This window comes from Dipodomys spectabilis, unplaced genomic scaffold, assembly GCF_019054845.1.
Source record: "Dipodomys spectabilis isolate Male_0828 unplaced genomic scaffold, ASM1905484v1 ptg000233l, whole genome shotgun sequence".
Lineage (NCBI taxonomy): Eukaryota > Metazoa > Chordata > Mammalia > Rodentia > Heteromyidae > Dipodomys > Dipodomys spectabilis.
Window position 1 is genome coordinate 4,937,634 of NW_024870910.1, and position 70,244 is coordinate 5,007,877.

The 70,244-nt window shown below is 51.1% G+C and overlaps 1 protein-coding gene across 2 annotated transcripts; it reads right to left on the reverse strand.

Moving 5' to 3' along the window:
• Window positions 1-18,745: 18,745 nt before the first annotated feature.
• Window positions 18,746-59,504, reverse strand: St8sia2 (ST8 alpha-N-acetyl-neuraminide alpha-2,8-sialyltransferase 2). 2 transcript variants are annotated; one of them, XM_042698583.1, is made up of 6 exons: window positions 59,407-59,504; window positions 40,715-40,777; window positions 37,531-37,659; window positions 33,551-33,808; window positions 29,640-29,933; window positions 18,746-19,031 (listed from the first exon to the last, which is right to left on the reverse strand). In XM_042698583.1, exons 1-6 carry the CDS (start codon window positions 59,502-59,504, stop codon window positions 18,746-18,748), a joined length of 1,128 nt encoding a protein of 375 aa, XP_042554517.1. The 2 variants fall into 2 exon arrangements, with proteins under 2 accessions (XP_042554517.1, XP_042554518.1); XM_042698584.1 differs by lacking the exon at window positions 40,715-40,777.
• Window positions 59,505-70,244: the final 10,740 nt, after the last annotated feature.

Consider the following 70,244-nt stretch of genomic DNA (forward strand, 5'->3'; position numbering starts at 1 on the left):
ATCATGCATAGAGTAAGTTTTTTTTGTTTTTTTAAAAAAATTTTTGTGCCAGTCCTAGGGCTTGAACTCAGGATCTGGGCATTGTCCCTGAGCTTTTTCCACTTTAGGCTAGGGCTCTACCACTTTAGCCACAACTCCTCTTCTGGCTTTTTGGTTGGTAATTGAAGAGTCTGGTGGACTCCTTTTTTGTTTTCTTCCTCAGAAGGCTTTGAACCTTGAGATTCTCAGATCTCAGCTTCCTGAGAAGCCACTGGGACATGGCTGTATTCTATTTCTTTGAAAAAACTGTTTAGAGGCTGGGAAGGTGGCTCAGTGGCAGAGTGCTTGCCTTGCATGCATGAGGCCCTGGGTTCGATTCCTCAGCACCACATAAGCAGAAAAAGCCAGAAGTGGCGCTGTGACTCAAGTGGTAGAGCGCTAGCCTTGAGCTGAAGAGCTGAGGGACAGCGCCCAGGCCCAGAGTTCAGGCCCCATGACCAACCAAAAAAAAAAAAAAAGTAAATAAATAAAAATTGTTTAATAGCTGGGCGCCAGTGGCTCATGCCTGTCATCTTAGCTACTCAGGAGGATGAGATCTGAGGATCGCAGTTCAAAGCCAGCCCGGGCAGGAAAGTCTGTGAGACTCTTATCTCCCATGAACCACTACTCTACTGGAAGTAGAGCTGTGGCTCAAGAGGTGGAGTGCTAGCCTTGAGCTGAAGAGCTGAAGAGCGCCCAGGCCCAGAGTTCAAGCCCCACGACTGACACACACACACACAAGTTTAAGAATTGCTATTATAAAGGCGACATAGAGAGGGGTTACAGTTGCGTTAGTGTGCTCTGTATTTTAACTAGTGTGCAGCTCTGGTTTTCCCTCTGGCCCTTCTGCCTCAAGAATGTCCGGGAGTCCCTCTTGAGAGAGACCTTTCTCCTGTTTTATGTTTGGGGGCTCAGTTTAATCGGAGAGCCGGCAGTTGTTTTCATTTTAGCTTGTTTACTTTCCAGGGCTTTTAGAAAAACGTGAAGCCACATGTTGGAGGCCATTCGACCTGGCGCTCCCATTCCAGTGTGTTTTCCTAAGACTCTTATTCCAGATGTTTGTCTATTGACACAAGGAGCACCCCCCTCCCCCAATCTCACCCAGCATCTGCGTCTATTTTGGTTGTCTGTAGGAAGTCCTCTTTATGCTGAGGATGGTTTTGACTTTTTCTTCCATCCTCTCTGAAGGGAAAGACTTCGACGACGGCCACGTGTTCTTCATTTGTGGTTTTTTTTTTTTTTGCCCTCTCGGTACCATTATCTGAATTATGCACAGCTGGATTCCTTTAGTCCTGCCCCCGCCTTTCATTTCCTCTCCCAAAGGGCTTACAACGTCAGACACTTAAAAAAAAGTCCTTAATCAGAAGGCAGAACGGTTTTGTGCATGTTCCTCACGTTTTGGAACCTTAAGCTAGGCCTTGATATAAATCTGACACCTCATCAGCCTGTTGGCTAGCCGCGTTTGAGGGCACTGTACTGTAAAGCTGTGACTCCTTCTCCCAGGAAAACACCTGGGTGAGTAGGTAGCGCTTGTAAGCAGCAGAGCTAAGACCGCCAGGAGGCAGCCTGGATAGAGAGGAAAAGAGCAGCAAGGTGAGTAGATTTCAAAAACATTAAGTCAAAAACAACTTTTTTTTCCCCCAAAGAGGCCTTGAGAAAGGCCTACGGTCACGATGTAATGTGTATGATCTTTCATGTGCTGTTGAAATCTGTTTGCGAGTACTTTGTTTCGGGTCTCTGGTCACCAAGTGATTTGCAGTTTTCTTATTTTGTGTGTGTCCATACTTCGGTCTCGGGGTAATGCTAGTTTCATAGGATGCGTTTGGTAAATTTCCTTGTTTGTTTTTATTTTCTTTTTTTTTTTGGTGCTGGTCCTGGGGCTTGAACTCAGAGCCTGGCCGCCTTTGGGCCTGGGCACTGTCCCTCAGCTCCTCAGCTCAAGGCGAGCGCTCTACCACTTGAGCCACAGCGCCACTTCAGGTTTTCTGGTGGTTTATTGTAGATAAGAGTCTCACGGACTTTCCTGCCCGGGCTGGCTTTGAACTGTGATCCTCAGATCTCATCCTCCTGAGTAGCTAGGATGACAGGTGGGAGCCACTGGCACCCGGCTCCCTGAGCTTCTTTTGCTCAAGGCTAGCACTCTACCACTTGAGCTTCTGGCTTTTTTAGTGATTAATTGGTGGTAAGAGTCTCATGGACTTTCATGCCTGGGCTGGCTTTGAACCACAATCCTCAGATCTCAGTCTCTTGATTAGCTCAAATTACCAGCATGAGCCACGGGTCTCCAGCTGGGATCAATACTTCAGCAGTAACCATGACTGAATGTATCTGACCACAGAATATCCTCACCCTTGACTGTCCAGCCTACTGATGTCTGTCTCTCCCCCCCTACCCATACTCAGAAGCCACCACAGCCCCGTGAGCTGTTCCCATCCCACCTGCTGCTTCCGTGATGCCCACTCTCACCTGGGATGGCCTCTGAGTAAGAACAAAGCAGTTGGGAACAATTCTTGAGAGCCATACCTGTTTTGTAGGTAGGAGAGAAAGGGGAGAAGTGAATGAGAAGGAAACCAGGACTTACTCACGTGGCAAAGTGCTCCAAAGTCCTTGAAATGTGGTTAAAAGAACTTCGCCTGGGGCTGGGAAGGTGGCTCAGTGGTAGAGCGCTTGCCTTGCATGCATGAGGCCCTGGGTTCGATTCCTCAGAACCACATAAGCAGAGAAAGCTGGAAGTGGGGCTGAGGCTCAAGTGGTAGAGCGCCAGTCTACAGCTGAAGAGCTGAGGGACAGCACCCAGACCCAGAGTTCAGGCCCCACGGCCGACAAAAAAAAAAAAAGAACTTCTCCTGTCTTTGCCACTACATTCATGATTAAAACAGGGAACAAAGGCTCAAAGCGACAGGCGTTTGAACACACACACATATTGATGTGAGTGTACACATATTCTTTAAACAAATTTAAACAATACCCATAAAGAAAAACGATAAGAAATACGCTCCAAAATAACAAGGCTCTCACTGGATGATAAGAGAGGATTTGGTTTAACTTTTTTCTATTTATCATATTTGTACTTTACACTAGTCATTTTTTTTTTTGTGAATTGTAAAAATGATCTTTAGTTGTACAGAGGCATGTCAGTTTCTGAGTAAAATACATCTTTTCTATTTTTTTTTGTCGGTCGTGGGGCTTGAACTCTGGGCTTGGGCACTGTCCCTGTGTTCTTCAGCTCAAGGCAAGTGCTCTACTGCTTGAGCCACAGCGCCACTTGCAGTTTTCTAGTGGTTAATTGGAGATAAGAGTCTCACTGACTTTCCTGCTTGGGCTGGCTTTGAACCGCGATCCTCAGATCTTAGCCTCCTGAGTAGCTAGGATGACAGGCGTGAACCACCAGTGCCCGGCTCTTTTCTATTTTTTAAAATACAATTTTATTATTAAGCTGTTGTACAGAGGGGTTACCATTTCATTAGTACGTTTCTTTTTTTGGACAATGTCACCCTTCACTTTTATTATTTTTTATCAAGTAGTTATACAAAGTCAGGTATGTGTACAATACAACTTGATCAAATTACCCTTACTCTACTAGTCATTATATTTACTAGCAAAATTTAAAAAAACCCAACAAACTCTATTGTGGGAAATACGACCAAACAGAGAAATATTCATATCTCTATATCTATATACCTATTTTTAATCCTAGAAAGCATCAGATTGGGTTTTAACATGTCATGTTATTGTCAAAATTTAGCTTTCAGTTGAACCCTCACTCTGCCCACCTGTAGTCCTAGCTTCTTAGGAGATTAAGACCTGAGGATCATGGTTTTAAACCAGAAGGTACAGAAAAGTCTGTAAGACTCCATCTCTAAAATAACCAGTTAAATGTTGGGCTGGAGGCATGACTCAAATGGTGGAGTACCAGCCTAGCAAGTGTGAGGCCCTGAGTTCAAACCCTAGTAGTGCCCAAACAGGACCTAATGAAATGAACAGTCAGTTTGCAAGCTGGCTGTGGTGGCTCAAGGTAGTGGGAGGTAGAGATTACTGTTGTGATTCAAGGTCAGTCCAGGAGTGAAAGCTTGCAAGACTCCATCTCAACCAATGACACACATAGGAAGAACACAGTGCAGACTGGTCTAGGTATAAAGTGAGATCCTTTCTCAAAACCAACCAAGGCAAAAGGGGCCTGGGTAGAAGTGTCCTAAGTGATAGAGTATCTGCTTAGCCCAGGAGCTCAGTTCAGTCCTGAGTTCAAATCCCCATAATGCCAAAGAATAGGAATCAGATGCCCCTGCGTCTTGGTATCATTGAATTCAACTACACTTCTTTGAACTTTCTTCGCAGTCAACCACTTAAGCCCAAATCCTGTTTTTTTACACTTTCCTGCTGAGGTATCCAACAGTGTGACTTGGTGACCTTGGCCCGAAGGTCATCACGAGATGCAACTCATGTTAAGTAAGACACCTTCCTGCTGGAAACCCAACGGGGTCTTTCACTCCTTGTATTCACTCAGCTCTTCTGGCTCTGTCTGTGATTCAGAATAAAAAAACATCCACTCACTGCAAGAAATGCCAATAAGAACCTACTGTGTGCTAGGCGCCTTTCTTGACACAGGACTGTGGTGGGAGGGGTGTGCAACAGAGACCCAGTACGAGGCCCTTGTAGTCCAGTGAGAACCAGATTGGCATCACCAGGGTGAAGATTTGTGGCCTGGGTGACCCAGAGCCATTTGGACGCCATGCTGGCATTTGCTGGGGGTGAATGATGGCCGCGGGGAAGAGAACGGTGAGTGGATGGTGTCGGCAGGATTCTGGCAAAAGGCAGTCACCCGCTGGGCTGGAGAACATCCTGTTTGCTAGTGAGGGATTTTTCTAGAATGTCTTAGGAAGGGGTCCTCGCCAGAGCCCAGGAGAGTTGAGGGATCTCCGCTTTGTCCTGTGGTTTGGCACCTGTTGCTGTGAGACAGGTGTGAACAAGGCCCCGGTGCCAGTGGCTGTGTATCTGCGGAAGGGCGCTGTCTTTTCAGCAGTCACTTACTTCTTATGGCCTTCTGAGCTTAAATAAAACGATGATTAGAGCAATTCAGGATCCATAAAGTCGCGCGCAAACAGCTGCCGTCCGCCATTGCTCTCGTCGGTAACTCATTTACTTTTTATAATGGGCTCCGCAGCTTGGAATGAAGTTCGGATGCGTGGCGCGTGTTCAGAGGAGCCTGTAAATGGCTCGCCTTTGTGTTGCGACTCTCAGAAGTGCATCATTCTGCATGCATTGCTTGTAGGGCCTAAAGAGAGACAGAATTTATGTGCATCCCTCCACCCTCCCCTCTAAGGCTTCCTTCAAGATTTCCATCGCAGAGACTCGGCAGCATGGACTAATTGTGTGTTTTGCATATTTATAAACACTTCGGTATATGTTAATGGGCCATCTCGGAGATCAAATGAGTACTTTATTTGCTTCACAGCTATGTCTCTGGGGCACCCTGGCGTTTGAAGGCACATGAAGAGCGCAGGCCTCTCTCTGCTCCAGTGACCCTAGCAGGGGCTAGGATCTGGGCGGTGCCCTGTATCAGCCCGCCCCCTCAGCCCCACACGGACCAATAGGGTGGTGTAAATCATAAATTACTTAAACTGAGAAGAAAAAATGTAAACCATCAGCTCCCCAGTCTCATCAGTCACCTGCGGCAACCATGACTCCATGTGGGCAGGGTAGAGAACTCTTTCCTGGTAGCTCACGCCTGTAATCCTAGCTACTCAGGAGATCTGAGAAGCATTAAAGTCCATGAGACTTATCCCTAGTGAACCACCAGAAAACCGGAGGTGCCGCGGTGGCTCACGGTGGTTGAGCGCTCGCCTTGAGCTGAAGAGCTCAGGGACAGCGCCCAGGCCCTGCGTTCAAGCCCCATCTATGACTGACAAAGAACAATAACAAAAACCCCCCACAAAAACAAAACCCTTAGTGTAAAGACCTTGTACCAAGGGGTTTCCTGATGAGAGTTCCACACATGCCTATGTACAGTGGACTCTTGGCCAAATTCACCCCTCATGCCTCTTTCATGGGCTCCCTCCCACCGCTCCCGGTTTCTGTGGTTTTGGTGGGGCTTTGCCTGTTCTCTTCATATGAACGGGTCATGGTCTTTGATGGTATTTATCCCCTGGCCACTCTCCTCCTCCCTTCGGTTGATTCCCCCACCAAATGGCTCCCTTTATAGAATCGCAGCCTACCACTGTTGTTATTGTTGTTTTTAGATCCAGATTCTGAAAATGAGCGATAATGCAGAGTTGTCTTTCTGAGTTTGGCTTACCTCCCTCCATATGCTACTGTCCCGTTCTATCCATCTTCCTGCAGATGGCAGAATTTCCTTCCTACCTTCCTTCCTTCCTCTCCCTCTTTCTTTTCATTCCTTCCCCTTCCCTTCCCTTCATTTCCCTTCCTACCTCTCTCCCTCTCTTTTCCTTCCTGCTTTTTCCCCTTCTTTTCTTTCCCCCCTCCCTCTCTTTTCCCCCACCCTTCCCTTCCCTTCCCGTCCTCCATCCCTCCCCTCCTCCTTTCCTGAGGCACTGTCTGTCCTGGTGCTTGTGCTTTGATTCTTGAATGCTCCGTTTCACAATGAGCATGGGGTTCTTCTCATTTCTGAGGCTCAGGAGAAATTAATTGACGACTCACAGTCTCCCGTGCGTCCCTCCTCCCCCCCCCCCCCCAGCATGGCATGCGCCCTCAGGTCCATGTTTGGCCTCAAGTTGCTCTTCAAGGAAAGCTGAGTTCTTGGACCGCGAGCCTGGCGGGGATCTTCCCGGCTCCCGGTCAAAGCTAGGTGGCGAGGAGGTCAGAGCTTGGCTCATGTAGCTGGGCAAAGCAGGTTGTGCTTTTATTAGACATAAACCAAGGGGGGAAAAGCCTCAAACTGGGAAAAGATTTCTATTTAGGGCTGTGAAAGTAGGCCACATCTACGATCCGTGACCTACATTTCCAGCTATAGAAAAGGGAGATGAAACGCTGTTGGTCTCCACGGTGCGCCGGGCGCCATCAAAGGTGGAGAGGAAAAGAGAGGGAGGGAGAAAAGGCAAGTCCCGGGGCATCAAAAAGATCCTCTACACACACAGCCTCCCCAAATCAAACCGGCCATATTTAATGGAAGAAGAAAAACGAGTATCCTGAATGTGGAGAAGGAGAGCATATCGTTATTATTTATTTGTTTTTCTATCAGTTGAGGGGACTTGAATTCAAGGCCTGGGCTCTGTCCCTGAACTCGTTTTGCTCAAGGCTGGCACTCTGCCACGTGAGCCACAGTACCACTTCTGGTTTTGGAGGTAACAGTCCCAGGGGGACTTTCCTACCTGGGCTGCCTTTGAACCATGGTCCTCAGATTTCAGCCTCCTGAGCAGCTAGGATGACAGGCGTGAGCCAGCTCCGGTGCCTGGCTCTTTGACATCTTTCTCGTGACTATGACCCACAATTACTGCCTGGCGGAGCTTTGTTCCTGCAGACAATGCAGTGACTATCGACGTCTGCCTAGTTTCATGTGGGGGAGGATGGAGTGAGTGGATTCCAGCGTAAGGGAGGGCCATGGGAAATTCCGACTCAGCTTTGCAGATCTGTCCCCAGGTCTTTCTCCTTCTCCTTCCAAGAGCCTCTGAGGGTTCTCGCCTCCTCATTGCCCACACCTTATCCTCCTTAGGTTCCATCCTCTTCTAGATCTTTTCCTTATCAGATGGCCAAATACATTGGTTCATTTGTCATTTAAAGTTGTTTATGGGAAAGGCTGGTCACCTCTTAAATTTGTGTGTCAAGTTCATGGCATTTTTTGGAGAACTGGCTGTAAGGCTACTTATTTTTATACTTTCCCCGGCCCCCTCAAAAGCTTTGGTATCGGCAGCCTGTGGAGAAAGGCCTTCTTAGCTCCCAAGTGTTAAAGTGACTTGGTCACAGGGCAGGGATTAAACACAGCATCTCCAGAGCAAGGAAGAAAGCCAAGGTCCAGGCGTTTGCAGTAGTATGACTTGTTTAGAATTTCCCAGGGCCCAGAGCACTCATGCTTATTTCTTTCTCCACTAGAAGCCGGGTTACAATGGTTGAGGAGCCTCCCTGTGAGCTATTGCAAACGTTGCTTCCGGACGTAGCTTTCGGGGGGAGTCAGGTGTTGCCAGCTGCAGGCTGTCCCAGACCTCACAGGACCCCCTCTGCCCCCAATCCCCTTTGCCTCCCTTCTCCTAGAGCGAGGCGAGCGTTCAAATACCAGCTCCTCTGGGCCTTGTTAAAATACGTTATCAATGGCCACCTTCCTCAGCCCAGTGACCTCTCGCTGCCTTTGCTGCCGCCGCTACCTGACTTGGATACCCTCCAGAGGAAGGTTGCCATGGTGACTCTCTCTGCGGCTCCTCCGAATCTGGCTCTTGTATCTTATTAAATGTAAAAGAGGAAGATTACACCATGGTGGCTTGAAAGGTGAGGGACCTTCGCACGGAGCAAAAAACAGGGCCCCGTGGCCCTGTCCCCCTCCCAAATTGCCAGCCTGGAGCTGACTGGGCGGGCCCTCTGGCTCTGCTGCTCCCAGGGCTCAGTCCGGTCCTGATAAAGGCTTCAGTTGTGGGGGGGGGGAGGGGGAGGCACTGGGGGGGAGGGGAAGGCATGGCAAAACGTCTATCCACCTCTGGACAGATGTTTCATGAAAGGGGTAACGTCGCTCAAGACGTTGTGTACTTACTACAAACGGACATGCAGGGTTGCAACCCCTCTGTACCCCTATTTAAGGATAATAATTATGATCAAGAGAATAACATAAAAAACGAAGAGATTAGCTCAGCGCTAACACCTCTGGCAAATGCCACGAGAAGGGTATGGAACCAGCCTGCGCCAGAGGCACTGGATGAGTTTCTTTTCTTCTCCTTTGTTTTATGGTGTTTTTTTCCCCCCCTCTTCCCCCCACCCCCAGTCTCTGCACAGGAGCTCTTGTTAAATCCATGGGGATAATCTCCTTTATAAACAGCCAGGCCAGCTCAGTGCCCCTGACTCCAAACGCTGGAGAGAGAGAGAGAGAGAGAGAGAGAGAGAGAGAGGCAGGAATGCAGAAATCACTGCTGGCCACTTGGAGGACTGTCCTGTACTCACCCCTCATTAGAAGAGGAGGAGGGAGGAAGACAGGCATGTGTGGCTCTTTCAGGACCCGAAGAAGGCGTCTCAGAAACTCAGTGCTCTGACGACAGTCACGCAAGCAAAAAGGAAGACAGGGTGGCAGAAGTTGCGGCTCCTCTTGGACAAGTGCAAGACCAGTCAGGGGGAAGTAAAAGCAAGTCAGACCCCCATCCTAACCATGAAGCTGGAGCTGGTGGTATCTCTCTGTGTTTACAGCTACATGGGAGGACATGGAGGGAAGATGGAGGTCTGAGCTGGATCCAGGAAAACACTAGACTCTATTGGGAGGGAGGATGGTACCCCCCACCCAAGGAGACTAAAAGAATGAACTTGGACCCATTGGTGTGTAATGCCTGGTAGAGAGCAGGGATTTGCAGTATGGATGGAGTTACCACAGGAGAGTCCCAGAGCTGAGCAGTAGCTGGGCTGCATGGGATTGTATGGAGGCCAAGTGCAATGAATGCTTCAGGGATGAACTCCAAGGCCCCAAGTCCTGTGTGTGTGTGTGTGTGCACGCACTCGTGCGTGCGTGCATGCATGCATGCATGCATGTGCCAGAACTGGGGGCGTGAACTCAGGACCTGAATATAGTCCCTTAGCTTTTTCACTCAGGCTGGTGCTCTACCACTTAAGCTTCGCCCCCACTTCTGAATTTTTTGGCTGGTTAATTAGAGATAAAAGTCTCAGGAATTTTTCTGCCTGGGTTGGCTTTGAATCTTGATCTTCAGACCTCAGTTTCCTGAATAGCTAGGATCACAGGCGTGAGCTACTGGTGCCCGGCTGAACTTAAAGGACTTGTTGCATTCAGGAGAGACATGGCCTCCTGGCCCACTGGGTCTGTGGCCAACAAGTCGTCCTTAGAAATTTATGATTTACTGGAAGGATGTGAACATCTTTCTCATGGGCAAGGTGACCACACTCACTAAATTTCTGTGTGTGTGCATGCTGATACTAGGGCTTGAACTTAGGGCTTGGGCTCCGTCCCTGAGCTGCTTTCTGCTCAATGCTAGCACTTTACCACTTGATCTATAGCTCCACTTCCTGCTTTTTGGTGGTTAATTAGAGATAAGAGTCTCATGTACTTTCCTACCAAGGCTGGCTTTGAGCGGTGAAGTTCAGATCTCAGCCTCCTGAGTAGCTAGGATTACAGGTGTGAGCACTCACACCTACCTACACAATCTCCTCTCCTCCCCTCTCCCCTCCCCTCTTCTCCCTTCCCCTCCCCTCCCTTCCCCTCCCCTCCCTTCCCCTCTCCTCTCCTCTCCCTTCTCCTCTCCTCTCCTCTCCCCTCCCCTTTCTCTCCCCTCCCCTCCCTCTCCCCCACTCTTTTTTTTTTTGTCGGTCGTGGGGCCTGAACTCTGGGCCTGGGCGCTGTCCCTCAGCTCTTCAGCTCAAGGCTAGTGCTCTACCACTTGAGCTACAGCACCACTTACGGTTTTCTGAGTGTTTATTGGAGATAAGAGTTTCACAGACTTTCTTGCCTGGGCTGGCTTTGAACCGTGATCCTTAGATCTCAGCCTCCTGAGTAGTTAGGTTGAGTAGTGGGGCTTGAACTCAGGGCCTGGGTACTGTCCTTGAACTCTTTTTGCTCAAGGCTAGTGTTCTACCACTTTGAGCCACAGTGTCACTTCTGGTTTTCTGGCAGTTCATTGGAGATAAGAGTCTCCCGGACTTTTCCTTCCCCAGCTGGCTTTGAACAGTGATCATCGGATCTCAGCCTCCTGAGCAGCTAGGCATGAGTTACCAGCACCCAGCCACTCACTATATTTTCTAAAGATCATCTTCTGGAACTCCCTCTCCCATCTTGGAGTTGAGGGGCTGATGCAGGACCAGCTGTGTTTTCTGGGGTCAGCCTCTCCCTGGCTGGCCTGCTCTAGAAGCCAGAGTTCCCAGTGGGTTTCCTGGGCCAGTGACTCCAAACAAGTTAACAGTGAGCTGAAAGAAGGACTGTGTTGTTCCTTCAAAGAGCCTATTAAATCCTCAGTCCAAACACCCCCTTACGCAATTCATTACTTTACACTACGCAGCCGTCTTTTTCAATTAGTCTGAATACAAATGAGTCTTGTTTTGTGCCATTCACTTCGATGGTTTTACACAACATTTGAATCGCTGGCTTTTCTCTTCCTTTGGAGGCAGACCAAATCAGGCTGCCTCCCCTTGTAGCCAAAGCCATTCACAAGACCCAGCCAGTCCCGTCCTGCAGATGGACTGCCATATGTTTGGGCTCACCCCCACCCTGGGGCAGTGAGAAGCCGTCCAGGAATAGAAAGCGCCATTTCTTCACGTCCCTGTTCCCTCCCAGTCACCTCTAACCCACGAGCTCTTTCCAGGGTGCATGGAGGTAGACAAGTTCATCAAGAGCAAGATCCAGGAAGACGCCGAGCATCTGCTCCCTCCAGCCTCAAGGACAGCACTGTAACTGGTGCATCCCGGGCCGGACAGGTGCAAGGATTCTATGTTTACTCTTCAGAAACCTGCTAAGCTTTTCCCTCCAAAATATAACACTAGACTTTTTTTTTTTTCTTCCTATTGGTTCTGGGCCTTCTCTTGGCTTTTTTTTTTTTGCTCAAGGCTGGTGTTCTACCAGTTGAGCCACACCTCCGCTTCTAGATTTTTGGTGGCTAACTGGAGAGGAGAGTCTCATGGGTTTTTCTGCCCTGGCTAACTTTAAACTGTGATCCTCAGATCTCAGCCTCCTGAGTAGCTAGGATTATAGGCAGGAGCCACCAGTGCCTGGCTAACAATGAATGTGTGTGTGTGTGTGTGTGTGTATCGTGTGGCTTGAATTCAGGGCCTGGGCTCCTTTGCTCAAGGCTAGGACTCTACCACTTTGAGCCGCAGCACCACTTCCCGTTTTCTGGTGGTTCACTGGAGATAAGAGTCTCATGGACTCTCCTGCCTGGGCTGGCTTTGGACTGCAATCCTCAGATCTCAGCCTCCTGAGTGGCTAGGATGACAGGCGTGAGCCATTCTTGTGGCTTGAGAGAAACATCATCTCCGAATTCACTGAGATTGGTGCTGGTAGTCTGACACTACCGCTGCCCCCTAAGATTTCCATCTTTCATTTGTTCTGGCCTCTCTTGTCCATGGACGAGAATCATTCAGCTATCTGGTGGAGCAAGCATCCAGTCTAGGACAGGTTTTTACTTACTGCCTCTGTTCTCTGCTTTGTCGCTTTCCTGTTTTATTTCCAGCATGCAGTCCACATTTTCCTAGCAGCCTGAAGTTTGCCTGTTTTCCTCCTCTGTCATTGCTGTTGTCCTCCTCCTCCTCCTCCTCTTCTTCTCCTTCCTTCCTCCCTTCCTCCTCCCTCCTCTCCCTCCTCCCCCTCCTCCTCCTTCTCTCCTTCCTCCTCTCCTCCTCCTCCTTTTTTTTTTGCCAGTCTTGAGGTTTGAACTCAGGGCCAGGGCTCTGTCCTTGAGCTTTTATGCTCAAAGTTTACACTCTACTATTGAGCCACAGCTCCACCTGTAGTTTCTTTGGTGGTTACTTGGACATAGGAGTCTCATGGGCTTTCCTGCCCGGCCTGGCTTTGAACCAGAATCCTTAGCCTCCTGAGTAGCTAGGATGGGCCATCGGTGCCTCCCCGCCATATCTTATTCCAAGACACAGGGCCACAGGGCCCTGCATGCATGGGAGGAGGGACTCAGCTCCCTGCCAAGACGGAAAGACAGCAGCGATGGCCACCAGGTCTGGGGCTGCCGCTGACATGGAGCTCATGAACTTGGTGGGCCTGGGGTTGGAGGAACTGGGGCTGGAAGTCCGGTCTGGTGGGGGATGACAAGCAGGAGAACTGACTGCCCGTTATCAGTCCTGACACACTGGCAGGAGACGCCTCTCCTCCTCACCTCTTGACGCCCTCATAATTGAGTTTGCAGTTCGCGTCCACACGAGCCACACACATCTGCCTCCAGTCAAGGACGAGCCACAGGGGAGGAGAGGGAGGAAACCAGTGCCTCCCCCAGCCCCCAGAGAGACACACATGAAGGAGGGCTCTGGAGTTCTGCTCAGTGGTCCACACACCAGGACAGCCTCTTGGTCCCTTGTTTCTGGCCTGGAGGGCCTGGGAGGGATGCGAAGTACTTCACAGCCCAGAGGAGCCCTGGCCACGAAGATGGACGGTGGCCGAGGGCTGGAACCAGGGCTCATGGAGGCTCAGAACACCAAGAGCACTGCTGCACAGGTGGCTCTTCATTAGCTGTCCTCTGAGACAGTCACCCAGGGCACAGCGTGTGGGGGTCTGGCTCGTGGCACTGCCATGAGCATTCAGTGGCCTCTAGAGGGCTCAGGGATTCGCCATGTTGGCTTTGGCATCGCAGCTCAGCTTTCTGCCTGGGAGATTTGCTAGGTAACCTGGGAAATGGGAGCCAGAAGCACCCAGGGCTATAGAAAAGCCAAGCATTTGGAAAGGCTAAGGTGTTAAAGGCTTGGCCAATGACCTTTTAGGAGGTGGGACTTAGTGGGAGGAAGTGAGGTCACTTGAGGGGGGCGTGTCCTTGGGGAGGATGGGATGGCTTACAGCGTGTGGGCCAGAAGGCCATTTTAGGGGTGATTCCACAGATCAACTTAATGCTTGGGGCGGGTAGTGCCATCCGCACAGCATGTGGAAATTGCTCCACCACCTGGGCTGCTGAGAGTGCAGATGACAGGACCTCCACCATCAGAAAGCACCCCCAGGACCCTGGATCGTCACTTCCAGGCTGTCACCATGGAAACTTTCCACCGTTGTGGATGACCCACCACCAGAACAGACGCCTGTTTGTTTTTCCGTCCCTCCCCGGGGGGCTGGCACTGAGAGGCCTGTTTCCCTGACGCATCAAGGCTCAGACAGCCAAGGAAAGAGCTGCAATCGGACAGCCTGGGAATCACCCTGCCAAGGGGGCGGGGGATGGAGGGGAAGGAGGGGGGAGGAGGGAGGTACATAGTAAATGGCTGGGAAGACAGAAAGGGAGGGCTGGTGAGAGACAGCGGGGGGGGGGGGGGGGAGGACGGGGGGGGGCACAGGCTGTCTGTGTCACCGGGGCTTCTATTAAGGGCGTTCATGTGGCAGTACACACGTCTGGAGTCCCATCTGACCAGCATCCATAAACACCCCTGTTCCATTCATTCCGGAAGGGGAGCCTTAATTAGGCATGAAGAGATGTATCAGACAGCGGCCCCTTTGGAGCTGCTGGTCCCGCTGCCATCTGGATGGATGCTTTCCTAATCTGGGACACCAGCAGCCACGATGACTGATGAGTTCCTCCAGCCCCACGCCCTGGGCCTGTGAAGGTCCAAAGTGTGCGGCTCACCGGGCGGGGTTTGCTCTGACCCTGTAAAGGAGGTGAGCAGACTTGGGCCAGCCAGGCCTGTGGGGAGCGGTCAGCATTCAGCGTACAATGACCCAATCGCAGCAATGTACAGAAATGCCCTGGAGTGAAGACAGAACCTGGTAAAAGGCCACCAGTGAGCTACAGCCTCCACTTTGTCACCTCTATCATGGATGATTATTTCTGTTTTGGCCCAATCCACCTATATAGTTTTTGGGTGTTTTATGACATTTTTTTGGTGGGGGATGGAAATGCAAAATAAGTTCATTAATTATGAAGGCCCCTCCAGGCGTCTGGGATTGGATCCAACAAACATTTATTGATCAACTGCTGTGTGCTATGCACCACACCTAGTGCTGCGATGAATACAGATGAAGAAAACAGTCCCTGCCCTCGGCAGGCTTACAGTCTAAGGACAGTCATTGGACGAGTGCACAAATCACTATCATACAAGTTGGGGTATGGTCAGTGCCATGAGAAAGGTACAAATAAAGTGCTATGGTGTTTCAGCAGAGGGAGAGACCCCAGCGGTTGGTGGATCAGGAAGGACTTGGATGAAAGATGCGCTCTCTGCGTGGAACTCAGAAGCAATCCAGGAAATGAAAACTGTAAGGCCAAAGGCACAGAGACAAGGAAAACATGGTGCCCCTTCCAGGAAGCACGCCGCTTCCTGATTGGCCAGTGCAGGGCGTGTAGGAAGAACAGGGATCTGATTGGGTGGTTTGTAAATGCCAGGATGAAGACTTGAACATTTGTTCATGGGCCAGGGGGAACTTAATCGACTGCTTGTGAAGAGCTGGAAATGGAAGTCACTGCACTCTTGTGGGGGGGCTGGGAGTGTGGGCGCACACACAAGGCATTCTGGGAGAGGAGACTGCTATGCTAAGGAGTGGTCTGGAGGGTGAAGCACTGGGAAGGGTGATGAGGGAGCATGTGGAAGAAGAGTCAGAGATGATTCTAGGGAGCCAGGCACTGTGGCCTATGCCTGACATCCCAGCTACTCAGGGGGCCGAGATCTAAGACTTGTAGTTTGAAGCCAGCCCGGGCAGGAAAGTCCATGACACACTTATCTCCAATTAACCACTAAAAAAATCCAGAAGTGAAGAGGTGGTTTTAGTGGTGGAGGACCAGCCTTGAGTACAAAAGCTAAGGATCAGTGCCTAGGTCCCGAGTTCAAGCCCTAGTACCAGTATGTTAAAAAAAAAAAAAAAAAAGAGGTGACTTTAAGATCTCACTCTGTGCGGTTGAGATGAGTTTGAGTCTTGCAACAGAAAAACCAAGATGGTGGGACAGGGGAAGCACTCAGCCTCAGATGTGTGGGGCTTAGGATGCGGCTACCACAGCAGGTGGAGTGTGTCACCATGCCACATGCATCATCTGAGCCAGAAGCTGAGGAGGCGTGGAGGGTGTCCCAGGGGAGGTGGTGGCTGGATTTGCAGGTAGGCATGAGGCTGCTGGTGGGAAATTCGGTGTATATGTAGGGGCACTGGATGGGTGGTTTGCAGTGGGCGGGGGGTGGCGTGGAGAATCCTAGGGGAAGAAGGGGCCAGAAGAGAGGAAAATAAAGGACAGATCCACCCAGGCTTTAAGATCAAGGTAGGAAATGTCAATAAATAACGGATAAATAGATAAATAAATATATAAATACATGGCGTGAGGCTGTTGGGAGAAGAAGCCATGAGAACATGGCATGCAGGGGGCATCAAAGGGACAGAGAAAGAGACACTGGGTGTGTGTGGGAGGGAGAATGATTTCAGCCCGGGGAAGGGCTCTCATTTCCTCAAAGATGGAAGGGGAAGATGAGGGAAGTGGACAAGAGATGAGGCCAGACCTCTGGTCAGGCGGCTCCGTTTCTCCAGCGAAGGAGGCCGCAGGTGGGGATGAGTTAAGGTCTCGAGGCAGACGGTCTGCAGGGTTCAGCGGGGATGGGACTGACCGTAACAGGGTGGCCGTAGCCAGGGCCACCGGAGGCCAGCAGCCAGTGCGTGCTCAGATGATTAGGTAGTGTGGCGGCGTGGAACTCTCCGGGTTAGGAAATGCCACGCAGGTGTATGGTCGCGGGCTTCCTGCCTTTCTCTGCAGGGACCCGAAGGCAGACTACAACCTACCTCTGAGACCATACTCTCCAAAGAGTTCGGGCTTCAAAACTCCCCGCAGGAAGAAGGTGCTGGTGGTGGCAGGCCCAGAGCTGAGGATTCACTCCAGGCCCTGACCTCTAGGCTTCACTATGGAATGTTCTGGAATCTAGCATTTTGGGTCATCCATCAAAGGCTCAGCTGATACATCTGCCTGCTCTCTCAGGGCGCTGCAGGCTGGAGAAATTGTCTTCCGAAGGCTTTGAGATCCTCAGGATGAAAGGCTCTAGGGACACATAAAATATGAGACTAATTATTTCCCCCCAGCTTGGGAGAAGGTGGGATCACTCAGTCCCCACTGAGGCTGTTAGTGGGCTATTGCTTTTTTATAAAATATTCATTTTGTGGTGCAAATCCCAAATCTCAGATGTCTAGCAACAATAAGAACAAAGGGATTAAAAAAAAATGTAGTGATGCATTGTTGCTTCTTGGTTTGAGGCGGGGAAATGCGTATGTGTGTGTGTGTGTGTGTGTGTGTGTGTGTGTGATTCTGGATAGATTTCTATTGCCTCTCTTCTCCTCCCATCAGCCATTAATTTAAAGCAAAGATGTCCTGTTCTGAATTGCCACGGATTCACTGCGTCCAGCCTCATCTGCTCAGGAGCAGATCTTGATTACTTATCTTAACTCTCTTCACCTTCGAGATAATGGTTTTTTACTTATCTTTCAAATATGTTTTAAGACACTATTATTTATCGGGCGAGAGAGTCCATCTAACAAATCAAGCTAGCTAGTGCTTGTCCCCTCCCGCCTGACCCGTGATCCCAGCTCCTAAGTTATTCGCCTCGAGCCCAGATGCCCCCTGGAGAAGTGCGTGTAGTGTTTGGAACCGAATTTGGCCTTGGGTTTGTAGGAGAAAAGCAGTCTTGGATGTGAGTCTTCGAGTAGACAGGAGGGGACAGTGGGAGGGGGTGGGACCACTCTGGGGCCTCTCCCGAAAGGATTGGAAGGAAAAAAAAAAGAAAATCTCAGCTTTGGAGCTCCGTGCGGGCGAGTGTGACCATCAGGATGGGAAAAGTGACAAGAAAGTGACATGGGCACAGCAGTGTGGCTGCAGGGACCCCAGAGTGCAGGTTTGCAGAAAGCAATCAACAGCTGCAGAGCCGTGGAGACAGATGCTTCCCGCTCTGTCAGCGCTCCCTGGCTGGGAATCTGCAAGGCACCTAGAAAGACACCAGTGTGTGTCTTCAAAAGGATGACATTTCTCTCACCAGTGCCCTTTTCAAGCTTTTGCTGGGTCTGCCTGGTGGCAGAGGGGAACTACCCTGGCAGCGAAGTCCCAGGATCGCTTCCTGGCTTTGAAGCACATCCCCACGCAACCACATGTTCAACGCTCTTCTGCCTCATTCTGGAGGTAAAATGAACCTTCAGAGGAGGGTCTCAGATTTTCCAAAACGTCTTCTAGGATCTGCGACCTCTTCAGGACCGTCTGCTGCTCCATCCGAAATCCCTGGTGCTGATCAGTCTGTCGGTCTCGCTGGACAGTCCATCACGGCTCCCTGAATCTCCCCACTGCGGCAGATACTCGTCTGGAACACGTGTATCACCTGTGGCGTAGCCCCTGGGCAACAAAACTCCAAGTTCATGGCGCGAGGCCTTCATTCCGCCGGGGCCTCTGCTCCCCGCTTTTCTTGTGCTTCCCAGTCCAACCGAACTCAACCTCTCTCCTCTATGCAGAGCACCGCTCTTGACTGACTCAAGCTGTCCTCTTTGGGCATCTGCTGCCCAGAACTTTCCAACATCTCCCCGAGGTCTGGGGAAGTTGGCAACAGGTGTCTGTCCATTCATCCAAGAACTTAAGAGTCCCCTCTGACCCTGGAAACCAGGTTATCACCCACGTCATGGGACCGACTGGCTTCTCTTTATAGCAAGTCCTTTGTCCCCCAAAGCTGGACTGAGTCTCCGTCTGGCTTGGGCGAGTTCTTCACACCCACTTCCTGTGGCTTATCTGCCTACCGCTAGATGAACACCACACAATTATAAATACTCAGGTCAATATATATATGCAGGTTTAGAGAGATATATATATTCTGGTCACTGTTTTACACTTTTTTTTTTAAACAAAGAAAACCACTAGCCTGCTTGTTGCTATGTTTGTTTGTGCCACTCCCGACTCCCATCTGGCCTGAAATGTGAGCCACCGAGTCCCACGTGGCTCCGGCTCTACGTGGCCCCGTCACATTGGCCCACGGTCAGTTTCAACGCTCCCTGCTCGTGCAGATGCTTGAGGGCCTTGAACTCCAAGGGCATGGTGTGGGGGCTGGCCTGCGAGGTGTAGCCATACTTGAGCGTGTCGTAATAGTGATACTTGACGGGGTTCTGGTTCTGATCGAGTGGGAAGGGCCAGAAGCCGTAGAGGTAGATTTGATTACAGAAGCGCGTGGCCAGCGTGTACATTAAGAGCCCGGTGGTGGGTCTTTTGATGTGGACTTTGTTAGTTAGCCAGTATCTGAAAGAAAAAAAAAGAAATGCGTTGACGAATCATCTTTCCCAGAAAGAGGGAAATTATAATTTTTTGTTGTTGTTTAATATTAAGGTGTTGTCCAGCGGGTTTATATCAGTTAATAAATACATTTTTTTTTTTTTTGTTGGTTGTGGGGTTTGAACTCTGGGCCTGGGCATTCTCCCTCAGCTCTTCGAGTCAAGGCGAGCACTCTAGCACTTGAGCCACAGGACCACTTCTGGTTTTCTAGTGGTTTACTGGACTTTTCTACCTGGGCTGGCTTTGAACCGAGATCCTCAGATCTCAGCCTCCTGAGTAACTAGGATGACAGGTGTGAGCCACCGACACCTGGCTATAAATACATTTTTTTTTTTGACAATGTCAACCCTTTGGTTTGAACTCAAGAGTCTTGAGCTTTGTAGGCAGGGGTTCTACCACTTGGACCACACCAGTAGTCCAGCTTTTTGCTGGTGAAATTTTGGATATGGAGTCTTGAAGACTTTTTTTGGGGGGGACAATGTCACCCCCTCCTTTGTTTCCTTTCCCCTGGTTTTCCCCTCCCATCCCCACCCACAAGTTGCATAGTTCATTTTCCACAGCGTGTCTGCTGAACTCTATGACTGCATTTGTTCACCCTTCCTCAGGAAGAGGGAAAGTGTATCTCGCCCAGCGCTCCCTCACCTTGCAGCTGACAGGTCTCAGGCTCACTCCCTAGAGGACTGGCAATTTATTAGACAGGTGGACCAAGCTTGGCTGTGTGCTTTCTCACAAAGGAGTCTACCGGACTGTCCTGAGCTCAAAGGGGACACACAGACGCAAAGGAACTTCCCCCGCTACTCAAGAGGCTGAGATCTGAGGATCATGGTTCAAAGCCAGCCTGGGCCAGAAAGTCCATGAGACTCTTATCTCCAATGAACCCTCAAAATGCTGGAAGCAAAGCTGTGGCTCAATGGTACAGCACTAGCTTAGCCTTAAGCTTAAAAGCACCCAGGGCCCGAGTTCAAGTCCCAGGACTGGCACACACGTGGAGAAAGGGTCATGAAAGGAAACACAGACAAGTGAGAAAGCAGAGTATTAGTCCCTGGGCGCTCTGCGCGGCGTGGACACAGGGCCCTTGGTGTACCATGGGTACACAGAGAGGAAGAGGCGGCCCCTCCCACAGACAGGAAACCAGCTGCCAGACGGCTTGACTTAACAGATGGTTTGGTCACCGCTGTTCTGTGAAACCTCTTTCTGTGGGACCTGAGTTTTCTCTCTTACACATGGATGGAAAACAGCCCAGATGATCTCTAAGAAACCCTCAGGGTCTAGTATTCCAAGAGAATGAATTCCAGGTCTCATTACATCTGCTAATCCAGACTTACCAGACTGTGTGAACTAACCTCTTTTTTTCTAATAAAAACTTCCCTTTACCCTGCTTACCTTACTCCCTTTAAAAGCAATGTATTTACCCTGGTTGAAAGTTGTAATTCCTCTCTGTCTTTTCTTTTTTTTCAGTACTAGGGTTTGAACTCAGGGCTTTATGCTTGCTAGGCAGGTGCTCTACCACTTGAGTCACACTTCCAGCCTATTTTGCTTTGGTTATTTTTAAAATAGGAAATCAGACCAGCCTGGACCACAAACCTTCTATTGATGTCTTTTGTGCCCAGCTTATTGGTTAAGATAGGGTCTTCCTCCCCCCACTCCCCATGCTGGCATATTCTTAAACAGTGAATCTCAGTCTCTGCTTTGTGAATAGCTGGTATGATAGGAATGAGCCATGAAGCCTGGTATATGACAGATGTAATCCTTTTTTAAAAAAATTGTTTTTATCATAAAGGTGATGTACAGAGATGTAATCCTTTTTTTAAAAATTGTTTTTATCATAAAGGTGATATACAGAGATGTAATCCTTTTTGATTTTACTTTATTATGTTATTAAGTAGTCGTACAAATGGGGGGGTTACAGATAGAAAGATGTATTTCTCCACTACACATTCCTGACTGCTGTGACTCTACACTAAATATTGTTCACATTTTTATGTCCTTAACCTTGGTAGGACTCCATTCCGGAGGTTCACGCTTGCTAATGGAACAAATCTCTGCTCACCACCGAAAGCAAGGACCAGCACAGTATAGCTTCTGTGCATCACCAGGGTGGGCCTCGTTTTATAATCAAGCACACCAACTACATTCATGCCAAGTGTGAGCGTATGCCAGGCATGAGCAGTTACATACCACTGAAGGATGGAACTGTTTTGTGTTGTTCACCATGCTTTGAGCTAAAAAGCTAAAAGCCAAAAGGCTGGTGGGGATGTGTGCAGGGGAGGGGCAGGCACCCCAGAAACCCAAAAGGGGCATCTTAAAGCTAAGAGGAACCCAGCCAGGTGCCGGTGACTCACGCCCATAATCCCAGCTACTCAGGAGGCTGAGATGAGGATTGCGGTTCAAAGCCAGCCCCGGCAGGAAAGTCTGTGAAAGCCTTTTTTACATTTTATTTATTTTTTTTATATTTAGTTTTTTTGCTGGTCCTGAGGCTTGAACTCTGGGGGTAAGTGCTGTCTCTGAGCTCCTTTTGTTCAATTTTAGCACTCTACCACTTGAGCCACAGAGCCATACCTGGCTTTTTCTGTGATTTAGCGGGAGGTAAGTGTCTCAGGGACTTTCCTGCCAGGTCTGGCTTCCAACTGCCATCCTCAGATCTCAGCTTCCTGAGCAGCTAGGATTACAGGCATGAGCCACCGGTGCCCACCTCCTAAGACTCTTATTTCTAATTAACCACCAAAAAGCCAGAAGTGCAGCTGTGGTTCAAGTAGTAGAACACTTGAAAAAGCTCAGGGAGGGCTGGGAAGGTGGCTCAGTGGTAGAGTGCTTGCCTTGCATGCATGAGGCCCTGGGTTCGATTCCCCAGCACCAAATAAGCAAAAAAGAAAGAAGCCGGAAGTGGCACTGTGACTTAAGTGGTAGAGCGCTAGCCTTGAGCTGAAGAGCTGAGGGACAGCGCCCAGGCCCAGAGTTCAGGCGCCAACACCGGACCCAAAAAAAAAAAAAAAAAGAAAAAGAAAAAGCTCAGGGATAGCACTGAGGCCCTGAGTTCAAGCCTTAATTAAGAATGGCACCAAAGAAGAAGAAGAAGAAAAAGAAGGAACTCAGAAGACGCACTGCATCACCTTGTTTAGAGTGTACATTACTCTTTGAGTCAGAATAGGGGAAAGATTGCCTAATAATCCATTTAATTCCATTGAAGCATGCCATCCATATTCAAGCAAGGAGAATGCCCTGGAAGGCTTTCCCAGCCCTCTGACTGAGGAGAACCTTGCTCCTGGTGTGACCTGAGGAGCCTCCCCTCCCTCTCGCCACCGTGGAGGTGGCCGTGTCCTACAGGGCCACAGCGGGGCACTGTGCCAGCCTCGTGGATGGCCCTGCAGACAGCCACAGTTGTCCCGTAAGCCTGTCACTTGACTCCCTCCCCCTCCTCCTGGTTCATTCTGGAAATTTCCCCAGGGCCTGGGGTTTCCAGCAGGGAATCAGGACAGAGGCAGAGCACAGGCCAGCCGGTCTGGCCACCACAAACTCAGGGCCAGGCCTCATCATGTACACCCCCAATAAAACCCTGCATGGTCCGAGTGGACCCCTGCCACTCCTCCTCCTTCTCCTCCTCCTCCCTGGAGCCCTCTGGACATTTCTCTCCAGAGCGTCCCTCCACCCCAGGTTCCACGGTGAACATCCTGAGATCAAGCAAGCTGCCCGTGCACCTGGTTAGATACGATGTGCCAGCCTCGGGACCCCTGCCTCCCCCCTCCCCAGCCCCGCCTTCCCCCGCACCCCCGAAGGGGGCTGCAGCGGACGCCATGCATTGGCTGTCAAGCCAGGGCCTGGTCCCTGCCTGAGAACTCAGCGGCTGGCTCCCTGAGAGGATTGCAGGCCACACACCAGCCAAATGCCACGCTGGGGATGAGGGCTTTGTTTATCTGCTGGTCGAGAGGCCTTTGCCAGGGGTCGGCTTCCAGAAATGGATTTCTGTTCAGGCTAGCCAAAGCCGTGCCTCGATTGGGGGGGGGGAGGGAGGGAGAAGCCGTGGTGAGCCATTTTGAAGCCAAGCACACACCTGCCCCGCTGGTGAACTGCCCCCCCCCCCCCCCCCAGCCTCCTGGAAATACTCCCTTTGTTCCTGCTCTTCTCCCGCTCATGCTGTCAGTCACCCTGCCTGATTACCATGAGCTTTTGTTCTTCCTTTCCTCCCGGTGCCAAGCGACCTGGGGTCGGGGTGGGAATTTGTCACAGGATGGGCTGATCTCCCCCACACTCCCACGTCTCCTGGGGCTGCGGCCCACACTCCTGGCTACAGTTCAGAGACATCCGCAGGCCCAGGGCGGGTCTCGAAGCCTTTGACATTTGACCCCTCGGGCTCCCCTCACATCTCTCAGGATATCTGTCATTGAGTTGCGGTCATGTGGTCCATTCTGGCTCCCGGGGGACAACGAAAGTGGCTTTCCCCACTTTTTTTTTTTTTTGTCAGTCTTTTGCTCAAGGCGAGCGCTCTACCACTTTGAGCTACAGCACCACTTCTGGTTTCTGGGTGGTTAGTTGGAGATAAAAGTCTCACTGAGACTTTTCTGACCGGGCTGGCTTTGAACCGTGATCCTCCAATCTCAGCCTCCTGAATAGCTAACAGGTGTGAGCCACCTGCCCCTAGTTCCTGCCCCCACCCCATCCCATTTTCTTGTTCCCTGACTTGCAGAACTTCAAGGCCTTCTGTGAAGACAGGAGTAAGAAAAACATTTGCATCCTAGATCCCCAAATCCCTGGCTGGAAGAGAGTCAGTGTCAGCGCATCACAATTGGGGGTCAAGGTGAGGAACCTGCCTCCATTGTGCCAGAGCCCTGGTTGTGGGGTCTGTTAGAGGAGCCCCCGCTACCCCACGTTGAGGATCCCCAGTCTGGTTATGCTTGGCAAATATTCATCTGGGAGATGAAAAATGGAAAGCTGTGGAAAAGAAGTGGGAAGCCAGCTGAGCACGCAGCCCTGTGGCTGGGGAGGGGTGAGGAGAAGGGGCAGGATCAGGTCAGGTACCACCCAGGATTGCTAAGCGGGAAGGGAAAAGGTGTTAACAGCCAGTGTGAGAGTCCGTAATGAATGAATGAATGAATGAATGAATGAATGAATGGAGGGACCAGCCTGTTTCCTATTCTGTCTCCTCGGCTCTGGCCGGGCCATGAGGGCACCACTTAATAAGTAGCTTGTAATAGAACCGGACTGAGTTATACGGGAACAAATCACTCTCGATTTTCCCTTCCATCTCCTCAGTCACTCTGGCCAATTTACAGACTGGGTGTGTTTGTGTGTGTGTGTAGGTGTGTGTGTGTGCCTGACTTGTGATCTACTTCTTTCCTTAGGATATCAGCTGGGTGTAAAAACACAAACTAATTAATTTTGCCTTCCCTACGGGGGTTAGCTGGGTGAATTGACAATGCCCCATCTCCTCTACCAGTCTTGAGATTTTAATTAGAAGGCAAAGTCTTCTCAAAGCAGGCAGTAATTATTTTTCTTTTTCAAATTGGCCACCTCCCTGGGTGTGACGATTGGGCATTATAGTTTATGGTGCGGACATCAATCAAGGGGGGATTGCCAGAATTGTTTTAAAACACATGCCCCGCGGTCTCCTGGATTCGTGGCGCGTGGCCATTGTGGCTGCTGGAAAACGAGGGAGAGGGTTTTCTGCAGAGAAGTTAATGACACTGTTGGACAGAGCAGAGACGGACGGCTCCTGGAGGGCAACTGGGACTGTGGGAAACTCTCTCAGGTTGAATCTTCCCAGCTTTGCCTTGTTGGAGAGATGTGGCTTCAGTCTCGGGATTCGGGGTTGTCTTGGGGAGCTGGTTACACTGTGGGAAGGCTGGAGGCTGATTTCTGCCCCCTGGGTCTCTGTTGGTGTTCGAGTTCTGCTACACCAGGCTACCTCTAATATGGCCTGGGTCCCCCAGGCCCTCCCCAGAGTGTCCCAGAGACTCTAGTCATTTACAGTGGCCCAGTGGGACTGGGGATGCACTCCAGATCACAGCCTGAAAATCCCTCTCCCTGCCTCAGGTTCACTGCGCTTCCCATCCACGTGCTTCTTGCCAGAGTCTCGGCACCTGGCCTCCCCTTCAGTGGACAGGAAGGCTCTGCAGCCCTGGGCTTCTGTCCCCACTGATGGGCAGCCAGGCCTGCTCTGCTCACCGGCCCTCCCCCTGGCCCTGAACCAGGGCCTCCACAGGCCAACGCAGGGCTTTCCTCGAGCCTCGCCTGCTGGGCCAGCGGGCAGCTGTCCTGCTCGACGGGGCGGCCCTCTCCACGGGGTGCACAGCCTCTCCAGTTGTTGTAATTGAATTAGCGCCATTCACGACCAGCTGCCGACCACATTCCCGTTTCCTGTGCCGGGCTTGACTGCTTGTTGTCCTTCTTCTTGGTTTCTCTCCTCTCTGGCCCACCTCCAGCCAGGGCTTCTGGCTGCTCTGCAGGATGGCGGAGCCCGGGGCTTCCTAGGAGAGCCACGGAGGCCAGCGCTGTGCTGGCACCAGATAGCGCCAGCACATGGCTTCTGTGCTGTGTCCCTTGCTCTTTGCGATGGCAGGTCACTGATTCAGAGGCCCTGGAATCTGGTGGTGGCACGGCAGATCACCCAGCGTCAGCTGGCATCGAGGAGTGCTGGAGTACAAGGGGAAGGCATCCAACCCCATTGTTACAGGCTGAGAAGATGTCCTTCCCAGATGTATTGGTTCAAATCTTCGCTTCCAGTATCTTGATAGGGGACCTTATGTTTTGTCAGGATCTTTTTTCTTTTTCTTTCTTTCTTTCTTTTTTGTCTGATGTGGGGCTTGAACTCAGGATCTGGGAACTGTCCCTGAGCTTTTATTGCTCAAGGTGAGCACTGTACCACTTGAGCCACAGCGCCACTTCCGGTCTCCTGGTGGTTCACTGGAGATAAGAGTCTCATGGACTTTCCTGCCTGGGCTGGCTTTGAACCCTGATCCTCAGATCTCAGCCTCCTGAGTAGCTGGGATTACAGGTGTGAGCCACCGGAGCCCAGCTCAGGGTCAGGGTCTTCTAAGAGGTGATGAAGGGAAAGTTAGATTACAAAGATAGGCCTTAATCCACCATGATGAAAGTCCTTGTAAGTAAGGACGTCTTGAGCCAGAAGAGCAGGCCAGGAGAATGCCAGGTGCATGTGACAGGACCGTTTCACAGGTCAAGAGAGAGGCTGGGAATGGCTCCTTCCTCCAGAGCCCGCACAAAGGACCAGCCCTGGGGATGCTGAGTCATTCTGGGCCAGGCTCCAGCCTCCCAACGCTCCAGTCAGCACACTTCTGTAGGTTAAGTGGAACCTTGCTAACCAACACACCACACCAGCCAGGATTCTCTTGTCCAGTGGGAAATGCCCAAAGATGCTCAGCTCTCCACCTTCTCAAGGACCTGGCCTTGTTCCAGAAGGTTCCACGGGGAAAGGCTGCCACTGGGGATCCGGCATCACACACATCCTCTCCCAACCTGATTTTTATACCCCGAGAGCCTCTCAGGGGTATAAGATTACGAGTGTCTCAAAGTCAGGATCCTTGTTTCATTAATTTTTTTTTTCTTGTTTCTGCAGCACAATGTACCCTGCAGCCTAGAGGTTGGTGCCTAGCGAATATTTCTACATGAAGGATGATGAAGCCTTCTTTTCTTTGCAAAGAGACCAATTCCCAGTTCCTCTTTCCCTGGGGTTCGCCTCCAGTCCCAAAGCAAAGCCATCCCTTCAGATTTCTTTCTTTCTTTTGTGCTAGTGCTGGGGCTTGAACTCAGGGCCTGGGCACTGTCCCTATCATTGGAGCCGCAATGTACTTCCAGCTATTTTTTTTTTTCCTGTGTATGTGGTACTGAGGAATCAAACCTAGGACTTCATGCATGCTAGGCATGCACTCTACCACTAAACCACCTTCCCAGCCCTGATCAGATTCCTTCCTTCCTTCCTTGTTTTGGTTATTTTTGAGGTAAGGTCTTTCTTTTTTCTTTTTTGGTTGGTCTTGGGGCCTGAACTCTGGGCCTGGGCGCTGTCCCTCAGCTCTTCAGCTTTTCAGCTTAAGCTCTACCACTTGAGCCACAGCGCCACTTCTGGTCGTCTGGTGGTTCATTGGAGATAAAAGTCTCACAGGCTTTCCTGCCTGGGCTGGCCTTGAACTGCGATCCTCAGATCTCAGCTTCCTGAGTAGCTAGGAGTACAGGCGTGAGCCACCGGCGCCCGGCAGTTTTGCTTTAAAAAAAATTTTTTTTAACCTTGGCTGGCCTGGACTGCAGCCCTCCACTTACATTCCACACATATCTGGGGTGACAGGTGTGTACCACTGTGCTGAGGGTTTTGTTGTTCTGTTGAGATGGAGTCTTGGGAAGTACTTTTTGCCCCTGCTTTCCTGTCTGCAACTGCCATCCACCTCTCCCCCCCTCCCCCCCCCCCCCCCGCCCCGTTCCACCTGCTGCGCAGGTAGGATTACAGACACCATCCACCAATGCCCTGCCAGTCCCTTGGTCTTTTCTTCACGTGGCCCCGTCCTGCCCCTCCCCTCTGGCCACGCCATGTCCGCCCTTTCCATTGCACTCAGAGCCTCACGAAGTTGGAGGGACCAGGATACCACGCAAGACCATGTGAAGGCCCTGACGGTCCTCTTCCCCCACTACAAGCAGGACAGCCCACTTGTTGCACTGCAGTAGCTCCTGCAGCTAGCTTCCCAGAGCTCCTGCAAGGGGTGGGGGGTGCCACGTTCTCAGGATGAACAGTCTGTTTGTTTAAAGGGCTCATTACTGGGGCTTAATGCTATTTTGACACATGAAAGCGAGTCAATTATTGCTGGAAATAGCTCTGGCTTGCAGGATTTCTTCCAGGTGGCGGGCTGCCTGGTCTCCATCCATTGGCTTTTTGCTCTCAGTATCCAGGGGCAGCTCTTATTCTTCTCTTATCCCTTTGAACTCTTAAACCGTCTTACAAGTCTCCTTCTTCCAGGGAGCAATGATATTTAAAGCGTGGAGATGTGGGTTGCTGTGGCAGGTCTGTTTTATGATGGCATCAAGTGAAAAGAGGCCTGGAACGGTAAGGGCTGCGGCCAGCCAGGCTCAAATCTGAACAGGGCCCACTTGGACTCCATCAGCCATGAGTGTAGATGCTGATGCCCTCCCCCTCCCCCTCCGGTGCCAGTCCTGGGGCTTGAACTCACAGCCCAGAGTTTTTGATCTCAAGGCTAGCGCTCTACCACTTGAGCTACAGCTTCAGGCTTCTTTTTGGGCAGTTCATTGGAGATAAGAGTCTCGCTGACTTTTCTTCCAGGGCTGGCTTTGAATCGTGATCCTCAGATCTCAGCCTCCTGAGTGGCTGGGATTACAGGCGTGAGCCACTGGTGGAGCCTGGCTGCCCCTCCTTTTTTTTTTTTTTCCCCTTCAGGTTCTCCTTAGGTCTTTCACATGAGTTGCCTGTGACAAGCCCTACCAAAACGACTCCAGCATTCATCACAGGCTTGGGTACCGCAGAGTGAGTGACTCCGGGAGCCTCCCAGGCCCCATTGGAGGGGCCTTCTAATGTCCCCTGATTGGTGAGCAGATTGTGCCCTGAGCTTCCCATATCCTTAGGGCACAGCTGCGATCTACCATGTGTTTGAGTGGAATTGGATCTAGACTCAGAGATCAGAGCACATATATATATATATATATATATATATATATGTACAATATGTGTATATATTATATGTACATAACATAACAACATATGTATATATTATATGTACATACATATACATACCATTATATAATATATATGCCACATATAAGATTTATCCTCTAGAAGATATAAAATACATAACATATATAATCTATAACTGCATCATGTATATGCCACATATAGTATTTATCCTATGTAATATGTAATACATGTATAATTAATACCTATGGCAGAGAATTATATAACATCTCATATATACATTCGGGGATTACATTATCTACTTGTAAGGGGTACCTCACACTTACAACTGAAGAATGAACTCTCTTCTTCTATGCTCCCAAACACACACAGGCTTTGGGCAGACCTCTTCTTACAGGAGAGACTCACCACCCACCACACCCCTTTCACCCTCAGAGTCACCCTGGGTTTTCCTCTTTCTCTCACCCGCGGGTACGCCCTCCATAGCACCCCTCATCAAACCTGGCTGCCGGTGCAGCTGGGCCACAGCCCCGCCGACCCAGCGGCTACGCCACCCCCGGCACCAGCCTCCTCTACGCCATCACCGCCTTGCCTTCCTTCTGTCCGGGCGATTGGCAACAGCCCCCATCACCTATGCCAGGACCGTTCTTGCTAGCTGGGAAGGCAGCTGCGTGACCCCGACAGCCACCGTCTCCCCTCCCGTGTTCGTGACCTCTGCTTTCCCAGACTCTCAGTACAGACTGCAGGTAGGCACTGCCAACGGGTTAAACCCGGCACGCCGGATGACAGCTGCACACCGGCCCCCACCCCTATTCTGAAGCACAGAGGCTCAGGTGGCTTACGAGGGTCATCCAGGTCCTGGGAGTCGGGATGTACCCCGGGGCGGGGCGGGGCGGGGCGGATCCCCCCCCCCCCCCAGCCCGGGAGGCGCTCACCCTCGCACGGCGTGAAGCAGGCGCAGGGACGGGTAGGCGGTGCGCACGTTGACGCGGTGCTTCAGGATGAGTGTGTTCACCCACTCCACGCGCTCCTTGCCTCCGCGGGCCATGAAGGCCGGGATCCACAGGATGCTGCCGTTGAGGCCGTGCAGCCGCTGCAGGAGCTTCTCCCTCCACGTGGCGTTGACCAGGTCTTCAAAGGCCCGCTGGATGACCGAGGGGTTCATGGTCACTAGGTCTGTCTTGAGCCCCACATCCTGGGCGTATTCCTGCACCGGGGCCAGGTTGCACCTGCCGGAGAAAACAGCGATGTGGTCCTTTGGGGGGGGGGGAAGGGGCATCCCCCTCTCATCCGGTCCCCCTCCTTGCTTTCTGCTCATCCCCAGAGAGCAACCCTAGGCACCGCTGAAGTCACGGGGCTCCAGGCCGTGACCACAGAGGGAGTTGGAAGGATGGATTGGTGGACAGGTGCAGAGAGAGCCTGCCTCTCCCATCTGTTAACCCAGAAGAACCCCTCTGGGAACTTGTTTAAACCGCCAAGATCCGGGGGTTCCTTACCTGCAGATCTAGGTTCAGGTGAAAGATGGGAGTGGGTGAGAGGCATGGACGACACAGAGAGACAGAGAGAGACAGAGAGAGAGAGAGAGAGAAAGAGAGAGAGGGAGAGGGAAAGGGAGAGAGAGGAGAATATGTGTGTGTGTGTGTGTGTGTGTGACACAGAGACAGAGAGCAAGAGCACGAGTGTGTGTGTATGTGTGAGAGACAGAGAGACAGAGAGAGGGAAGGAGGGAGAGAGAGTGTTTTAAGCTAGTCCTTTTTTGGTACCAAACAGTTTAAGAAACAGTAAATCCAAGGGTTCATGTTCCTGTTCTGGCAGTCTCTTGGGGTTGGAGTCAAGGTTCATGAGGTAGATTGTTTGTCTAGCATGTACAAGGCCCTAGATTCAATGCCTAGTGCAGAAAGAAAGAGAAAGAAAAAAAAGACCAAACCCATGACATTCTAGGCACAAAAAATGTACCCAAGGCCTTTTCTGCATCCATTGAACTGATCATGTAATTTTATTTTTGTCCTTGGTTCTTATCACGTGATTTTTCCCCCCTGCATCCCTTGAACCGATTGTGTTGTGTATTACACTCACTGATTTGTGTACGTTGAACCATTCTTGAATCCTTGGAGTGAAATCAACGTGATCACAGTATGTGGTGTTTTTAATACATTGCTGAATTTGGTTCACAAATACGTTTTAAAAGGATTTCTATATTTATGCTCACGAGGGAAATTTGTTTATATATATATATATATATATATATATATATATGCTGTGTCTGTGTCTGGTTTTGCTAGGAGTGTAGTACTGGCTTCATAGAATGGGCTTGTGACTGTTCCTTAGCCTTTTATTTCATAGAATACTTTGAGGAGCTTTGGCGTTAATTCTTCTTTGATGGTCTGGTAGAAGTTGGCAGTGAATTCATCTAGACCTGGGCTTTTCTTTGTTGGGAGACTATTCTTGCTTCAATTTCATTGCTTGTTATTGATCTAGCTAAGTGATTTATATCCTCTTGGCTGAATTTCGATAGGTCTATCTAATGCATCTAGAAATGTATTTATTTCTTTTAGATTTTTCCCCTTTGTTAGAATGTAAGTTTTTAAAATATTCCCCAATGACCCTCTTGGCTTTCCTTGGTATTTGTTGTGATATTTTCATCTCTAATTTTTTTTTTTTGTGTGTGTGTGTGTGTGCGTGTGTGCGTGCACGTGCGCGCGCGCATGCTTGAACTCAGGGCCTGGGCATTCTCCTTGAACTTTTGTGTTCAATCACTTGAGTTACAGCTTCACTTCTGGCTTTTTGGTGTTTAATTGGAGATAAGAATCTCAAGGACTTCGATGGCCTGAACTGGATTAGAACTGCAATTCTCAGATGTCAACCTCCTGAGTAGCTAGGATGACAGGTGTGAGCCATCATCACTGGGCTCTGTTTTTGGTTTTTTTTTATTTTTGTTTTAGTCTCTATTTTTCTAGTTTTTGCCAGGGAAGGTACCTGGGATATGTACCTATCTGTTTGCTTTGGCCCTTAAATGTCTGGGAATGTACTTCATACACACAATCCTGAATCAGGCACCATCTCTTCATGCTACCCTTGCAAGGTCCTTTTTATTTTCTTGGGGCTGACTGGCTTTTTGGTTCAGCAGCAGTTTCTGTGTAGCCTCAAAGGTGGATAGAAAGACAACATGGCATCTCACATTCCCAACTACCCTCTGCTCAAAGATGCTTTCTATGGAAGACAATTGGCCAATGAGATGCTTGCTGTGGAAGACAATTGGCCAATGAGATGCTTGCCGTGGAAGACAATTGGCCAATGAGATGCTTGCCGTGGAAGACAATTGGCCAATGAGATGCTTGCCGTGGAAGACAATTGGCCAATGAGATGCTTGCCGTGGAAGACAATTGGCCAATGAGATGCTTGCCATGGAAGACAATTGGCCAATGGGACACTTTCCATGGAAGACAATTGGCCAATGAAATGCTTGCCATGGAAGACAATGAGGAATGAGTGCATGCATCATGCTGGTTTGCTGCTCCTAGTTGGAAGCTCCTGGTCCTATGGTGGCCCCAAGACCCTTAAGAGATGTAACCCCCCCCCCCCCAGGAGATCCAACGCCTGCATTTCCCCAAGAATGGGACAAGAAACCAGATGTCTGGGTTTGTCCAAGATTAAAAGGTTTCCTTTCTCTTCTTACTGCCCATGACCCATCCCTAATGTCTTCAGCTTCCATCAGACAAGCCTGCTGCAGTTCCTTCCTTCCTTTCCCTCCCCAGCACTTTCTCAGTCCATCTTTAGACTGGAGGGCTTCAAAGGACAGGGGTGGGCCCACTGGTTCTGCCAGGTACAAAGACCTGGCCGAGGCTAAGGAACCTTGGTCCCCAGGTGATGGTTGCTCTGGAATCCCAGGGGATACAAGAAGAGTCATACCCATTTCTTCCCACATCCTTGGGTTCTGGGAGTTGGACGATCATGCTGTTCCCAAGCCCGGGGACAAGGCTCTCTTTGCACCAGATCAGGCTCAGTGGAAATGTGAGACAAGGTCTGCACTTGTGCCAGTGCTGACAGCTAGGCAGAATGAAACTTGAGGCTCTGTGTGGCCTACTTTCGACCAGGAGACAGAAAAGCCTTATTCCTCAGATTGTATGGCTAAGGGACCAGGTGTCAGGACCGTGAGTAACTGTCTAAATATCCTTGTGTGTGTGTGGGGGGGGGAGAGAGAGCGAGAGAGCGCTGATATGTTAGAGAAAATGAGGATCAAATACAAGATTCAAGTCACAGCTTCACTTCTAAGATAGGTACGGTAGAAGAATGCAGGTACTAGTAGAGTGCTATCTTCTAGGACACTGGAAAGAGATTTGCAAACTTGGACAGACAAATGAGCCAGCCCAGGCTAGATATTCTTGGCAACCTTTAGTACCAAGCTTGTGAAGAGCCAGTGAATTGTTCAGCTTTGCAGGCTGTATCGTTTCCGTGTGACTTCACTCAGTTCTGCACTGGAGTGAGCAAGCAGACATTTACCACGTGAAAATGAGCCAGAGTGGCTGTGTTCCAATAAAACTTTATTTATAAAAGAATAGGCTAGAGGGTTGTAGACTGCTTGCTTCTGGTTTGGATCAGTAAGTGTCAACTTGGGGTATGTGCCAGAATCACCTGAGCTTCTGAGGTTGCTTTCTCCTTCCCCACCACCAGACAGCAGATTGCTTTAACTGGTTAAAGGTACAATCTGAAGGCTGGGGAGAGGGAGAGGGAGATGTTCTTATACAATTCTGATGTGTAGTAAATATTGAAAACAGGGACAGGTGGCCAATGCTACCTTTCAATCTTTCAGCCACTTAGGGCCAGGGCACCTTCCCGGGGTGGTTACCTTATGACAAAGCTGTGTGTGTCAATCTCCTGGCCGCAGCCGCTGTTCAGCAAGACCCCCGAGTTGCCCACGATGGCACAAGTCCGGAAGTGCTTGTTCTTCAGAGGGGACGTTCTGGGGAGGAGCTCGTAGAGGTTCTGAGACACGTTCATCGTGCTGTCCCGGTCAAAGATGTAATGGATGATATCTCCTGGCTTCAGTGTCCCCTTGAGGACAGAAATATCCTTCTCGGCATCCAAGAACTTTAAGATTTGTTTCCTAGGATAAACCAAATGTATATGAGGACAGTTTTCATGTTGCCAGCTATTCTTTGCCAACTCAACCTTGGTTTGTTTGTTCATTCATTCATTCATTCGTGGGGGACAGTAGTAGAGTTCAAACTTAGGGACTTGAGCTCGGTAGGCAGGGATCCAGGGCTTGAAGCCATCTATACCCCTTCCCCCTCCCCTTTTTTCGCTTTAGTTATTTTTCAGATGAGGTCTTGTGTTTTGGTATGGGATCTGATCTTGGACCACAGTCCTCTTATCGCCAATTCTCCCATAGCTCTGATCACAGAGATGTACCACTATATCCAGCCTGTTTGTTGAGATACTATCTGGCTAACTTTCTGTCTACACTGGCCTCCCAAACTTGATCCTACCAGTTTCTACCTCCTGAGTAGCTGGGCTTCTGTGAGAGGGCCGCCATGCCCAGCTTCACTCAGACTTGCTTGCCCCGGATTACTGTGTAGGACTGTGTAGGGCAGCCAACAGGTAGAACATGTGGAGGCCTAGGCTTTACAGAGGATACCTCACCGAGGGGTGAATGTCCCAGCCCCTTGTCATAAGGACAAACCCAGACATTTGGTTTCTTGTCCCAGTCTGGGGAAAATACAGACATCTGGTCTCCCTGCATCTTGGCTCCTTTTTTAGGGAACTCAGGGCCACCATAGGACAAGGAATCTCCAGTGAACCAGCATGACACATGCGCTCATTCCTCATTGGCCAGTTGTCTTCCATGAAAAGCATCTCATTGGCCAACTGTCTTCCATGGAAAGCATCTCTGAGTAGAGGCTCCCTTCCCTAAGGGCAGATGGGCTTGTGGGACTGAGAGGTGTCTTCTATCCATCTCTGAGGCTCTGACAGCATCATGGCCTGCCATCCATAGGGTTGGTCCAATTGGTGGGGTGTGATCTTTGTTCCCTGATTTGTTGTCTACTGTGGAGTTAGTAAATGTTGACATTTCTGGTCTTACAGGAAAGGGCCTCCTCTGTGATGCTTTAGAACAAAGTGACTAAAGGGCAGCTCTCTAAGTGCGGGCTAACTTTGACTTAGAGGAAAGGCTCTGGCACAATCTAGAAAAGCACAATCTGGAGGAGATGAACTGCTGTCTTCATAGAATTACTAGAGTAGTTTGACCCCAACACACAGCTGCCTTAGGCAGATTCAGAGCATTTCAGCTGGGGTTACTAAGTACCCTAAAGACTTTTTTTTTTGCTAGACTTGGGGCTTGAACTCAGGGTCTGGGTGCTGTCCCTGAGCTTATTTTGTTCAAGGCTAATGCTCTATCACTTTGAGCCACAGCGCCACTTCCAGTTTTCTGGTGGTTGACTGGAGATAAGAGTCTCACAGACTTTCTTGCCCTGACTAGCTTCAAACTGTGATCCTCAGATCTCAGCCTGCTGAGTAGCTAGGATTATAGGTGTGAGCCACCAGCTCCAGGCTCCAAAGACTTTTAGAAATGATTCAAGTCATGAAGAGAAAGGAACTAGATGCTCAGATCAAAGCAACATTCATTTTGTGTCCTGTAGTGAACCCCCACCGAGAACTGGCAGGTTCTGGTCTCCTGCCCCCAGAGTGCAGATACTCTGCTGGCAACTTCAGAGGTCCTGATCTTGGGGGAAATCCCAGTCAGGTGGCTGATGTCTGTCTACGGTTGGAAGACTGATGTAGCTACAGGGCAGTGAGAATCCTTGCTGCTTTTCAGTCACACTTCATTCCATTGTTACAATGCAAGGGAACTGATTCTTGCTGAACAGTTTCATACCTCTATAAAAATGTTTTTTTCCCCCCCTGTTACTAGGGTTTTAACTCTGGACTTTGTGTTTATTAAGACTGGGTTCTACCATTGAGCCATGCCGCTAGCCTTTCTTGCTCTGGTTATTTTTGAGATAGGGTTGTGCTCTTTGCTTGGGCCAGCCTGGACTGTGATCCTCCTTACATTTTACACACCAGCTTTTATCTGTTGACATGGAGGGGATTCTAAAAAAAAAATTATTTTATTTTGGTCTGTAATCCTCCGTCATACCTTATGATGGAAAACAAAGCCATTGTTTCATTTACTTGGCTTTCCTAAGTCCTGAGCGACTTAAACACTGCTTATATTTGTTGGAAATTGCTACCCTTTCCTTACAATTACTTATGCTGAAGTATTTAAAGGCAGAGTGAGTCCCCAGAAAGCTCATAAATAAATACCTCTGTGAGGGAATTAATTTCTAACTAATTATGAGCAATTGCTATCAATTATTGAGTCTCATTCCAATTTACTTACAGAATCTTTTCTTCTGAATCATTTTGGTGATTGAGTCGCTGAGGTGGAGGGACATTATTTTTCCCCCTCTGACTAAAGGCTTGTTATGGTCCTGTCTCAGTAAGGGTCATTACGGAGGCCAAAATCAAGTCTTCTTCAAAAGTGGTAAGGTGTGTGTGTGTGTATGCATTTCTCTACCTTATGGCAAAGGAAAGAACAAGAAGGAACTGCAGGAGGGAAGATTTCACCATGGGTAGAAGAGTGGGGGTAGTGGTGGCTCCTCCCAAAATTTATGTCCACCCTTTAGCCCCTGGAATCTGAGACTATGACCTTATTTGGAAACGGCATCTCTCTAGATATAATGAAATGAATAATCTTTCCATGAGATCATCCTGAGTTCCCCAGAGGGCCCTAAATCCAATCACGCTGTCCTGCCAGAGACAGCAGAGGGGACTCCACAGACCCAGAGGAGGGGAAGGGCCCTGCAAAGAGAGAGGCGTGGGGGCCACAGCCACAGCCGGGCGGGGCTGCCGAAGCTGGAAGGGGCCGGGATGGCTGTGGCCTGAGGAATCCCATTCTGAGAAGGTCAGGGACACGCTTCCCCGGGTCACACCGACCTGTCTCTTTAAGGACAGGTGTCGGGCCACATCTGGAGCTCATCATCACCTGGGGAGAGGGGACTTTAGAGCCCCAAGGCCTGCAGGAGGGGACTTTGCTCTGTGGATAAATCCTGGGGACAGTGACAGGGGATGTGGATACCGGGCAGGCCACCCAGGAAGTGATGCCTTGGGCCCCAGGAAGAGGAGGTCATCTGTGGACAACCCCTCACCCCCACCCAGGGGTCCCCTGCCCCTGACTTGAGTCAGGACCACTGCCTCCCCTGTCTGCAAATGCATACCAGGCTGCAGGGCCCCTAGGTGGTTGGTTGGTTTTGTGCCAGTCCTGGGGCTTGTACTCAGAGCCTGGGAGCTGTTCCTGAGCTTCTTTCTTTCTTTCCTTCCTTTCTTTCTCCTTCCTTCCTCCCTCCCTCCCTCCCTCCCTCCCTCCCTTCCTTCCTTCCTTCCTTCCTTCTTTCCTCAAAGCTAGAGCTCTAGCCACAGCTCCATTTCCTGGCTCTCTTTGATGGTGAATTGGAGATAAGAGTCTCACAGATTTTTCCTTCCTGGGCTGGCTTTGAATCATGATCCTCAGCTCTCAGCCTCCTGAGTGGGTGAGGGTGACAGGCATGAGCCCCCAGCAGCAGGCTCTCCTCAGGTTCTGGTGTCCCAGTGATAGTTAATAGATAGTGCCCGCCTCCCCAGGGAGGTAAGCATTTCATTTCTCTCCTAACTTCTTGAAGATGATGGGTGGTGGCCCTTTGCCAACCGTGGCGCCCCCCCCCCCCCACAAAAACAAAACAAAAACAAAACAAAAACAAAACCCAAAACCAAAACCAACCAGGTCTGCCTTGTCTTCATGGCAGTTACCAGTACCTGATCCTCAGCGACAGGGTCTGGTTGTGTCTCCACGTGGAGGTGGCGGGATGGAGGCTGTGCTTCATGCTTTCATTACCTCTGTCAATAACAGCTGGAGGCAAGGAGCCATTTATTACAACTTCAGCTCTGGGCGGGAGATTAAAAAAAACAAAACCACAACAGGAAGGTTAGATGCGTTCTGTTAGCATGCCAACGACGAGCCGAATCGCTCTGTTTTTGCTCGGGTTTGAATGTAAACTTCAGAAGAGGGAAATTGCAGCGATTACCTGAGAAGGGAAGGGAGTCTATTTATCTTCTAGAATGCACAAACCCTCCCCGAGGTACCCCTGCTATAGATGTTCTTGGAAACAGGAAGAGGGGTGAGGGAACTTCTTTATCTCCTCCTGCACCCTCACTGTTTGGGCCCAGGGAAACCTGACATGGGGCTGCCTTTCCAAGCTGGGCGGGGGGGGGGGGGGGGGGCGGGAAGGGGCGCAGTAGTGCGAAGCTCCAAGCAGCCATTCTTTCAGCCACCCAGTGTGTGCTATGCAGGCTGGCAAACTTAAAAATAGAGACAAAACAAAGCCTCCCAAGCAGGACAGTGCCTTTGGAACCCGTGCCTTCTTTCTTTCTCTATGCATTTCCATTCCTCTCTTGTTGACATAGAAACATCTACTCTTTTCAGAGTTATTCTCCCTCCCTCCCTCCGTCTGTTTCTTGGTCGCTCTCTCCTTCCCTCCCTTCCTCTCTCTTTTCTCCCTTCCTTCCTTTTCTCCCACCTTCTCCTTCTAGATGCTAAATAAAGGATTTCCACTTGCTTCTGTATTCCAGAATGGTCGAACGTAGCAGATGCCCAATAAATAAGTGTTTGTGGAATTTGACTTTGGCATTGATCCTGGAAGGGCCTGGCGTGGATAGAGCTGGTGGCTGGCTGTGTGTGTGTGTGCCTGTGGTGGTTCTGAGTATAAACCATTTTTTCCACCCGACACCAGGCATTAGAAGACTTGCTCCACTGCAGAGGCTTGGAATCTATGCTAGTAGGTTTCTAAGAAACTGGGTTACAAGGATGCCTTCCCAGGCGTCGACCAGCCAGTCTGCCTTCTGCAGATGTATGTGGGTCACCTCTGAGGTTCTTTTTTTAATTTCTGCCCTGACAGCAGCTTCTCCCCATTAGAATGATAAAGTGAATTTGTGCTGCTCGATTCTGGAGCTTTACAGAGCTCAAACCAAACGTCGCTGTCCTGTGCATTTATCTTAGGATAGTCAAGTTCAAAACAGATGGAATCCTGCTAGCGAGGCCTGAGTCCAGTGCTTCCATTTGTAGGTAGAGAAGATTAAAAACAAAACGAAATGGGAGCACATTGTCACACTTGGGCTTGTCCACCTCCATTCTCGAACCCATCCTGTCCCTCTGGAGTAAGACAGATGGACATCTTAGCTGAACGGCGCTCTGAGAAAGGCTGCCCTCTTTGGAATTTTTACTATTTTCATGGAGGAGGCAGAGAGTAGAATGGGAAAGGTTCTATAAGCTGTGTATCTGTGGGAAAAAGATTGCTCTACCGCTCTGAGACACAGCTTTTCTATGTCTAGAAAGAGGATAGAGAAGAGGAAGCCAGGGGCTGGGAATGCGGCTTAGCCGCAGAGTGCTTGCCTAGCATGCATGAAGCCCTGGGGGTTCCATTCCCCAGTACCACATACATAGAAAAAGCTGGAAGTGGCTCTGTGGCTCAAGTGGTAGAGTGCTAGCCTTGAGCAAAAGGAGCTCAGGGACAGTGCCCAGACCCTGAGTGCAAGCTCCAGGACTAGAAAACAAAGAAGAAGAGGAGAGCTCTGAGATCCTAGAGATCTCCAGCCACCGATGTGTGCGTCATCTTGTGAGGATCCAGGAAGAGTGCGTCATCTTGTGAGGATCCAGGAAGAGTGCACATGGATACTGTACCCTTCTACACACGTGCCCGCTTCAGTGGGGCTATAGGCAGGTGCAGCCACCTTAGGGCTGTGAGCTTAGCTGACCCTGACCCTGACTGCAGTTCTCACTGCTTTAAAGTGGGAGGTGTCGTCTTCCCTAGTTGATGCTCTCCTCTGTGTTTAGTGACTGGCTCTGACAGCCTATGGCTCTATGGAGACTATGGCTTTCAGGAAGGAAGGGCTTGTAGACCTACGCAACCGTGGAAGACCCGCTTGGAAGCTTCCAGAAGAGGTTTCTAGAATTCTCTTGGTGGAAACAGGAAAGGCTAGGAGATAAATGCTGCACTGATGGTGGTAACATTCTATTTGTTCCTCTGCTTCCTATGTAGTCTCAGATGGGATTCTATTTTTGTTTTTGGCTGTCCTAGGGCTTGAACTCTGTGCCTGGACACCGTCCCAGAGCTTTTGTGTTCAAGGTGAGTGCTCTACCACTTGAGCCACAGCACCACTTGGTGTTTTGTTTTTTTTTTTTGTGGTTAATGGGAGATAAGAGTCTTATGGACTTAGCCGGGTTTGAACTACGTCCTTAGATCTTGGCCTCCTGAATAGCTAGGATTATAGGTGTGAATCACCGGTGCCCAGCCTTGAATAGGATCTGAAACAGCCTTAGGACTTCAATCATCTGGCTGTGTTACTATCTTGCTGGAAACACAGGAAAATCATTCTGGCCTTTGAACAATTAAGAGGATGGGCTGTTATTTGACAATGTCTCTTCCCCAGGGCTGTACCAATGGCTTCTAGTCACAAAAGGCAATCATGCAGTTTCAGGACTCACATTCGGTGGTCAGGGTTCAAGTTGCTGAGTTGACTTCTTGCGTACATTAAGAGGTCTCAGCAATGTTCTCAAATGCTTTATTTCTATCTTAACCTCCTAATCGAGCCATCAACCACAACGATATTGTCTTAAAAGTCCTGGAACCCTGCAGGCTTTCCACTGCTCAGCAAAAATGGAAGTGACCAGTAAGTTCTACCAAGGGGGGTGGGGCTCTTTCCAGAAAGTAACTCTTAGCCATCTGCATTTTCTATCTTGGAAGCTTCTAGACCTTGGACCGTATCATGTGATCTTTCCATCATCGACAGTTCTTCCCAAAAGCGATTAGGGAAATGCAAAACCAAAGTGAAATGAAACAGATCTATTTGCTAAGTAAGACGGGCACCATCCAGCAAAGAGGAGAAGCAGATTAATAGCTGCCTCACAGCAAAAACAAATGAACACAAAATCTAATTTACAAACCTATTAGATTTGCTATGTAAGCTGTTCACAGCTGATCTGATTGTACCTCGGCCTCCAGAATTCCTGCAAGACAAAGGAAATGCATTATTTATAAACTCAGCTCTTCTTCTCAAAGCCATCTTCAATCACCAGGAGACCCCTCCCCCTCCCCCTCCCCTCTCCTCTCCTCTGCTGGGCTCCCAGCTCCCAGATGGAGGATGAGAACTCACTCTAGACATTCTCTAGAACGGACAACATTTGGCTCTCAGCATGAGCCAGGCATTTTATAGGGAACTGGAACCCTCCCCACCCCCCAGCCCAGGTCCTGCCCCACCCCCTTTTTGAACAGTTTCTTTCAGCCAAGTTGAGAGAGTAGAAGTCACCTCCCTTGGTATTGGCCATGAGGAGGAGACTGACTAAGCATTGAGTCTGGTATGACGCAGTATGACTCCGTACTAAGTCTCCTCTTGCTTTCATTCATGCATGGGAGACCTTGTGGTGGGTGGAGAGTGGGAGACAGTCAGGCAATGTGGGCCCTATGTGTTCTAAAGCCCGGCCAGCCTCACGATGGAATCAGACTTTCCTGCCTGGGTTGGCTTTGAACTGAGATCCCCAGATCTCAGCTTCCTTAGTAACTAGGATTATAGATGTGAACCACTGACTGAAATTCGCTTTTTAAAAATAAATTATTCATTAAACAAAAATTTATTGGGATATTGACACACACACATACACATCCTAGTTACTGTCTTCATGGAATACAGCTTAAAGGACAATACAAGAATTCATTCTTGGGGCTGGGAAGGTGGCTCAGTGGCAGAGTGCTTGCCTTGCATGCATGAGGCCCTGGGTTTGATTCCTCAGCACCACAAAGCAGAAAAGGCTGGAAGTGGCGCTGTGGCTCAAGTGGCAGAATGCTATCCTTGAGCTGAATTGCTGAGGGACAGCGCTCAAGCCAATTCTTTTTCTTTCTTTCTTTTTTGAGTCCTTAATTCCCTATCAGCTTTATAAAGTGTAATTGACAAGTTGAAATAAAATATATAGTCAGCAATTGTGGTTTCTACTTCTATGGATTCAGCTAACTTCAGATAAAATTTTTTTAAAAAAGTTTTTCTTATTGTTATTATAAAGGTGATGAACAAAGAAGTTATAGTTACATAAGTCAGGTAAAGAGTACATCTCTGTGTGTGTGTTGACATCATTCCCTAAGCAGTAAGAGGTAACCATGAGTTACCCCTTAGCATGAACAAGGCCATGTATTCTAAGTAAACATGACCTAACGTATGCGCACGCATGAAATGCTACACTCTTTTATGTGGAATTTGGTATCTGTAGGGCATCCTGTAACCAATCACCCACAGAGACCAAGGATTATGATGACAGTCAATGTGATGTTTTGATAGATGCATATATTGTGAAATGATTAGGCCAATTAGCACATCCATAGCCTCACCTACTTGTTATGTTGGTACAGTGACAGCACCTTACAGGTGTCCCCTGGTATATCCGGTCCTATTAACCAGAGGCCTTACACCACACACAAAAGCTGCAGTACTTATTCCTCCGGTCTGTCACCTTGTACCCAGTACATCTACCCATACACCTAGGCCCTTGCCCGCCTGCCCTGCAAACTTCTCTCTCCCACCTCTAGGCTAGGTCCTAGGGATCACTGAGTCCTGCTGACCACAAATCCCTAAACTTGTTTTATTTTTATTTTTGTCTGTCATGGGGCTTGAACTCAGGGTCTTGGTGCTGTCCCCTAGCTTCTTTTGCTCAAGGCGAGTGCTCTACCACTTTGAGCCACAGCGTCACTTCCAGTTTTTGGGAGGTTAATTGCAGACAAGAATCTCACAGATTCTCTTGCCGGGGTTGGCTTTGAACCAGGATCCTCATAACTCAGCCTCTTGAGGAGCTAGGATTACGGGTGTGAGCCACCAGCACCCGGCTTCCTGATTTCATGGGAGTACAGGTCGGATGCTTTGGACAAATCTTGACTTTCGTATGGGTGAAGCTCTTCCTCTCACAGTTGAAGGACCAAGGCTTGGTTTTGTTTCCCAGTTCCAGCTTCCTGAGCTGAGCTACCCATTTCAGTGCAAGCCCCCTGGGGGTGGGCATGAATCATGTATTTCCTATTTATTTTCCTATGCTTTATTTCCTATGTGCTGATGTTGTTTTGACATCAGGGGCTTTGCTGACCCTGAAGGGACTTGTCCTTCCGAAGTCAATCAGTTCCAGAGTTAGCAAAGGACTTGCCTGGGAACGTGTTCTTCGAGTACAAACCAGGCACCACACAACACACACTCCACCACCTCCTTTGCGAGGCCTCAGGGCCACTGTTCTACCCAGACACCCCAAGGCCAGAAACCATAGGAACAGGGACGGCTCTACTCCCTGGGGCCCACAGAAACGGTATAAAGTAGCAGCCAAGCTTCAGCCTGTTTGCCTTGCTTCCCTCTGCTTAGGGAATCCACAGTAATGATTGCTGTCTGTCCCCCCCTTCCCTCAGCCCCTGGCGTGGTGTGGTATAGCTACTCCTTCTGGCATCTGTATGACAAATCGTCTTTCCAAAAGCACGCAGCTCTTGCTCCGTTGGCTTCCCCGACCTGGATAATACTGAAACAGGCTGGTTCTCTGTCTTGCTCATTTCCTTCGCTTGCCTGGTACCTTGCCAACTGGGGCTGAGGAAATCAAACTTCACCATTAAATGAGACTTCTCTCCTAAAATCTCTCCAGGAGCGTGTGCCCCTCTTCCTCTGTGTTAATGACGTCTGCGTACGATGCTGCTTTGCCTGTCAGTCATCCATGGGAGGATCACTTAAAAAAAAAAAAAAGACTGTAGATGTTTGGCTCTAGAAAGAGTTACAGAGATCAGTAAGGGATTCATTGCTGCTATTTTTGCTAATTAGGGATTTTTGTGCCACAAATGCTACTCAAATAAGTGGACACCTGTTTGGTAGAGGGACAGAGGAAGAATGATCAGGTGAGAAAAATTTGCTAAAGATAATTGAGACAAGGTGGAAATAATGGCAACATGGAGGCTTAGATCATTCAAAGGAGAAACTAGAAGGCACTCGAAAGAACTCTGTGAAACAAGGTCTCATGGTCAGTGCTGACAGTGGCCCACTTGACTTTTCCCAGCCATAGTAATGTAGACTTCCAAAGTCTACATTTTCACTGAGTACCAGTGCTTACACCTCTAATCCTAGCCACTCAGGAGGTTGAGATCTGAGGATTGTGGATCTAAACCACCCGGCGCAGGAAAGCCCATGAGACTGTTCATCTCCAATAAACCACCAGAAGAACTGGAAGTGGCGCTGTGGTTCAAGTGGTAGAGTGCTCCCCTTGAGCTGAAGAGCTGAGGGACAGCGCCCGGGGCCCAGGGTTCAAGCCCCATGACAAAAAAAAAAAAAGAGATGAAACCTGACAAAGCCACATACCTTTAGATGTTTCAGTGAAAAGCAATTAGGAAACCTAAAAAAATGGAATTGGCACCGCCTCTTCATCTAATTATTTAATGAATATGTGAAATACTGAAATTTTATTATTTTTCCACCAACACACGACAAACATATCATGCCTTCGTGTACAACGTGTTGGTTTTGATACACGCACACCAAGGGCCAGTTGTTTCTGGGCAAGGTCACATCAATGTCTAGCTGTTAGAATTTCCCACAGTTGTAGTTTCTCACCAGAGGGGTGGGCTCCAAGAAAACAAACGCTCAGGAGCTGACGGCTTTAATTAAGAGTCTGGACCCAATTCAAACAGTTGATCAGTCTTGAGAGTAACAAGATTAAACTGAAGCCACAGCTTGGGAATGTGTAGTCGATGGTATTTTATTTCCCTTCACGTTTTCTGGATCTCCAATGTATATTTTTTTCCGATGTGTGCATAAAGATCTCTGGGTGCCTGATGGCTGGAGTCCCACCCCCAGTGGCCACAGTATGACTCCGTGGGAAGAAAATAAAAAGTGAGGAACAGGATGATTTGGGGTGAGTTTCCCAGGCAGGACTAGAAGCTGAAGGCTTTGGTTAGTTTCAAGAGTTTTCCCTTAAAAAACTATAGATGCACAACTGACCTCAATCATCAGAAGAGTGACATATGGAGGTATAAATACATTCATAATATTGCACAATCTTTGCCATCACCCATCTCCAGAATGCTTTCCTCATCCAATTAGAAAGCTTGATTCCCTCTCCCTCCCTCTTCCTCCTCTGCCTCCCTCCCTATCCCCTTCTTCCCCCCCCCCCTCCCTCTCTCCCTCTCCTGATCCTGGGGCTTTAACTCAGGGCCTGAGTGCTGCCCCTGAGCTTTCTTGCTCAAGGCTAGCACTCTACCACTTGAACCACAGCTCTACTTCTGGCTTTTCTTTTTTGGTGGTTTAATTAAGAGATAAGAATCACAGGTGTTCACGTCATTCACCACATAGCTGGATTTCCACCCCCCCCCCAATCCTATTCCATGACACATGCAAGGTTCTGTATGCTCTGGTTTATGAGTGGCTACTTTTTCCTTTAAAAAGCCAGACAGTAGTTATTTTAGGCTTTATCTGCCAAGGGGAGAAACTTGAAGACATTTACACATGTCCTTAAGGGGCAAAGGAGAAAAATTTCCACAAATGTTTTACTGATGACCTTAAAAAGATAACAGTTCAGTACATTTTCTTTTGTACTCAGATTTCATCAAGTCTGCTAATAAGAAAGGTTTAATTTTTTGGGGGAGGTGAGGGGGCAGTGAAAATACAGTTTTGTTTAACTGGGGCTCAAAGTTAGTATTCCTGCCACCGTGATGCACAGACGATCTCCGTCTCCCACGCGGCCTGGCCTTGATTTTCTGAGACACTGTGATCTTCCCTCCGGTGAATTCGTGTGTTGCCTGAATCTTTTCTTTTGCGATTTTCTTACCCTTAGAGTGCTGGGGAACTTTCTATGGGGGAGAGTCCTCGTGACTGAATTCAAGCTGAACTAATCACTGGCTCTTGATCTTAGACGATTCCTTAAACCATCTAGAAGCTTCCATTTGTTTCCCTCCTCTGTAGAATGAGTAAGACTATTGACTTCACACCAGCTGCTGGAGAGATTACATGAGCTAGTAAGTGCAAAGATTTAGAATGGTATAGAACACTTTTGGCTGTTCACTCCACATGGATATTATTTGTTACCACGAGTTAACAGGGCTGGATTTGACCTGTGAGCAACAGCACAGTGCAGATCTTGTTTTAGAATACAAGAGGCAAGATGACTCTGGCTTTCCACATAGGAGACATCTATGCCATATTCCTCCCAGAGGATATCCTTGGGATGATGCAGAACTTTCTGGAACCATGACAGAGAACTGTGAACTCTCACAGAGTCAATCCATTACCAGTGTGAGGACAATCAGGGGTCAGTGTGAAAGCTGGAAATGGACAGTTCCTTCTAGATTGCAAATCGGAACCAAGTGTGACAGCAGATCTCTCATTCCCCAGCAGTTTTACAATGAGCAAGTGACATTTCTTTTCCTTCCTCCCCTCCCTCCTTCCTTCCTTCCTTCCTTCCTTCTTCTTTTTGTGCCAATCCTGGGACTTGAACTCAGGGCCTGGGCACTGAGCTTCTTTTGCTCAAGGCTAGTTAGCTCTACCACTAGAGCCACAGCGTTTTCAGAGTTGCTTATTGGAGATAAGAGTCTCCTAGCTTTTCCTACCTGAGCTGGCTTTGAACCTCGATCCTCAGATCTCAGCCTCCTGAGTAACTAGGATGACAGGCTGTGAGCCACCGGCACCTGGCAACAAGTGACATTTCCATATACGGTTAGCACCAAATCCAGATTTATTCTCAATGGCACCTAGGGCAATGCGCAGTTTCTCTTCTTCAGTTCCGGTGCTTGCTCATGACAGGTCTACCAGTTGTCCGGTATGCTTCACAGCACTGGAAACAGAGCTTTTCTAGATGGGACACCTTATTCCTGTACCAAAGCTCTTGAGCCATGTGGATACAGAGGCACAGCAGTATGGATGGGAGGGCTGTGAGATCTCTGGGCACTGGGCTTTCACGATGTCCCAGGGACCAGGCTGCCTGCCATTCGCATCCCTGCGCCTTTCTCAGACTGCTCAGCACTTTTCTTGCCATCTCCACTTCTTTTGCCTTAAAGACTAGCTTGATTTGATTTATCCGTTTGCTTTTATTTCGGCAAACTTTTGCTTGTTAATCAGTTTTCGTTGGCGTGTGAGAAAGGCGGCGGCTTCATTCCTGGCTCTCCTTTTTGCTCAAGTTCAGAAAACATCTCGGAGAACCTAAGGCTTTGATTACGTTCCAGCCAATTTTCCTGGGCTTTCTACAAAAGTACTCCTCGGCATCTGTACATCGAAAAATGCCAGTAAACAAGTCACTCGGATGCCAAACCTTTCTCACCATGCTCACTCCTGGAGGCTCTCTCTCTCTTGCTGTGAAACGGTGCATCACCTATAGCTGGGGGCGGGGGGGGGGCAATACAGTTTATCATCTAGATCAGGGTGAATGGCGGCATGGATCAGAGAAGAGATACAAAGCAGGGCTATCAATCCACACGGGATGTGCCCTACCACCCACACCCATTGTATAAAGGAGACAGACTTGACATAGCAATGTCCAGGATAACGCTGCATCTAAACTCCCTACCCTCCAATAACCCAGGAGCCAGAGCCTTTTAAGGCTCAAAGGAGACTTCTGCCTGTGTTTGCCCTGGAGCAGAGGAGACTGCCTGACTCAGATGACTTCTCTGAGGAGTTCTGGACCGGCAGGTCTTTCTGCACCCTCTTTGCGTTCACTCTGCAGACCTTTGTTCTACTATGGGCCAGGGTCTCTTGTCCTAGTCACCCCTGCTACAGGGCACTCCCTGATTCCCTTCTCCCAGGTAGCCCCGTGGCCGAGGCACTGTCCAAGGAGGAGCTGGAGACTCCAAGAGACGAGTCACCTACGCCACGATTTCCTTTGTTTGAGCCTACCATTCGCCAACAACTAGACTAGCGCCCTGGTAGAGTTGCTTTTTTCAAAAAAATAAAAAATTCTTACTTGGCTGTAAAGCTAGGACCCCCAAGGCTTAAAAATAAAAGGTTTCAGGACTTTTCCTGAGAGCTGACCAACGGAGAGATTCAGCTTGTGGTTGCATTATTGTCACCAATCCTCATGTGTCCAAGGAAGGACACAGCTGCTTCCTGCACCTGCGTGTCATCTACCACACCTGGGAACTAACAGAGACTCCGCTCACTCCACCCCCCAAAAAAAGGACAAAAATGTGACCCAGACACTAAAAGCTATGCTTAGGAGCCGAGTGCTAGATGGCTCTGGCCTGTAATCTTGTCTATCAGGACTGTGAGAATCAAGATTCCAGGCTAGTCCTCACGGAAGAGTTTGGGAGACATCACCCTCCTCTCCTCAATCTATAGCTGGGCACGGTGGCCTCTGTCTGCGCAGGGGTGGGGGAGGCTAAGATGGAAAGGGTCATAGTTCCAGGATCTGGCAGCAAAGTCTGTGAGGCTCCATTTCGGTGGGAGAATCTGGGCGTGGTGACACACGCCTGCCATTCCAGCTACAATGGGAACTGGTGGCATGGGCTGATGGCAGTCCAGACATGCACCTGTGCCAAGACCTTATTTCAAAAGAACCGGTGCATAAAAGAGCTGGGGGTGCGTGTGTTAGTGTCAGCATGCGCAGAAAACAGAGACTTGCTCTCCATGGAGTGGGATCTTGGCCACTGTTGCCTGTTACCCCTGTCATTAGCACAGGCCTTAGCATAGGTGGATCAAGGTTGGGGTCACGCTGAGGCGGGAAGCAACGTCTACACCAGCAAGAGACAGAGCTGGAGCCGTGGCTCAGCAGTCGAGTACCCGACCAGCAAGCCCAAGGCCCAGAGTTCACACTCCAATACCACCAACACACAAATAAACATGATGCTTAGGAACAGTTGTCTATGGGGCAGTTCAGTTGCTCCCCTGCCCGGTTCCTTAGCATCCCTCCTTGATGGTCATTTAGGCCCCACGTAGCAGGGACAGTATCCATCTCCGCTGCCTTGGGTTGGCTGTGGAGAGACACGCTACTACAAAACCTCAATGGCATGGACGTTAGCCTTAGAGACGTCTCATTTCATTCGTGTCACCTGGCACAGATAATCCATGCTCTTTAAAGAGAGCCGGAGCGCCTGCCTGCCGGGGCAGCCTTTGCTCTTGAACCTGCACTTGAAAGGCACTCTGTCCGCATCCAACCTGGCCCCTCTTTCCTCCCTTTTGTTCCTTTTGTGATGGGCTGCATTCATACATATGCCATCCCTATTAACGCCTTTCTGGAGAAAAGCCCCGGGCAGTACCCGGATGAGGAACACTTTGCAGTTGCTTTGCTTCTGGGTATCTAAGGTGTCTTTGGGGGCCCTGTCTGCTCCTTCTGCTCCAGGTCGGGGGACAGGGTTCTGGTCCCCAATAGCCTGTTTTGCAGCCCCAGACCTCACTAGGTCTCGATATCACTCCCTGTGGGCCAGGACTTTGGTAGGATTAGCATGGGAAACCCTGCACAGAGGTGGATGTTCATTGAAGTGTTGTTGAAGTGCTGGCTACTGTCCTCAGAATGGAACAAACCGGTTGATCCTTGCCAGCCTGGCTGACGGCGGGGTGGTTGCTTTTCAAGAGTGAGAGCCGTTAGAGGGTGAGGATTTAATGCTGTTTCCTTTCTTCCTTCCTTCTTTCCCTCCCTCCCTCCCTCCCTTCCTTCCTTCCTTCTTTCCTTCCTTCCTTCCGTCCTTCCCCCCTCCCTTCTTTTCTTCTTTTTCTTTTGGTATGCATGTAAGTATGTATGTGATATCAGAGTTTGAGCTCAGGGTCTCCTGCCTGCTCACCTGGTACTCTACCTCTTGAACCATGCCTCCATCCTGGTGTTTTGCTGGTTATTTTGGAAATCCAGTCTCACAGACTTCTCTACCCGGGTTGATTCTGTACTGCCACCCTCTGGATCTCAGCCTCCTGAGTAGCAGTTAGGGTTGCAGGAGTGAGCCACCCATGCCTAGCTGAAGCCCTGTGTCCTTGAGAAACACTGTCCCCAGGAAGGGCTTCACAAGGTTGCATTAGGCCCAGGCAGTCGTTGGGCTGGTGTGTGTGTGTGTGTGTGTGTGTGTGTGTGTGTGTGTGTGTGTGTGTGTGTGTGTGTGTGTGTGTGTGTGTGTGTGTGTAAACAGAAGCTTTCTGACCACCTGGCTGGGAGGCACAGGACCTAGACTCTCTGTTTCCTTGACAGAAATGCTTTGTCGATCCAATATTGTGAAAAACAAAACAAAGCCGAGAGAGAACCCCGCACAGGAGCTTCGGTGTGATTCCCCAAGTGCTAGCTTCACGAGCCGAGTATGCGAAGCTGGCTCTCCTCGCGCCTCAAAAATGAGTAAACTGTGAGGCAGGAGAGAGATAATGAGCGCGGCTTCGGGCCGGCAGCTGCTCCTCCTGTCTGCGTTTCGTTTTTGGTGTGGTTCTTATTAAAACTCTCCTGAGAAGCCAGGCAGCCGGAGCTGGAGCCCTCACTTCCGTTCTGTCAGCATGCGCTCGCCCAGTGCCTACTGGGTGACAATGCACGGGTGCTGGGCTGAGGTCCCGGGGGACCCAGGGAGCAGGGGGTTGAAGGTACACTCACAAGTCCCACAGCTCTGTCCTCCTCCTAGCTCCCCGCCCCAGCTCAGCCTGCTGGGGGCCAACTCGCCCGTTTGCTTACACTTCCCACACCCTTCTGTCTGTGCCTCTGCTTTCTGTGTGTGTGTGTATGTGGGGGGGGGGGGTGTCTGTCTAGACCCCTGGGTCAGCGTGCTAGGAATATGCAGGTTTGCCACAACCGGCCTTTCTTCCCAGAATCAAGCTGCCTTTAGAAATAAGAGGGAATTCGATAGATTTCAGGGAGCTGTAAATCCTTCTCACACCGACAGATTCCTGTCCTGTGGCTGTAGAAAGAAATCTGTAAATGATTCTAGATTGCTGGTGACAGGGGCCTCTCTCCCAGCCCTGGACCAAAGATCTAACTTCTTCCTTTGCTTTCTCCTTCCCCTTTCCTTGTTTTTCCCCCTAAGCATTGACTCTTTTGCAGACACGAAGCAAGGAGACAGAAATCCATCGCGGTACACATCTGCCGTGGTCCTAGCCCTTAGTCAGCTGTGGGAACAAACAAACGTGGGGTGAACCTGAAGGGATGCTTGAGAGACAGAGCAATCTGGAAGGCTGGGAGATGGTTCAGGGCAGGTGGGCCTCTTAGCTTGTGGCTTGTCTGTCCTCTTCTCCCAGAAGAGTCTTGACACGCTAAATTGCCATGTGGGGTTGTTTTTATCATGGGATTCTTTTGTTGCACGCAAGGCCATCTCCCTGACAGAGGGACGGATGGTTTACGTGAGCTCGGTACTATTCTCCGTGGATAAGCCCCACGGGGGACAAGCAAGCACTGAGCCGTTCCTGCATACCTGTCCATCCCTTTGCTGGCTCTATCTTCGTGCAGTTCCCGAACTCAAACTTTCCCGACTTAATCCACAGCTGGAAATTGATTTGCTTAAAAACAGGTAAACGGATTTATCACAGAAGGCATCTTTATGTCACGATCATAAATGGAATACCAATATCCCTTGCTCTAAATGCAAGGTAAGAACAGGAATACATAGAATTACATTTGAAGTGGCCGGCCTGTCCAAAGGCCTTTTCTATCAGAAAAGGCAGATGGTTAGTTTTGGTTTTGTTGGTCGTGGGGGCTGAACTCTGGGCCTGGGCACTGTCTCTCAGCTCTTCAGCTCAAGGCTAATGCTCTACTACTTGAGCCACAGTGCCACTTCCGGCTTTTTCTGTGTATGTGGTGCTGAGGAATCAAACTCAGGGCCTCATGCATGCAAGGCAAGCACTCTACCACTGAGCCACCTTCCCAACCCCAGATGGTTATTTTTGTTGTTGTTTTGCTGGTCCTGGGGCTTGAACTCTGGGCCTGGGTAGTGTCCTTGAGTTTCTTTTGCCCAATGCGAGAGCTCTACCACTTGAGCCACAGAGCCACTCACTTCTGGCTTATGAGTAGTTTACTGGAGGTAAGAGTCTCATGGACTTTCCTGCCTGGGTCGGCTGTGAACTGTGATTCTCAGGCCTCAGCCTCCTGAGTAGCTAGGATGACAGGCGTGAGCCACCGGTGCCTGGTGGATGGGTTTGGGAAGGAGAGAACCAGTGTAGAATTGGATGATGGGCTGGACAGGCCACCAAGCCCGCTCGGGAACACCCAGAACTCTGGGAAACTGTTACTGCGTGTATTCCCCGGGCTGGCAGGGGCTTAATGACACTTTGGAGAAGGGTTTGGTAGTCCAGTGTTTCTGGAAATTTCTACCAGGCATGGCAGGCCTGGGTCAGCACTATTTCTAGACACATTGCAGCCTTCTTCGAGCCTTTGAATACCATTCGATGTTTGGCTAAGGTTTCTCCCAGCCTGGCCTCATGCCTTCAGCCTCATTTTGGAGGACCGAGAGAGGGAAGGAAGCGAGTCAGCTGACATGGCCGGACTCTGGTTCCCAAGACCTCACCAGCCCAGCGGTGGAGTGTCAGGTCTTTTGTTCTGGCTTTTTGAAGCAGGTATTCTACCTTCATTGTGGTTTACCTGTTCCCCACAATGGGTCTGTAGGGGTTTTTTTTGTTTTGTTTTTTGTTTTGTTGGTCGTGGGGCTTGAACTCAGGGCCTGTCCTTGAGTTCTTTTGCTCAAGGCTAGCACTCCACCACTTTGAGCCACAGTGCTACCTCTGGTTTTTTAGTGGTTAGCTGGAGATACGAGTCTCTTGAGGCGTTTTTCTGCCTAGGCTGGCTTTGAACCATGATCCTCAGATCTCAGCCTCCTGAGTAGCTAGGATGACTAGGTGTGAGCCACTAGGGCCTGGAGAAGGCCGGCAGAGCAAGTACACGGTCCCGTCACACAGGACAAGCTCTGAGAAATGCATTGTGAAGGGATTTCATGGTTGTGTGACTAATACACAAGCTTAGATGGTGCTTGCCCCTCCACACCCAGACCCTCTAGGCTGCTGTAGCCCAGTGCTTCTAGAATAAAGCTGTATCCATCTTATTGGACTAGCTACTGCGATGGGAAGTACTGTGTGGCTAAACACGTTTAAGCATGGACACGTTACAGTAAGAATACTGGGTGAGCCAGGAACCCGCAGCTCACGTCTGTAATCCTAGCGACATGGCAGGCTGAGTGACATCCCACTGTATTTGTATATTTGTGTGTGTGTGTGTGCATGCGCACGTGCATGCGTGTGCCAGTACTAGGGCTTGAACTCGGGGCCTCTCCTTCTTATTAGCTTTTTGCTCAAGGCTGGCCCTCTGCTACTTGAGTCACATCTCCATTTCCTGCTTTTCTCTGCCAACTGGAGATAAGAGTTTCATGGACTTGTCTGCCCAGGTTGGCTTCAAACCACGATCCTCAGATCTCGTCCTCCTGAGGAGCTAGGATTCCAGGCGTGATCCACTGGTGCTCAGTGAATCTTCCACTGAACCACGGACCCCATTTTTTCCCTCTTTGTCAGCGAGTCTCATCTTTTGGTTTTTGACAGTGGCTGCAGGGTTGTACAGGGTCCGTTTGAGGGCTTGCTTTCCATTTGTTCAGACACACAGCTGGGAGTTAGATGGCTAGACCCAAGGACGATGAGTTGTGATTTTTTTTTTGGAGAGACATCCTACTGTTTTCCAAAGCCTACCCTACTTTCTTTCTTTCTGGTCACTTACACTTTGCCTCATCCTCACGGATAACCCTTTATGCAGATTAGGAAACCAAGGCTCAGAGAGGTGAGGACACTTAGTCTGAGGCCGGTTGCCAATAAAGGTTTCTATCGCCCAGTAACAGGTCCAAACGTGTGACCCAATGTCTGCCACTGGGAACAGCCAGCGAGCTCAGATCTAGGGAGAACTTATTCCATGCAGACAGAAGGAAGGCCTGGGGCCTCTGTGGGACAAAAACTGTGAACGACAAGGCTGTGCCCCAGATTCCTGAGCACCTCAGGCGACTTGGTCTCAAGAACTGGTAGCATATTCTCTCTCTCTCTCTCTCTCTCCCCCCTTTCCCCTCTCCTCTCTTCTCCTCTCCTCTTGTGTGTGTGCCAGTTCTTGGGCTTGAACTCACGGCCTGGGTACATCTACCACTTGAGCCACCTCCTCCTTCCCCCTTCCCCCTCCTCCCTCTCCCTCCTCCTCCTCCTCTTCTTTTTGGTAGTTAATTGGAAATAAAGACTCACAGACTTTCCTGCCCAGGCTGGCCTTGCCAGGACGCCAGGCAGCGTCCTAGCTGGCCGAGGAATTGTGAGTGACTGGGGAGAATTTAAAACCGTCTCAGTGCTACTCAGGAGACTGAGGGACCTCAAGTGGCCCATGGCTCTCGCCTGCACCTTAGCCATGTAGGAGGCTGAGATCGGAGGATCTTGGCTCAAGCCAGCCTGGGTGGGAAAGTCGGTGAGACTCTTATCGTCAACTAACCAGCAAAAAGCCACACATGGAGTGGTGGGTGAGGTAGTAGAGTATTGGCCTTGAGCAAAAAACTTAGGGACAGCACCCTAAGTTTGAGCCCTAGGATTTTGCATGCATGCACGTACACACACACACACACATGCGCGCGCGTGCATGCAGACACACATGTGCACACACACACCAGGCTTCAGCACTGACAAGGCAGGAAGCAAGCCTCACTAGCAGGCAGGAAGCTACAGGAGATAGAGCCTCACCCTGGCAAGCCCTCGGTGGTACCTGTCTCCACCTCAGCAAGAGACACCCACGTACTCCCCCAGCTGGTGGCTTCCTGATTCTCTATTCTCTACCTCCTGCCATCTGTCTAACTCTTTTTCTTTTTCTCCTGGAGGTAGCCGAGTAATCAGATTCTCCTGAGTGTATCTAGATCCGCTCAGCTGTCCGCCTCTTCATCTCACACCACAATTCCATGTGGACCAGTGTTTTAAAACGAAAGCCAGTGTGGCTCATGCCTGTAATCATGGCCACTTAAGAGGCTAAGGTCCAGAGGACCGTGGTTCAAAGTCAGCCTGGGCAGAAACATTCATAAAACTCTCTCTCTAATGGACCAGCACAAAGCTGGGCTGGAGGTGTGGCTCAAGTGGTAGAGCACTGGCCAAGCAAACACGTGGAGGGAGAGCTCCAGGCCCTGAGTTCAAACACTGGCACCTGCACAAGAGAGAAAAGCTTGAAGGAGGAAGTAGAGATGTGGAGCTCTGGATGGCCGCCTGGGGAGAGAGGGCTTCTTGGAAAGCAAAGAGATGAGCCAACAGAAGCTTGGAGGCTCTGGTGCCTTTGCCTTCTAGCAAGCTTCTCCGTGGACTCCACTGAGGTACAGTGAGGATAGCAATTCCCTCCCCCATTAGCCAGCCTCCCACGGCTGAGACAAAGAACAGCATCAAGCCCGGGCTGTGGCCTCCATAGTGGAGGTGCAAAAGAAAGCCCCGGCTGACTTGAACAAGCGGGAGGTGTTTAGCTCTTATCTACCTGGGTGTAGAGCTTCTGGAGGTGGGTTGGCTGGGTGTTTTTCCTGGAATGCCCAAAAGGACTGGATGTCACATTCACACATGGGAGGGGAGACTAACCGGCGCTGTGAGGGGACAAGGCTGGGGTCTGGGAATGCCATACACATGCAGGAATGCGGGGGACAAAGGGACTGGGGATGGAGGTGGGAATGGACAGAAAGGACAGTGTGTGCCAGGAGGATGCTGGGGGGGAGGGAAGGGGAAAGAGCACGTGCAAATGCCCCAGGGTAGGGAATCATGACATAATCTGCGATACTGAGTGGGGAAAGGCCAGGAAGGCCGAAGAGAGGAGAGAGAGGAGGGGAGGCATGGCGCTGTACGTTCCGCTTAAAGGAGCCTTTGTGGAAGTCTACGCTCTTGGAGAAGTATTTATAGTTTGCCATTTACAACATTCACAATTTGTTGTGTTTTTTTTTTTTTTTAAAGCAACAACTAAACAATTCAAAAAACCTAGCAACCCTGTTTTACGAGAGGAGACGGTCCCTCCGTGCGGAATTTGTTTCTAGGGTGGATATCTATTTACAATTTAAATTTGATGCTGGCCCTTCCTGCTCTCTGAGTTTATCCTGCGATTGTGGGTATACCTGAGTGGAATACACCAGCCTGGGCAAGAGTACTGGCCTTCTCCAAATGATAAGAATTGTGATCACCTGGCCACGACCCGGGTTTTCTTTAGTGCCTGGATTGCAACCTGATGGGTGGAGATCATTTGTTTTCTTCTCACTTCTGCCTGGACCCCTTCCTCCATTTAGAGGCCCAGCTCACCTTGCTGATGGCCGATGGCAGTAGAGGCTGCCTGCTCCCAAGTCTAGTCCCAGCTGGTGGTCACAGAGATTCTCCCCCCACCCGGCCCCCACTGGCCCGTCTGTACTTTTCCAGATCGGGCACACTGTGTTTGCAAAGATACAACTGACACCACACGCCCATTCTGGGGCTTGAACTCAGGGCCTGGGCGCCATCCCTGAGCTTCTTTTGCTCAAGGTGGAGTGCTCTACCACGTGAGCCATAGCGTGGCTTCCGGTTTTCTGGTGGGTCATTGGAGATGAGCGTTTCACAAACCCAGCTGAAGTGGGACAAGTTGTGAGTGTCTGTGCTAAGGCCCACCCCTGTTCTAGGTGCCCGGATGTCAATGATTGGGGGGGGGGCGTGTGGAAACGAGGGAGCCGGAATCAGCCTCGGGATGGTGCGGGAGAGTTCTCTGCACGTCTGCCATCTGTCCTCCCTGCGTGCGTCCAGCATGCTCACGCCCAGGGCAGGGGACTTTGTGTGGCAGGCTGGAGTTTGTCCCTGTGTCCACCAGCAACATGCGGACCTCTTAGGGAGACCAGGTCCTCCTCCTTCTTGCTCATTCACTGCCTCTCTTTGGAAATGACTAAGGGGGGCAGCACGAGAGCTCAGCCTTGCTTCTAGCACAGGGCAGGGGGACACGACTCAAAAGGACCTGGCAGCCTAGCGTGGTGTTCAGGGCTACGGGCTTTGTGCTCGGTAGAGCTGGGGTCAAGCTTCATCCCTGGGAAGCTGAATGACCTCTCTGAGCCTCAGTTTCCTTGTAGAACAGCAGTGGTGCCCAGCTTGGAAGGGTCTGGAAAGGGCTCAGTGAGCGAGTGTTTCGCAGTGGTTACCACAGCATGTGGAGCTTGGAGCTCAACAGATGTTTCTTGGTGTCACCTGTAGAAGCCTGCCCCAAGGTCACCAGCCCAGGGGCCTGGGTCCATAGAATGTCCCAGATAATGCTGTGACATCTTATGGTCAAACTCTGACAGGATAGGGGAGGTTGGAGAATCCTTCCTGTCCTCAGGACGGACCTTCCTTTCTTTCTCTTTCTTTCTTGTCATGGGGCTTGAACTCAGGGCCTGGGCGCTGTCCCTCAGCTCTTCAGCTCAAGGCCAGTGCTCTACCACTTTGAGCCACAGCGCAACTTCCGGTTTTCCGCTGGTTCATTGGAGATGGGCATCTCACAGACTTTCCTGCCCAGGGCTGGCTTGGAACTTCAATGGAACCTCAGATCTCAGCCTCCTGAGTAGCTAGGACGAGAGGTATGAGCCACCAGAGCCCGGTTTTATCCTGTTTCTTTCTTTCTTTTTGGTTGTGGGACTTGAACTCAGGGTCTGGGCGCTGTCCCTGAGCCTTTAGCTCAAGGCTGGGACCCTACCACTGTGAGCCACAGCTCTCCTTCCTATCCTTTTTCACGGATGCCGCTGTGTCTCCCCGAGGTGCCCTGGACTGTGCCAGGCGGGCAGGACACCCATCCACCAGGCACTTACTGAAAACTCCTGCGAACCAGTTCTGGGAGCACTGTGGTAGCGTAGACCCCCCCAAGGTGACACCCAGAATCTAAAGCCTAGTAGGGCACTGGCCAGCACTCAGCTGACCACCTGGGCCAAACGGCTTCTAAAATGCAAGAGCTGTGCACCCTGCCCAGGGCCTTTGGCCTTGACCTTGGAGTTTGCTCCTTGGCTTCCAGGCAGGGTTCTTGGGGGGGGGGGTGCTTTGCAGAGAACTGGTTTTCCTGAGTTTGCTTTTTTCCCCCCTCACTCACAGCCTTGTCTAAATGAGTGAAAGGGCAGTCAGGACAGAGCAGTGAGGAAAAGCCCTCAGGGGCTCGGGTTATGGATTCCTCAGGCAGGTCAGGACCACATCCAAAGATCAAAAGCCTCCCCACACCCCTTGGTACCTGTCCTGGGGCTTGCACTCAGGGCCTGAGCATTGTTCCTGAGCTGTTGGTTTTCTTTCCTCTCCCCTCAAACCTGGTGCTCTGCCCCATCTTCACTCTGGGCCTTTGTGGGGGGCCTGACTGGAGTAAGGGTTTCCGGGGCCTTTCCCTTCCCCAGCCCGGGGCTTGGGGTGCAGGGCCAGCCTTCCCGCCAGGCCCCTGTGGGGCTGTGTCTCCCCGAGAGCAAAGTGTCCCAGCCAGAGATCAAAGAGGGTGCCCCAACGTTGGGCTAGGAAGGATGCCTCCCCCCCAAACACCCTCCCAAGTGTGAACGGGACCCTGGCACGCGGGGCACCTGTGCGGGAGCCGCTGCACTGAGCGCACCCGGGCGCAGCACCCCGCCCCCGACCCGCCCGGACCGCCGCGTGCGCCGCGCCGGTGAAAGTTTGCGGAGTTTGGGGGGCGGGGGGGGGTGGTGGTGGAGAGGGGGGAGCGGGTACGGCTGGGGGGGGTGCGCTCCGGAGGGGACCCGGCCAGGGGTGGAGGGACCCGGCCGGGGGTGGGGGGCCCGGCTCCGGTCCGCGGGATCGCCGCTGAACGACCGGGCAGGACAAAGGAGGCGCGCGCGGGACGCGCCGGCCGCGGCTCCGGCTCCGGCTCCGGCTCCGGCGGCGCACGGGGTCCCTCCGCCCTCTCCCCCCGGCCGGGCTGGGCCGGGCCAGGCGGGCACCCCGACGGTCCGCCCCCCCCACTCGGGGTGCTCCTCCCCCTTCCTCCCCGGAGAGGGGGGCGGGGCGCGCGTGGGGAGGGGGGCGCGGCCGGGTGGGGCGCGCGGCTCGGCCCGCGGGATCCCCGGAACCCCCGGGACCCGCGTCCCGTCCCGTCCGGTCCCGCGCTGCAAGTCCGGGCCGGGACCAGGTGCGTGTGTGTAGCTCCCGGCCCCGCCCCACGCGTGGAGAGACCGCGAGCCGCGATCGCGCTGCTCCTGGGTGGGGGCAGAGCTCCGAGGTCCCCCACCCCGGGCGGGGGCACCGACTCCCCCTCTCCAACCCAACGCACGCACGCGCGGGCAGGGGCGGCTCCGCGGGGTCTCGCGCCCACCCCGACCGCCCCGCCTCTCGGTCCCCACGCCCCGATCCCCGGCGACGGCGTGCGGAGAGGGGGGCGGGGGTCCCGTGCCGCGGTCCCCACCCCCACCCCACCCCGGCGCTCGCCCGGGAGGCCCCCCCCCCCCCCCCGCCCGAGGTCCCCGCGCGCCCCCTGCCCACTTTGCCGAGGCGAGAAAGCGGCCGAGCCCGAGACAAAGAAACTCCTGCCTCGCCCCGCGCCCGGCCCCGGCGCCGCCCGCGCCCGCCCCCCCACGGCGACCCGCGTGGGGTCCCCGCCGGGCGAGGGAGGGAGGGGGGCCCGGGCGCCGCACCCCCCGCACCCCCGCAGGCAGCCGCGCCCCCTCCGCCCGCTCCCCAAACCGTCCCGGGCCGCGGGGGGGGGCTCCGGGTGCAGCCGCGGGGGCGCCGGGGCGGGGGTCCCCGGCCCCGCGAGCGGCTTACCCGATCTCCTCTTCGATCTCCGCGATGTCCGCGAACAGGAGGAGCACCACGAGCAGCGCGAGCGCGGCCAGGACCCAGCTCCGGAGCTGCAGCTGCATGGTGGGCCGGGGGGGGGGGGGTGCGCGGCCGGCGGGGACCCGCGGGGGCCGAGCGGCCGGCGGGGACCGCGCCACGCGCCACGCGCCACGCGCCGCGCGCCGGCCCGGAGCTGGCGGCCGCCGCCGGCCGCTGGGGCTGCTCCGCCGCGGCTGAGAGCCCGCGCGCCCGCCCCGCGCTCCGCCGCCCCGCCCTCCCTCCCTCCCCCCTCCCCGACCCTCCCCGGCCCCTCCCCTCCCTCCCTCCCCAGCCCCGCGCGCACTTTGACAGCTTTGCGCTGCTGTGCCTCGGGTTGCCTCCTCCCACCAACTCCAACGTCCAGCCCCCCCCCCCCCCGGCCTCTCCCTCGGGACCCCCGGGCCTCTCCCCGTGGGCCCCCGTGGCCTCTCCTCCGGACCCCCGGGCCTCTCCCCGCGGGCCCCCGTGGCCTCTCCTCCGGACCCCCGGGCCTCTCCCTGCGGGCCCCCCTGGCCTCTCCTCCGGACTGCGGGCCTCTCCCTCGGGACCCCCGGGCCTCTCCCCGCGGGCCCCCGTGGCCTCTCCTCCGGACCCCCGGGCCTCTCCCCGCGGGCCCCCGTGGCCTCTCCTCCGGACCCCCGGGCCTCTCCCTGCGGGCCCCCCTGGCCTCTCCTCCAGACCCCCGGGCCTCTCCCTGCGGGCCCCCCTGGCCTCTCCTCCGGACTGCGGGCCTCTCCCTGCGGGTCCCCCTGGCCTCTCCGGCCCCCGCCGCCCCCAGCACCCCAGGGCGCGGAGGCCAGGCCCGGGAAGGCCCCCTCCCCTGGGGGGACCCGAGCGCACACCCCGCCCGCCCTCTTTCTGTCCAGTGCCCTGGGCCGCTGCTCAAAGTTTCCCCAACACAAAGCCTTAACCCCAGGGCCGCTGATGGATTGGGGGGGGGGGGGGTGAGGGGGAAGAAAGATGTGGATCAAGGTCCAAGGAGGGCCAACTTTGGGAGAGAGGATTGCACGAGAGAGGTGCCATTTTCTCCCCCACGCGTAGACCAAGGCTGGGAGCTCATGGTCCGGGTTCGCTCCATACCCCCACCCCCGGGGGGAAGGGACTAGAACCTGTGGCTCTCTCTGGAACAACGGTTCTGCCTGACCCGCTCAGCGTCCATCTGTCCTGTCCCCGCTGGGAACGACTCTAGGCGAACTTCATCTCTGCAGCTCTCCTCTTCTAGAATGACCCATCGCCCGCTCCCCTCCCTGCCAGTCCTGTCCTGTGATCAAAGAGCCTTCTAGAAAAATAAAACTCACCAGAGGTAATGCAGGAACACTCCCACCACCCCATTCAGCTGTCAGACAGTTTAGCTCAAATTACATTTTACACCAACCATTAGCCTAGGGCTGGAAGGGCCCCATTGAGTTTAACTGGAATTAGATAATTAACTTTCAAAAAAATAATACATTTGTGTGTCTATGCGTGGTATTTATTCTGGTGGCAGTACTGGGGTCTGAGCTGGGGCCGCTAGCTCTCCTAGGTTTTTTTTTTTTTTTGCTCAAGGCCGGTGCTCTACCACCTGCACCATACCTCCACTTAGGGCTTTTTTGCTGGTTAATTGGACGTCAGAGTCTCATTCCTTCCCCTGGCTGGCTTTTTAAACCACGATCCTGGGATCTCGGCCTCCTGAGTTAGGTAGCTATGATTATAGGCGTGACCCACCAGCACCCAACCACCTGGTGCATTTTTGTTGGTTTTGCTTTTTGTTTGGTTTTGTGCTATGGTTTTGCCAGGTGCTGGGGGAATTGATCCTAGGGCCTTGGGTATGCCTGACAAATGTTCTACATCTGATCCACAGCTCCAGCCCAAATTACTTGTTTCTTTCTTGTGGGAATTGTCATGATTCCTGAGATCACTTGGTTTAAGAAGTGTGTGGAAGGTTTGGCCTGGGGACAAGAGCCCTATGGATACACAGAGTTTAGCTGCAAATGCACGGGAGTGGCAGGCTGACCTGGGCCCCGATAACTCAGAAGGCTTTGGGGAGACTCTGGCTGGCCATAGCCAGGCCTCACCAGGGCCACCAGTGTGTGTGTGTGTGTGTGTGTGTGTGTGTGTGTGTGTGTGTGTGTGTGTGTGTGTGTGTGTGTGTGTGTGTGTGTGTGTGTGTGTGTGTGTGTGTGTGTGTGTGTGTGTGTGTGTGTGTGTGTGTGTGTGTGTGTGTGTGTGTGTGTGGTGAGAGCACCTGTTTGCTTTTCCCACGAAAGTGCTGCCCATGCTTGAGTCCTTGGTCTCTTTGTGTGCAGAGAGGAGGAGGGGGGCAGAGGGGCCCCCTGGGAGCAGCTGGACTCTGTTGGCACAGGGAGCTGGCATCAGGGCAGGCAAGACCGAGAAGCAGGGGAGAGGCAGAAGGGTTGGGGGGAGAGGCCGGGAGAGGCAGGGGGTTGGTTCTGAGAGGTGGGGGCAGAGGTCTTTTCCCCAGAGGGCAGGCTGAGGAACGCCACTCACCGCGCATCCCGGCCTTCTCAGTCCTGGGGCTTGAACTCAGGGTCTGAGTGCTGCCCCTGAGCTTTTTTGTTTTGGTCTGTTGTGAGGCTTGAACTCTGGGCCTGGGCGCTGTCCCTCAGCTCTTCAGCTCAAGGCGAGCGCTCTACCACTTGAGCCACAGCGCCACCACTTCCTGTTTTCTAGTGGTTTTTTGGAGATAAGAGTCTCATGGACTTTCCTGCTCAGGTTGGCTTTGAACTGTGATCCTCAGATCTCAGCCTCCTGACTAGTTAGGGTGACAGGCGTGAGCCACTGGCTCCTGGCTTCCCTGAGCTTTCTTAAAAATCTTTTTTGGCTCAGTGTCACTTCAGGCTTTTTTTTGGTGGTTAAATGGAAATCGGAGCCTCGTGGACTTTCCGGGGCTGCTGGCTTCGCACTGCAATCCTCACATCACAGTCTCCTGAGTAGCTAGTTATCGATGTAAGCCACGGGCGCCAGGCTCCGGGTGTTCCGAAGTATCTAGCTTTTCCTTCTCTGTTGCTTGGTGGGTGGTGTAAGAGGCATCCTTTTGTCGTGTTTTGTCTTCGACAAAGGATTGTTAGATCCCTACAGGGTGTGCCTGGTATGCCGGGCCGGGCGTCCGCCGCTCCTGCGTATCCATCCACCATAATTTCACTGAACACTTACTTTGTGCCAGGTGCTGCCCCCAGGACTAGCCATACCTGGAGACGTGGCACAGCCCGCCCTTGGTGGCCCCACCATTCCGGTGCCTAACTATGACGTGGGGGCATGAGCTATAGCGGAGGGTTGGGATATCAGCACGGCCCCTAGAACCCTGTCTGTAGACAGGACTCACGTTGGAGTCTTCTTGGACTAACTCCCGTACTGGCGATCTATGCAGAGCCACGGTTCTTTACTGTCTGGGAAAAGTGACTTTGTTCCTGCAGTGTGCCCAAGGGGGCACCCAAGGAGATTGACCAGCAAATGTCAGGCTGCTGGGCACGGGCTGGCCGTGGCCACGCTTCTGTTCCCTCTGTTGAAGCAAATCAGTTTATAAAGAGCCACTGGGGTCACCTGGGAGGCGCAGAGTTCCCACAGCCCTTTTATTTATTTTTCTTTATTTGTTTATTTATTGTTGGTTATGGGGCTTGAGCTCAGGGCCTGGACGCTGACCCTGAACTCTTTTGCTCAAGGCTAGCAATCTACCTACCACTTGAGCTACAGCGCCACTTTCCGATTTTCTAGTGGTTTATTGGAGATAAGAGTCTCACAGACTTTCCTGACGGGGCTGGCCTCGAACCATGATCCTCAGATCTCAGCCTTCTGAGTAGCAGGGATTACAGGCGTGAGCCACCAGGCCCTGGCCCCACAGTTGACAAAGTCTTGTAAGCTTTGCGCTCATACCTAGGCATCGTATGGGAGTGGCCGCAAATGAAGTCATTTCCACCCATTAACCTTTTAACTCAAATTAAGAGAGCCTAATGAGCTATCGGGCCAGCCATTAAGGGTCCTGGAAGTTTGTATTAATGAGGGATGGAAGGGCAGGAGGTTCTGAAGAGGCTGGAAGGGGCCTTGTAGGGCTGTACCTGGCAGGCAGAAAGCCTTCCTCGTTCCCTGGCTTGGGCCCAGGAATGGCCGCTGCTGCCTCCTCCTCCTCAGGCCCTCCCCCCCCCCCCCCCCAGTTCCAGCTGGGGAGAAGGGGTGAGTCAGACTTGTGAGGGAGCCTGGATGACCTCTCTTATTTAGTTCTCCTGACAAATTCTCATCCGGCGGCTTCCCCTGAATCTCAGCAGCAGGTTTCTGGGCTCTTGCGGGGAAGCAAGTTCCTCTGTCAGTTGGAAATGGCTGTGTGACTCGGCCTCTCCGCTTCTTTTCTCCTTCGGGCCGGTGCCCTGGAACTCAAGGAGCAAGTTGATCTCCAATTCTTGACATCCTCCGTGGTTTGTGAGACGGAAATCATGCCCCTATTTTAACCTTTGCACGTGGAAAAAGGCCAGCCCTTTCAATCCACGCAGTTTTGTTTTTCTCTTTAAAACCCTCAAAGAATAAACAGGAACCTCTTAAGATTCAGACAGATCCTCGGCCCCCTTTGAACTCTCAGAGAGCAACTTAGAGTGTTGACCAGCTGCAAAGCAGTCGTGGAGCAACTCTTTGCACCATTTGTGGTGAGGAGGGGTGGGTGGGTGGGAGAAGGTAGGATGGCAGAATCACACGACGTGCTGGCATGTTGGATTGGGAGCCGGTTAATAAGCTATTGTGTGTCTGCGCCTCCAGTCGCTGAGCGCCTGCCTTTTCTTTCCAACTTGACGCTACGTTTGCATGTGCTCACATTTTCCTCTCCCAAATAAGCCGTGCGGGTGGACGGGATGGGAGAATGCCGGAGCGCATTTGCATTCCATGTGTAACTTTCACAAATAGCAGAAGAAAAATGTATCGTAGTTTAGCCAAAGAGAGGAGAGGAACATACGCGGGCCATTGCTGGAAGGGTTTCTGGGATGATCAGTGAGAGAGGTTGGGAATGTGTGTTGGGATGACTTTACAGTCAGTGGCAGGAGATGAAGGGGATCAGAGGGAGGGGCTTGGGCCTGCCTGCCTGCCTGCCTGCCTGCCTGCCTCCCTGCCTGCCTGCCCGCCCGCCTGCCTGCCTTCCTTCCTGCCTTCCTTCCTTCCTTCCTTCCTTCCTTCCTTCCTTCCTTCCTTCCTTCCTTCCTTCCTTCCTTCCTTCCTTCCTTCCTCCCTCCCTCCGTCCCTCCCTCTCCCTTTCCCTCTCCCTCTCCCTCTCCCTCTCCCTCTCCCTCTCTCTCTCTTTCTTTCTTTCTTTCTCCTCCCCCTCTCTCTTTCTTTCTTTTCCTGGGGTTTGAACTCAGGGTCTGAGCACTATATCTGAGCTTCTTTTGCTCAAGGCTACCACTTGAACCACAGTGCCATTTCTGGCTTTTTCTTTATCTGTGGTACTAAGGAATTGAAGCTAGGGCTTCATGCATGCTAGGCAAGCACTCTACCATTGAGCCACCTTCCCAGCCCCTGGGTTTTTCCTTTGGTGGGATTGTGACAGGCTGTTTTGGCTGGGGTAAACGACATGGTTTGAACCAACCATGAAGTCCTAGTGGCAGATGGCAGGAAGGAACAGACAGCAATGTCCTCTCTGTTCCGATCTACACCTCAACACCATTTTCCTGGGAGCCCTGGGTCAGAATTTCCCTCTCCCACTACCACCATTTACCTAGCTTTGTCCAGCGATCAACATGGCGCCCTCTCTTTGTACCCAGCTGTCTGAGGATGTTGGTCCATGTGGACTGGCCCCTGGCTCTCTGTCTTGAGTCATTTCACTTAGTCCATAATCTCCATATACATGTAAATATATATGGACAGGATATATAAATAACTTTAAAAATATATACATTTAGAAAAGGTACCAAAGATAGCTTTAATATATCTTTAATCTTTTTAAAGATACATAACTTTAACATATATATATATATAGTCAGTCCTGGGGCTTGAACTCAGGGCCTGGGCGCCGTCCCTGTGCTCTTCAGCTCAAGGCGAGCCCTCTACTGCTTGAGCCACAGCGCCACTTCCAGTTTTCTAGTGGTTTATTGGAGATCAGAGTCTCATGGACTTTCCTGCCTGGGCTGGCTTTGAACTGCGATCCTCAGATCTCAGCCTCCTGAGTAGCTAGGGTGACAGGCGTGAGCCGCCGGCGCCCGGCTTTCACATATTTTTATAGTATGTATATATCATCTACCAGCTATATCTGGGTAGTGACATTTGAGTTGATCTTGGTTTTTCCCCATCCTTTTTTCTTTTTCTTTGTGAATTTTTTCCAATGTTCATAAATTACTCTGTAATCAACCAAAAAGCCATTAAAATTTGTTATGCCTATCTTCTCTGCACGCAATTTTTTTGAGACGAGTTTAATATTCTTTCCCAATAACCCAACATCAACACACGTATTTGGTCAAATTGGTTTTGCAAACAATTTGCGACCCGCGTTTGATGTTGGGCAAGCCTCCTCCCTGATCTCCATCTCCAGAGCCCTCGTTCCAGCCGAGAACACAGTCCTCAGAACTCACTCCTGGGGAAGGAGGCAGCCCTGGAGACACCCCGGGGCTCCTGCCCCACACCCTCCCCTGGCACTGTCTTCGGGAAGATGAGGGGGTGGTATGGGGAGAGCAGGGTCCCCAGCATTGCTGGAGAATCTTGCAGAGAGATGTGTCCTCTGGGGACCTCAGCATCACGGAAACAGAGCTGAGAACGCAGGAGATGGAGGGCGGAGCTGGGCATGTCATGGAGTGAGCTGAGTTGGAGACAGGAGCTGAGAAATACATGGGTCAAAGTCAAGGAGAACTGTGTGCGCGCGTGCGTGCCCGTGTGTGCTGCTACAGGAGTTTGAACTCGGGACCTCATACCCCTGCTGGGCTTCCTTGCTCATCACTGGTCCTCTGATACTTGAGCCAAGCCTCCTGCCTGGATTTTTACCAGTTAATTGGAGACTCACAGACTTTTCTGCATAGGCTGGCTTTGAATTGTGAGCCTCACATCTCAGCCTCCAGAGTAGCTAGGATTACAGGTGTGAGCCACTGACTCCCAGCTGAGGCCTACACTCTTCCTTAGCTTTTCCCCTTCTTGGTTGGTGCTCTACCACTTGAGCCACACTTCCATTTCTGAACACTTTAGAGACTCACTTCTGGCAACAAAACCAAAACCCACCCAGGACCCCAGGATTACAGGACACAGAAAGCCGCTGTGGGACAGGACACTTGGAATGAAGTCAGAGTTTCAAAGTTGTGATAGCCATTAAAAACAGCTCTTAGGGATCAATAATATTCACAACTCACTCTAAATTGTTAATTAATAGAAGCAAGGAGGGGCTGGGAATGTGGCTTAGTGGTAGAGTGCTTGTCTAGCATGCATGAAGCCCTGGGTTCGATTCTTCAGTACTGCATACACAGAAAAAGCTGGAAGTGGCTGTGTAGCTAAAGTAGTAGAGTGCTAGCCTTGAGCAAAAGAATCCCAGGGACACTGCCCAGACCCTGAGTTCAAGCTCCAGGACTGACAAAAGTAAAAATAGAAGCAAGGAAAGAAAGGATTCCTTAGGGAGTGGTTAATTCAAATTTACTCTTGTTTGCCAGGCACAATACAATATATAGAGTGTATATTTATATTTCATATATATTTATATCTAGCACACATATATATCTATTACATAAATATGTACATAATATATATACTATGGATCTGTCTATATAAATATATACTATATAAACATGTATTGTATAAATATATATAACATAAATATATACTATATTAATATATAACTATAGGCTATAAAAATATATAAATACATATTATATAAATTAGATGTAAGTATAATATCTATCTAGCTATATATTTGGAGAAAAGACAAAAGCACGAATATATTTTTGTGGCTTATAGATTTTGGAAGAATTTATTCTTGCTCTGTTTTCAGACAACTAATGAGTGTATGGGAATTTCCATAAAAAGAAGGTTTTCTTTTGATGTCAGTCATTGATCTCTTTCAGGCCTTAGCTGCTTATCTTTTTCTGCTCATCTGATAAGGGTTTCCTTTTGTCCTCTGCCTGTGATGACAGAGAGCAGCCACCAGGGGGCAGTGCGCCGGTGACAGGGGCGGTGGTATGAAATGTCTTTGTGGGACTTGGCAGGTAAATTCCAGGCCTGGGGAAGTGTCAAAGGAGAAATGGAAACGGGATGGTCAGAATTAGAAGGGGGCAGAATGGCTCCGAGCACAAGAATCTTGCGTTTTGCTTGTGGACTTGCCTCCGTTCGGCTCCCAGAAGCCGGTTTCACTCACCCTGGAAGTGGGCAGATGGTCGGTGGAAATTAGTATTCAAGGCAACTGTATCTCGGGGTGTTGCAGGTGGATCACCGGAAATTGGTTGCCAACCCCAGTAATCTCTGCAGAAGAGTTCTTTCGTTTAACACTCCTCCTAGCTGTAATGGAGACATTACATTGGGGTTGCCGTTTAAATAATCGATCGTGAAGATCAATACCAGATTGACACCTTGCGTTCCCTCTCTCTCGGGTTGGGGCGTAACTGGAGGACACGTGTGTTTCTAGCTGTGCTAATTTAAAAGTTAAAGACTAGAAGTGATCTCCATTTTGCATCTATGCTTCTGTAACGGGAGACGGGGTGTTTTCCTCTGTGTTCTTCCCTGTCCCCAGAAAAGTGATCAAAGCCACACTCCTCAGGGAGGGGAAGGAGGGTGACCTACGGCATTCGGATCCTCAGCGCTCATGAGCTGAAGGCACGAGCTGAAGCCATGTGCTCTGGCGATAAAGAACTGGGGACAGCGCCCCCTAGCTCAGGGACAGCGCCCAGGCCCTGAGTTCAAGGCCCATGACTGACAGAAATAAAAAACTGAAAGTCATAACCTTGTACAATCTTCTTTGCTTGAGAAAGTCCTCCCTTCCTTTCCTCCTTCCCTCCCTCTCTCTTTCTTCTCTTTCTTTCTTTTTTCTTTCTCTGGTCTTAGATATTGGATTCTAGGCCTAGGCCCTGTCCCTGAGCTTTTGTGCTCAAGGTTAGTGCTCTACCACCTGAGCCACAGCTCCACTTCTGGCTTTTTGGTCGTTAATTGGAGATAAGAGTCTCATGGTCTTTTTTGCCTGGGCTGACTTTGAACCGTAAGAGGAAGTTCTTTCTAACCAACACAACGCAACACAACAGCATTTGTGGTCCATTCTAGCCATGTTTGGGACATGTTTGGGAACTTCTGTCTTGCTCTCAGACTTCTCGGCTGCTCATTTTGATGCAGTTGGCCTCTTGATTGGAATGGCCCATTGACAAGGAATGGGGAATGGCCTCCAGCCCATGGTCTGGGGGAAACTGAGGCTCTCCATGCCTTAGTACAACAGGGAACTGATTTCTGCCAACTGCTACCAGTTGTGCATTCTAATATGACTCCGGATCTAGCCTCCTGGATTTCACCCTCAAAAAGAAAGTTGGGCGTAGGTGTGGCCAGATTCCTGATCCACCGAAACCCTCATACTCAGTGCCTCCATAGAGGCTTCGGAGTCTATGGAAAATGGTTAACTCTCAAGGAAGAACTAACATCTCCATAAGATGTCATCTCCGTGTATTCTGCAGAATCTTAGCTGTCGTTCTGTCTGGTGGCATGAATGTAGCATTCTGTACGTGTTGGGGGGCTGCAGATCACTCACATGCGGTGCTGGCAGGCTTTCCTGTTTATTCTGAGGGGGAAATGGAGATTTTCTTTGACAGTCATTGAATAAACAGAAGGGTGACTTAACAGTTTACGACGGATTTGGCTGGTTTCATATACTCATGACAGAGCCAGCTCCTCTCCCAGACACATTCTGCCTCTCTGCGGGGCACGGTGGTCTGCGGTGACTGGAATCCCCGGGCCTGCTTTCTCCTTGCTGCAGGTTGGGTGGAGTGGACGCTACCCGTAGTCACCGCTGGCCAATTGCCACGTCTGGCTCATCCCCATGGGATCTGGTGGGATCCCCCTGGGCAGCCGGCCTTCAGTGAGTCTGCGCCAAAGCCCACCCCATGCCTCTTTCTGAGGTCACCTCCTGTGTGGGCTCTACGTGGTCTCTCATGCGCAACCACCTGTCTTGCATTTGCTCACCCTGGTGTTCCCAGCAGAAGCTGAGGAGACTCCAGGCCCGTGCATGGCTCTCGGACCTCCAGAGCAGTGAGCTAAATTAACCTCTTTACTTTGCAGGTTACCCAGCCTACAGTAGTTCGTTACAGTCACTAACAATGGGCCAGGATGGATGGGATCCGGGGTGGAGTATCACCATGCCCCGTGCCCACCCACACATCTCCCTTCTTACTTGGATTATTGGCTTTGTGAGGATGCTGGTTTGGTTCTTTTGTTGTTGTTTTGTTTTGTTTTCCTTTTTGGTGCTACTGGGGTTTGGACTCAGGGATTCATGTTTGCTAGACTAGGGCTCTACTACTTGAACCATACCCCCAGCCCTTTTTTTTTTTGGGTCCGGTCATGGGGCCTGAACTCTGGGCCTGGGCGCTGTCCCTCAGCTCTTCAGCTCAAGGCTAGTGTTCTACCACTTGAGCCACAGCCCCACTTCCAGCTTTTTTTTTTCTGCTTAGGTGGTGCTGAGGAATCGAACCCAGGGTCTCATGCATGCCAGGCTAGCTCTCTACCACTTGAGCCACAGCACCACTTTAGGTTTTCTGGTGATCCATTGGAGATAAAAGTCTCACAGACTTTCCTGCCTGGGCTGGCTTTGAACCCTGATCCTCAGATCTCAGCCTCCTGAGTAGCTAGGATTACAGGTGGGAGCCACG

Excerpts from the sequence above, each read along its gene's own strand:
- St8sia2 (XM_042698583.1), bottom strand. The coding sequence starts at position 59,504 with ATGCAGCTGCAGCTCCGGAGCTGGGTCCTGGCCGCGCTCGCGCTGCTC. Across the intron at positions 33,809-37,530 it reads ACCCTGTCGCTGAGGATCAG|GAAACAAATCTTAAAGTTCT; the intron begins GTACTGGTAACT and ends GGTTTATCCTAG. Across the intron at positions 29,934-33,550 it reads ACACACAGCTTTGTCATAAG|GTGCAACCTGGCCCCGGTGC; the intron begins GTAACCACCCCG and ends TTTCTCCGGCAG.